Genomic DNA, 72089 nt, shown 5'->3' on the forward strand with positions numbered 1-72089 from the left:
TGACCAAGAGATCCTGCAAGTACTTCTATTAAATCCATCTAAGATCAACATTGAGCAAAAGGTGACCTATTGGTCACCACAGTCAACTTTTGCATCTTCATCTGCGTCCAAAATCCAAGGCTGTAATGGGCACCTGTGGCGAGAATGACTTGAATGATCAACCGGTAGGAATAAGATGAGACGATCATTTTTGATTTCCAGGAGACATAACTTATAAATTGGAATCAAAAATAGATACCGGGCCCCGAAGAACCAAATGCTAGCGCCAATTTTTCAAGCATTTGCATCAATGTAAAACACGCAGTAGCCTTTTCTGAGAGCAAATCAGTTTTACAATTTAGGGAAACAAATGTTGCCTTGGAAAGGCAACTTTTGAAATTTAGCAACATGTGCATCCTTCCCATGTTTAAAAAAAGGTTTTTGGCCAGAGGTGTCGCTGAGGAGGGGCCCCGAGGGGGAAGGAGGGTGGGGGCTATAGCTAACTTGCCTTTTGCTTGTAGCCCCGGATAGAAGCTTAGGGGCCACACCCAAAAGGCTAGCCCCGGGTCGCGACATTCCGTAGCCCGCATCTTTTACAAACATAGCAACTCCTCTGGTTTTTGGGTGTGACAACAGGAAATAGACCTTAGTTTCATTTTTGAAAATAGTATTTGTCGCGTATAGGGGGGTTTCTTGAACATATATACTAATTAACACAAACAGGTGGGGTGTTTCAACAAACGCCATGGAATTGAACCAACAATACTTTTTTACACAAAAATATTAATTTCATATGATTGTTGTGGATAGTCCATTGTGTTACTGGTTAATAATTGTGTTACAAAAACACACACATGTATGAAAAGGAATCAGGGGGTAAATCAACACGAATTCATAAATACACATCTCTGGTTATAAATAACTGGACACGTTCAAAATAACCGTGGTGGAGTGGGTGGATAGATGGAAATGTGGATTTAGGGGTCACCCAGTTTCTAAAGTGTATACACCAGATTGGGTCCAAGCGGCCCCCTGAGCAAGGTAAGGAGTCTCCCGACCCTCACCTCCAAAATGCCCATTTTAATAGAAAATATGGCGCTTACAAGCACCATCGGGCACTCGGTGCGTGTTTAGTCCCCCTGTGCCCGCCCCCCGAGCCCTGATTGGCCCATTTTTGAAAAAAAAAAAGCGCAAAACAGAGGCCGCAGCAAGGCTCGGCACTAGGTGCTCTCCGCCATTACCACCGGCCCCCTGAGCAAGGTAAGGAGTCTCCCGACCCTCACCTCCAAAATGCCCATTTTAATAGAAAATATGGCGCTTACAAGCACCATTGCGCACTCGGTGCGTGTTTAGTCCCCCTGTGCCCGCCCACTTCCTGGTGCACCTTCTACCCATCACCGAACCCGCCCACTGAGTCCAGATTGGCCCACATACCAAGGACATCCCAGGGCAGCCCTCTGCCCGGCAGCCCCTGCGGCGAAGGACCCCGAGGCAAAGGGCGGCTCCAACATTGCCGGCCCCAAGATGTGTCTGCAGGTGTCCGCAGGGGACGCCAAGGAAGCCAACAGACACCAACAAAAAGTGTGGCATGGGTGGGGAGTAGAGCAATTACTCTACTCCAGAAAACCCCTGCCAATCTATTTTACCTCCCAATAACAGACCGCTATAGACTCTCACCAGGTACACTCAGAAAGATTTGTAACCACCAGACTGAACTTATTCATGGCAGGATCGTAGAAGTTGCCTTGCATTACATAGTAAACATAGTTGTCAAGACCAATACGCGCCGCATTTACATAGAATTGTGAATATTGGCCTGCGTTGCATCTATACAGGACTTTGAATGTTAGCATGTCCACTCTTGGACAGAATTGTGAATATTAGCATGTGCACACCTAGATAGAACTGCGAATACTAGCATGTACACACTTTCATAGAATTGTGAATATTGGCCTGGGTTGCATCTGGACGGGACTTAGAATGTTAGCATGTCCACACTTGGGTGGAATTGCGAATATTAGCATGCCCACACTTGGACAGAACTGTGAATATTAGCATGTCCACAGTTGGACTGAATTGTGAATATTGGCCTGCGTTGCATCTAGATAGGACTGTGAATGTTGGCATGCCCACACCTAGATGGAATCCTAAGCAATGGCCTGCGCCGCATCCAGACAGAGTTGTGAGGGTCAACAGGTGCCACACTTGGATAGAACTGTGAATGTTAGCATGCTAAAGGTGAGGTAACCCACTAACCAATATAAGCTCAAACTCTGCATACTTATCTCACTCAAAAAACTCACACAACCATCTCTCGCACAGCAAGCCGCACGCACTTCACAACACTTCAACAACACATATACCGGAGCAACAGCACACGCGGACTGACACCGATCCAATACCAGCACCAAAGCTCAGTATCTGGTGTATACCGAGCTGAAGCTGCCAAAAGAACACCACTCCTCTAACTATCCTACTCCCTCTTCACCTTACTAACCTTTCTCACCTTATCATTTGCAGATCCGCCAGAGCGCCTGGGGACCAAATCCGTTGGTGACGGTGCGCGGTACAAATACCTTTAACATCCATCACAGGGGCACGAGTTAAGCGAGAACCATGCATCCACTAATGTCGCAGAGAATGACTGGTGCATGAATGCCTATAGGCTTGAATACGGTGGCCCATGCCAACAACATGAAAGTAGGACTAGCAGCCCAAATCCCTCCAAACTGCTCCCCAACTCCGTCGCATCCATCAACCCAGATGGGACCACACATTAAAATGAATGTCTCCAGCACTTGTCATATAAACAAACTGCTGGGTTACAAAATGATACGTCACTACAGCGCTTTGAAGAGCTTTTGCTTTGATGGTTGTTACAGGCTTTCAATCAGCAAATGCATATGGCTATATACAAAAAGGTTGGAGGTTCGAGGCTTCCCTGGGGTGTCTCACAAAGGTACTAATGGGCATCTGACAGGAGAACAGTACAACTCTTAATTAATAAATAAATGTTAGCTTGAATAATCCTCCTGCTAAGACCCAGGGCTAGACCACAGTAGGTGTTTAAATTAGGCCTCAATAGGCAGCACTAAGTGTTCCCCCATCCACAGGAAGATTCCACCCTCATCTCATGACAAGCTTTAGCCTCTTCCACTTCAGGGCTAAACCTTCCATGCCTGTGGGAACTGAAGCACAAAAAGGAGCCTATTGGGTAGCTTAAAACTTCATTAAGGTGATAATGGCATTGGCCAAAGGCTAGCCAGCCGAGGTAATGGCCTGAGCAAAGTGGGAGTAGTGGGCAGTTACCACACGATAAAGCCCGCTCAAGGCCATGGTCACCCACCTCTGGGCTTAAAAATGAGCTGGTGGTAATGGCGGTTGGTAAAAAAGAGAAAAACGGAAGATGATGGTGGGGACGTGTGAGACACACATGACAACGCAGACACACAGACTGGGTGGGTGGCCAGAGGGCCTGTGAAATGTCAAGAGCAGGTTCCAAACTATACAAAGAATTGTGGGTGCTCTCCTGATTTTGCTAATAATATTGTTTTGATGCAATTAAATGTATTAGTGTAGATTTCAAGGTGCATGGAGGAAAAATGGTCCTGGCACAGAACCACCAAAACAAACATGAAAGGAGAAAAGAGGATCCAAAGTAAGAACCCTCCCATCCCCTGCACACTGTCAAATCCCATCCAAAGACGGTTAGATATTCAATTCTAGAAATATCAATTTATATCATGAAACATCTTTTCAAGAAAAACAGGTTATTTCGTTATTGTAATTAAGAAACACAAAGATTTAATCAGTGAACAATATCATCAACCAAGTAGTGCATAAAAGTCCAAAGCAAACAGCTGACACGCTTCGAGATTACACTCTTCTTCTTGAGCCAGAAATGAAGTGTGGCCAGATAACATTCATAAAAACACTAAGTGTGTCTCACTTCCTAAGAACATATACAGAATGAGTAAAGCACATCACGATAGTGAACTTTAACATTAACACCTAGTGTCGGCACTTGTTACCGATTCGATAAATGGATCAGACCCTCCTACTGTATGTTTATGAGGGTGACTCCAAACAATGACCACTTCACAATAAGATGGAATAACTCTCAGAGTGTATACAACTATACCCCACTCCAGAGATATCAGAAGTTATACCCTTACATCACTTCCTATGTCACTATGAACTATTTCACGCTCTGAAACACTTGTGTAAGAGCGCGATACAAATAGAATATCATATCATATGTGACTCTAAATAGTATCTCTTGCCATGAGCAAACTGCAGTTAAAAGACCTAACAAATTGGTATGCCTTGAATCAATCCTGTGATGATTCTTCTGATGGGGCGAAGAATTCTCTGTTTTGAAAAAAAATGGCAAACCAATCTCGGAGCTCAAGACCCTGTAGATGATAGAAAGGGGAGCCTACTTTGAATTTTGCAGTGATAATTGTATTAGTGAGAGAACTTAATATACGCGTCCTGGGGGACATGGCATAAAAATACTGATCATCCGGTGTTCTGGGTCTCACGTAGTATGTTTTACGGATCTCCAGTCTTCCTATACTAGCTTCTCACATGTCTGCACCCTATGGTGGTGTATGAACACAGCGTTCTCTGTAGGTAACTATGTAAGTGTGCTGTGAAATGACAGCGTAAAGTTACTAATAGTTCTGAAAGCTCACTCATCTTAATGGTCCTGAACGAGTTATATATAGTTAAGTTGGTGCGTCAAACTCACCACGGAATCGTGATTTAGTCAACGCCAGATGTCATCCGGTGCCAGACCAGCATGTGGGAGATAAGATGCTCTGTCGTCCAAAGTAGACAATTGGCACGACGTGTGCACTTGTGGCTGAAAGATAAAGGCAAACAAAGTTGCTGATTTCAGGTTGTGATAATACATGTACTAGATACTGCCAGGACCGTTGAAGTTTGCATAAATCTTACCTGCAGTGTGTCGGATATCTTGTATCCGCGAAGGACTTGCTGCCCGAGGCGTCCCTTGCCAAGGGAATGGTACACGATGCTCACAGGACGGTGCGCGCCACTCTCGTTCTCCTGGGCTAACAAAGCCCCTACTGCGCGTACTGCACGTCGTGTCAGTTACTAAGGAGACGGCAAAGGACACAGTGAATACGGCGTGCGCTCCTTTCCTTATTGAAGTATCAGCAATAGTGACTATCGATATCGATGACTGACTAATTCAAAATAATAATGGCTCAGCCCATAGTCGGGCTCTGTTGACTTGGAATGCGATTCAGCCTCCATTTTAGAGTGGAGTCAGGGAGTGTAGTATGGCAATCCAATCCAAAGTCTAATTTTTAGAGATGAACTAGTCTAGATTTATGCGTGAGTTGGCAGATGATAAGCTATATCCAAATTTAAAGATTCACCAATTCACTATTGAGAACTCTGATCTATGTTCGTAGCGGTATGTGGTTTTAAAGATCAGATAAACCAATTCTGACGGGCCGGTCAACAATTCCCGGACTTAAGTAGCGTTAACAGAGGTTCCATCAGAGTACATATCCCCATGCAGTAAAGGATATTAAACTGTCTAGTAAGGCAGTGTCCAGGAGGTGTATCCAATACTTCTCTCTACGCGATAAAATAGAATGGTAATCCCCTCCCCTGTAGGGTTTATTCACGACTTCCAGGACTTTAAATTTAAGTTGAGCTACCGTGTGGTGACTTTCCATAAAATGTCTTGCAAGTGGTGATTTTGTACTTTTACATCTAATGTTTGATTTATATTCCGTCAGTCTGTCTTTCACGGGTCTTATGGTTTGACCAGCGTACAATTTGCCACAAGGGCATTTGATTGAGTAGATGACTCCTGTTGTGAGACAAGTTGCAAAGTCCTGTAGCTTTATTTTCTTCCCAGTGTGGGGGTGTGAGATTGTATCCCCTTTTACTACATTATTAAAATTAGTACAGCTTAGACATGGAAATGTCCCCTTCTTTCTTGTCTTCAACAAGAGTGGTTTCCCCTTCGGTGGTCTCTCCGCTGTTGCTAGAGTGTCCCTTAGATTACGGCCACGTTTAAAAGCCATCATTGGTGCTTTCGGGAACAATTTATGGAGGAGCGGATCATTCTGTAGTATCCCCCAGTGTTTTTTTATGGTTTTGCCAACTTGAACTCTGTCTGGTCTACTTCGATATGTACAACAGTGGGGTGTCCTTATCTTTTACTCTGGTCGTGAGTAGATCTTTATTCACTAGGTTGGATCTCTGTTTAGCCTCATCCAGGACGGATTCCGGATATCCCCTTGTTTCAAATTTTTCCATCAATCTGATGCACTCCACATCTAGTCCAGCTGGATCTGAAATAATCCTTTTAAGCCGTAAAATCGGACCATATGGTAGACTCTTCAACATAGATTTTGGATGAAAACTTGTGAAGGTAAGAGGTTATTTACATCCGTTGGTTTGTGGTAAACAGTGGTCACAATCTGGCATTCTTGAATTTCTAGAAAGTGCAAGGACAGTGTTCCAGTCTCCATGGTGAGCAGGTTCCAAGACAGAAGGGTTGAAGTTACAGCAGGAACTTTTGCAAGTTATTGAAACGTGCTACGAAAGAAGGTCAGTGAGATGGATGTGGGGCGAAGGGAGGGGACTTAATGAAAGATGTGTATGCCTGCGGCAACGAAGGACGTGGGGCAGATGAGGCCTGCTGCAAATTGTACATTCGCTCAAAGGTGCTAATTAATACTAATTGATGCAGAGGACGAGAGTACTAGAAGGAAATTCTTTTTTTCGTGAAGCGTGCCGCACAACTTTCAAGAAGATGTTTTCAAATGTTTTTATATAAGCAACACATTGTAAAGTCTATTTTTCAGTTTTTGGAAGGTCGGATGGCCATACAAGAGTCGGAGTTGTGGGAGGGGCGAGGGGAGGGGGGGCAGTGCCTGCATGTTACAGACATGTTAAACCGGCACATTGGGCTTTTTGGCTATGTTACAGATCAGGGTAATTGTGATTAGCATCTCCAATGCTATTCTTAGCATCACTGGGGGGAGATAATAGGGGCATTCTCGGCAGGTTGCTTTACAGGGGGGCTACGTGCTGGCCTTTGTGAATAAAGGGGCATCTGCCTTTGGGAGCCTATGTAGTTGCAGTCCCAGATTGCTCAGCACCAAGCCTAGGAGTCAGTGGGACCTGCCTGGTGCAATATTTGCACCGCGTCTTTGACCATTCAGCTGCATCTTTGGGTGTCAAAACTAAAGGTTTGGCATCATGTGTGAGGGCAAGGGGGGTAAGGCGTCACTGCAAAAAAAAAAGGTTGGATGCCTTGTTTGGCCCGGGATTTGGGGTCTTTTGCGTGAGCAATCTCGACGTCCCCATAGGAGGTCTCCTGCGGCCGTGGTTTACAAGACACTGTGGAGCTACAGGCAACTGCGAGGGAGCCACTGATGGTCCACGTTGCAATGGCTTTTCAGGGGCTGGGGAGTCCCCTTCTCCTAATTCTACATCTGCAACCTCTTCAGGCCATGGTCCTCATGGCGTATGTTGTCCACTACTTGATCCTCCAGTCTGCTGTGTTTTCGGCTTACATCTTGTACACACCGGTCAGCTAGCTTCAGTGTGGTTTAAAGCACGAAGTAATTACACAATAATATATATATATATCGCAAAAAGCAATCTTAGTGGTGCACATCTGGGACAGAAGTTTAAAGGAGTTTCTCCATTTGGAGAGAGTGAGCCGGGAAAGCCAGTAAACGAGACCATGAGGGGGTAAAAATAAAAAAAAAAAGGCAATCTCAAGCCAAGGAAAAAAACTGTCCCTACTGTACACCGGGGTGGTGTCGGAGGAAGGCCTTCTGTGCCGATTCAAGCTCCGACCTCAGGTGGTCGTTAGACGTAGTCAACTCAGAGCTGCAAACTGTGCTGGGTCACTGTTCGATGCTTGTCTCTCCAACTCAGCTCACGTGACCACACCAATGGTAAAACAATGCGAGTATGCCAACGCATGGAGCAGGAGTACCTGCACCCGAAGACTAGAGATAGTTCGGCATGACTACTCGGTCAAATGTCCTTTTATTTCTGGAAGGCAATGACTAGTAAGTACTCCAAAGTAACCACTAGATGGCGGAATATGCATATAATTTCCAACAGAAAAGGTATGCAATGTGTGACATGGCTTACATAAAATGTCAGTCTAAATTACATCCCTAATCATGTGGCTATTTAAACAATTCTTAAGAATGAATGGTCTCATACCATCATATAACGGAAGACTAACTAGCAAGTGCTCCATGTATTCTTCACTACCTTCACAGAAAAAGCATCTTCTCCAGTTTGCCATTTTCCACAATGTCAGTACTGTAGTGAGAGGTAATATACCCAACCGCATCTTAAAATAACGAGTACCTGCATGGGGTGATTTGGGAGAATCAAGATACTTTTCGTAGCCTACCTCTGTCTTAATCTGCAAATACAGAAAATGAGATCCATTTCACTTTAGTCATCTGTAATGCACAAGTCTCCCTGGCAGACTGAAGATTAAATTAACTCCTACTTCCAGCATGATCCCAAATACATTTACAATACATACCACATTTACAAATGCAATATCAACATGAACGCATAACATAGCCTAAACACTACCCCAACGTTCCCTCTAAATCCCCCCTCCCCCCAACTTGCCTGCCTCTCATTTACATTATAAGCACATCGCACATCGCATTTCGCACAGTTAGGAGACACACAAGCTGTAACCGGAAGTTCTATCAGAGTAGACATGTTATCTATGTGCCTATAGCATGGGAGGGATCACGCAGCGCTCTGATCCAACATTCCAATTCAAAACTCCTACTGGGGCAGCCTGCAGGGTGGGGAACCCCACACATTAAAGCGGCAAGCCACTGATTTAGAATGTGTCATATTGCAAAAAGTTCGGGGAAATCTTGGGTAGGACAAGGGCCTTGTTTAGAAATACGTTTTCAGCAGCTGTCAGTTCGGGGACGGGGGGGGGGGGGGGGGGGTCGCACATAACTTCGCCCCATAGACGGATGCTTGCATTTGATAGGCTTGCAGAGTTGGGGGCAGTGCCCCACTTTCAAAACTCGTAGCGAATGTATGCACTGCCGAGCCCTGCGTCACAGAGCGAATTGACATTTGTAAAAAGAATCTGGTCACTCCTAGTGCAAGGGATGTAAATCCTGTTACCGGATATTCATCATTTTTCACTTGTTCGATAGCTTCCTATCAACTGTGAGATCTTGGGCTTAATTCACAGAAGCGTTTTATAATGGCAAAACCCCATTGGAAAACGTGCTGTGAATAAGGGCTCTCATCTCCTTGGATCCCTTTTCCCATAAGAACCACCATTGGTTTGGATTTGGCACAGTTTATCTCCAGACATATTCAATTCTCGAAGTTGATTTTTCAGGCCGATTGTTTTTTTTTTAGTTCCTTAGTTGCTTGCGTTCCCAAGGCTGTGCTCAGGGGCAACGTGCTCGCCTTGGAAGCAAGACAACATGGAGCACCACAGGTTCGATCCCCGGGTCCGTGCTTAGAAACCTCTGGGTATTAAGCACATTAGAAATAATCATATCTTATCATGGACTCTATGCACAGAGACATTTTTATGGGAGGACAAAAGGGGCACGTGTCCTGGGGCCCCACTCTGCTGAGACGGGGGTGCTCCCACATGGCTGCATGATTGAAAGCAGCCAGTGCCCATTTTTTACAAAACTAAAATAAAACCTACCAGGATGTTTTATGGTGCGCTGCTGAGGCACCAAACTTGCTGCCAAGCTGTTGCTGACAAGTACATTCTGCTTGTATCGATTAGATCAATTAATGCTATAATGTGTTATGTGTTCACCATAGTACACAGAATGTGCCCATTCATGATAGCACAACTCCTGTAGTAGGTTCACCCTTCTAAAGGGGAACATAGAGATAATCTGCCATTCGGAAAGTTCAAATGGATATTGATATATTTAAGTGCCATGATTGCTCAGAATATAGCGAAGTTTGTTAAGCACTCATTACAGAGATTAGGTTCATATGCCAGATCACAGTAACAAATTCCATCAAGGCCCGCTCAGCCTTTCCTATGTTTGAGGTGGACAAACTTGCATGTATGTGTTATTTCTGTGTTAGTAACACTTACTGTCTGCTACACAGCAGCCCAACTGCACCAGTTACCGCTAGCTATACAAAGTAACATAGCACCAGTCTCGTGCACGTCTAGAGATTTGTTCCCCCAAATGAGGGTTGTTAAAAATGGCAGCCACCCCACAATGAGGGGCATACATTTTTAGAAGAGGGGATTAGTTAGTCAAAATCGAGACATTGGAAATAAAGTGTTGAGGCTCATATTTCTGATTTGACAATGGACGATTTAGTGATCCTGGACAAATCATTTTATGTCACTGTATAATCTTCCCTGAAAAGGTTTGCCTTCTCGTTCACTGGACGCATTGTTTATCCTATTGCCTGATCTTACTTTCATGTAGTGTGGGTATTGAACCTGTTTCACTATGGCACAGAGTTGGTTGTTAGTTTCCTTTATCTTAAGGCGTTCTCTGATCTTGTGATAATTTGAAACGGTCTAGTTGTGTATCGTTAAAGAAACCCGAAATAAGTTTGAATGCTCAATGTTGTGGTATATATTGGCGATTGTTAATAGCAGATAAGCCGACACGTGTTTCAACCCAACCGGGGTCTTTTTCAAGGCATAGTTGTAGGTGCAGGTAAGGTACATTTTAGTAATGGGGCTCTGGGATAGAGCTTCCGATTGGGGTAGCCTGCAAAGCCTGTGTGGCCTCTGAAATCAGTCGAGCGGTCTCGGCAAGACATTACTGAGAGCACTCTTTTCACAGCTTTGTTTCTTAGATACAGCCTGCTTCTTTCTCCCCAGTGTTCAATGTTCCCCCACGCCACCCCCTCTTAGCACTCCATCAATGGCGTTCGGCCTGCTTGTCAAGGACGCTTAATTGCAAACCACAACGGCATCCGTGTCATTTTTTTTATTATATTCATAATATTGCTGCTAGCGCCCAGATGCCTTTTGACCTTGGTATGCACTTAATACATATATTTACATTATATTACCTTCTTGCTTTTCCTGCACCTACTGTTTAGTCACGCTACATGTACGCCCGTATTCAGGACCCGGTGTCCCTTCTCCAGCCTCTCTGCTCAGCTCTTTTTCTTCCTTTCACGTGATTGGGATTGGGATTGGGATATTGCGCTTGAGAGCCCTCAAGCCACAGTCAAGTTTTTGACCCATAAGGTGTCTAATAAATGGGATAATTGTATCATTTCTGAATATCCTCCTACATGACTTTACTGCTACAAGTAACTTTTCTCTTCATTGGATATTGCCTGGGCACCCTTTTCTGCCTGGTCTACACTATTTAAAATTTAAATAAAAAAAAAATATTGGGCGTCTAAGCTCAAATATTTGGCACCCATTACCGAGCATGAGACAACCTGAGAAAACAGCAGACACTGCACAGTCCAAAAATGAGTAATTTTCTTTTTTTCATTTGCCAGAATGGATGCAAGCCAGGAAACCATCGTGAAGCTTCGGGCAAAGTGAGGCAACATTGGAGACTTAAACCATATAGCACATTATTTGTAGTGACAAACTGTAAACCAGCCATGAAGTATTAGCTGCTACTTTGGAATCATTAAAACACCTGGACACTACTTTGAGGCTGCAAACACTTTTTTAGACTCAGTGATTAAAATACAAAATTACCCCATTTCCCAATTATGTGTTTTCAAACCTCTCACTCCAAGTCGCCTTTTAAAATAACAATAGCTATTTTAGGAAACCAATAGGGCCCACCTTAAGACTGCTTGCCCACAACTAGTAGTTACATGTGAAAATAATCTTTATTTCTGTTAAATGTAACTCTCAGAATGTGCACTGTTTTCAACCCTTTGTGTCGCCCACTTCCAGGAGGGTTTATGGCCTTTTAGATAAGAAAGCAATTCCAGGCCCACATTCCATTCATTCTGTTCCTCCAGCCAATGGCATTTTCCTTCTTTTACATTATAAAAATGATATGTGCTGTGACTTTCCCTTACAAATCATTTCACTCTGCAATATCTGATCAAGAGGTCTGTGGGACTTCACAGGTTAATGGTTTGTTCCATCTCTGCTTAAATCTTTCAGTTACCCCAATAACAAGCATCAAAGTCTGCAACTTGTGTGATTTTAAAACTGGACTAACAACGTCTAACTTTTCTTTGTTGTTAGGAGTGATAGTCGGGGAGTTTAGTTCCCTGAATTTGCTGGTCCCAGGATGTTGGCCAGTTCTTTGGGGTCCATTTGTAGTTAGACCCCTCCCCCCACCAAGTGGTTCCTAAATATGTGGGCTGCTGCCCAGTTCAGGCTGTCATCACCATGTAACCCAGTAGCTTCTCTCATACTCGGTTAGGGATTTCAATTGAAATGCTGTCGATCTCGTGTATGGTCTTCAGAGGAAGATTGGATACCAAACTGCATGCACTGCCAATGTTTCTAATCTGCAGTCAAAAGGTTTCCTTGACTTTGTTGAATGCCCTGTCACTGTCCCCTATTGGCACACATGTGCCCTTTTTCACAGCAGTTCTCTCATACACAATGCTGGTTGAACAGACTTTCACAATTCTTGGATAATATATCATGATTCCCAGTAATGACTAATTAGCCCTAATCAACCTGGCTTCAGGACCTTTGCGATGATTTTCCTTCATTTTTTCTTGGGGTGCACTCCTTAACATGTGATTGTGTGAACCAAAATATTTCAGCTACTTCTGGAGGAACCAGCATTTGTGTCTGTGGAATCGCAGTCCACATTTCTCCAACCTGGTAAAAACCTTGCCCAGTACGGCGTTATGTTCGGCTTCCCCATACCCATGAAATAGGATATCACTGTGAAAATATGGGATGCCTTCAATGTCAAAAGCATATTGCCATTGCACTCTGCAGCACTGATGCAGCAGAGCACAGCCCAAACGTCATGATGGTCTACTGGAAAAACGCAAATGGCGTGATGAATGCCATAAGGTGTTTGACGTACTTGTGCAACTTTACCTTGTCGTACAGTACACACTCCTCAAGTCGAACCTTGAGAAGCCAGTGGCTCAGTTTATATATAGTACCGGCATAGTGATATTCAGCAGTGGAAAGTCAATGTAAATGACCTCAGTTCAAACTGCAGAGGTCTTCACACAGTCTGAGCTTTTTCGTCTTATGCTTCTTTGTGACCACAATCAGCTACGCCATTTGGTCGCCTCCAGAGGCTCAATGACGCCGTCTTTGAGTGGATCATGTGGGACAGTTTGTAGTTCAGCTCTTGCAATCACAGGCACAATTATAACGCAATGCATGACCAGGATAGCCCCTTTCTTGAAGAGTGCTTAATGCACATATCCCTGCAAAAAGGGTACCCGCTGCACACATCCCTTCAAAGTCTCAAATGGCAGCCTGCGGCCTAGCCCCATGTAGTATCCTGCAATGCCTGCTCATCACTTCTTCTCTTCCACAGCACTGGAGTTACATGTTTCACTTTGTGTTTGCAATTTGAAGATAATGCAATGCATCATTCCGTCTTTAAATATGTCACACTTACAATATCCCAGCAGGGCGATTGTCTCCTCATCGTAGTTGATTGGGCATTTTCCCATTTTGCCGCGCTCATTAGTGCCTCCCTCCCATCATTCTGCGTAGGTCTCTTGCAAGATAATTGTGAAATAGACACCAGAGTCTGCTAACATTGTATGGGGTTAGCTACTAAAATGACCCTGCTCACGGGCATGGGTGTCATCCGCTGATCTCCTTCCCTCTGTCATGGCCACTAACCAAGAGCCATCTCTTTCATCCTGCACACTGTGTCCAAAGCACGTGCACCCAGGCCGGGTGTGGCCATTGGAAGGCATTGGAAGGCACGTGCAGAAGTCAATGGGAGTGGTGAGGTGGGGCCACAAGGCGGAGCTAAAGGGGACTGGCTGGGCCAGCTTATTTAAGCCAGCCCCACCCGCATGTAGAGGCTTTGCGTTAGTCTGCTGTGTGCAGCGTGACGCTTACTGCCGTCTGAAGCTCTTACCTGTTTCCATCTCACACGCATCTCATCAGGTCCTGGATATCATCTTCAGCGCGCATCTTACCTGAATCCAGCCATACCATCGCTCACAGCGCAGCTACTTCAACTCTACCTCAGCGACGCGCATCTTAACTGAATCAACAACACCATCACTGGAAGCGCAGCTATCTTCAACTCAGCATCTACAGCGCGCATCTTACCTATCTCTGCAAATCCATCACCTGCAGGCCGTCTCATCCTCACCTGTCCGAGCGCACCTACGCGGGAGTCTTCTTCTCTTCCAGCATCCTCACGGATCTTCAATCTACCAGCCGCTGACAGGTTCTCGGATCGCCGCTCTCCATCATCCGACGCCAGGTTATCCCTGCAAGAGAAAAGAAACGCACAAGGTTAGAGACTGCATAAACATTTAACACTTGGCCACGCAACACCTAAGCCTTGCGTACCACCTTGAAACCTTACTTACCGTCTAGTGGGGCCGCTCCATTCCCCATCTGGCACCATGTGGACTCGCTTCCAACACCGCAACGTAGCGTGGCCATCTTCACACCAATTGGGAAAAGGAAAGACATAAGAATTACGGACAAGAATCATTGGGAAAGACATTGCAAAAGCATACAGACAATCATTGTTACGAACACTTGCCTCCAAAGTGCATTGGTCGCAGCCGGTCTGGGCCATCAAGTATATGGGCCAGTGAAGCAACTAGGTCCATCTACAGCGCCCCTGCTGAAGAAAAGCAGGATGGAGAGCTTATCTTTACAAAACAACAGGTGAGAGTTTATGGGAAAATGCATGCTCCTCTCATTCTGGCAAGAGGGGTTCGAAGGGGATCGCAATTCAGCCGCATTTTCACTTCCTCTTACCTTCTGCCAAGGGCATTGCCAGCAACCAGAGCAGTCCACACTACAGCAGCTGGGGCTAAGCGCAGATCCAGGGGAGCCAAGTCCAGGGAGGGCTCCAACCGTGCCCCAACATCCCTGCAGAGATCAGATGAGCGTAACACCCTCTTATGTTTTTGTTTAGATGTTGCTCATTTGCACACCATTGCAGGATGTCGCACTATGGAGCATTTTGCCCTTCGCCATTAATAATGTACGATGGCCCTTTGTAAGATGGCTCCTGCTACCATAGCAGAAGCATACTTTCTATTGCCTCTTGATTTGCATTATGGCTCTGGGTCTTTAATTTCCTCGTTCCAAGTTGCTCTCCGGTTCATGGTCTTCTTGTTTTAGTACTTTCTAGGCCTTCCTGACTCCTGTTCACTGGTATGGCTAATGCTTGGGGCTTCAATGATCATATTCTTGCAGCCCCTAGAACGAGGTCTCTGTATCCCACCTGAGTGTGGCCAAAAATGGCAGGAGATGGGCCTCTGTAGGAATCAAGAGCCGGACCAGGTGGTTAGTTGCTGAAATTGTGCTTTATTCTTGTAACTTAACCAAATGAAATTATAGTCAATTGTTTAGTTGCTGAGAGTTACTTCACTTCTCTGGCCACTTTCCAGGAATATAACCTTCCTTCCTAAGCCTCCTGGGTGTCCAGATAGGCCCACCAGTCGTTCCTTCGCTCTTCGCCCTCTCCGTATGACTAGAAAAGGAAAACGCGTTGATCAGTTCCCAGTCTTTTATGTGTTGCGAGTGACTTGTTTCCCCTCCAATAGGGACCTTCCCCGTCTATCTGGCTTTTTATTGGCTGATCCTGCCACATCCCGCCTCCTTTTAAAGGCTGCCGTCTGGGTCCGTGTTTCCTGATTCTCCCGCCTGCCAGGGGAGTCCCGTCCACCTTCCCGTCTGTGCCCCAAGGCCCCTCCCCCTCTGGAAGACCTCGGCGTCCCTCCTTCCTCCTCCATTGGGGTCCACGCTCGCCCGCTCCTACCGAGCAAACTGCACCTGCAGAGCGGCCCGCCCCGTCTAGCAAGCCGCCTCTCTCTTCTTGCTTGTTCTGGCGGCGAGAGGAACACGGCGGGGTGCGCGTGTCTCTGCTGCGCGGCTGGCCGCAGTTCCCGCATCCTCACCGTTCTCCAGCCCTGACCCCCGGTCACCACCCGCGACGGTCGCCACGGCGAACCAAGGTAAGGGCTGGCAGAATGAACAGGTAGCTTCCTCCTCGTGGTCCACTGCCACGACCCCAGGTTCTCCCATTTCCCCTCGCCTGACGGGACCCACTTCACAGCCTCATATGTTGGTTAAGTACGTGTTGATCGTCTCCGGAAGAAGTTCCTAGAATACCACTAAGGAACGAAACATGTCAGGCTGATTGGCTAAGACACCCATCACAGGACGTTCGAAACAAAGAAATAATTTAAAACTCAGAAGATTACATGAATGCTACAATTGAAAAATGATACATCTTGGGTTCGCCTCTTGCAAAATCATGTGGCTGCAATATACCTTTCAAGAATGGAAATAGGCGGGTGACAAATTGTGGTAAATTGTATACTTAGAAGAAATACTTTTTTTTTCTTTTGTTTTAACATTTTCTAACCTATATGAATGAAATTGGTTTCATTTTATGAAATTGCTTTATAATGGTATATGTCCTTTTGACTGAGGAAAGAAATCTTCTACCTTTGATCGATTCAAAAGACCCAGCATACCTTTATTGCTAAATAGAAGCTGGGTTTTTCCTACGTCTTGTAGGTTTGGGTAATCTGATCTCCATAGATATTGACTTTAAATTACACGAATTACATTAGATTTTCTTGCTATTGCCCAGTCTACTGGAACACCATCCCAGCAGCAATCAAGACCACGCCAAAGCTCTTGCAGTTCAGGAAGGAGCTCAAGACCTTACTGCTCAGTCAATACCTGGATCTTACCTAGGCACCTTGTGGTCACGCATCACACCGCTCCCCTATATCAGGAACCCCCCATGAGGTACATATTGTAAACCTCCTCCTTTCCTCATATGTTACACTCAACCACATGTACAGCACTCCCTTGGTCCCTGGCTAGGTCTCTGCTATATAAAAGCAATGATACAAATACACACCATTGAGTGGTCAGTCATGGGATCCTGGTGCATTTCTATACATGTCTTATTGAGGGCTTTTACATTCAGTAAATTGTATACTTTCATAGAGTTAACATTTTTGGTATATGCCTAATATGTATTGCACATGGTTCCATTACCCTTTTCAGTTAGGTTTGTGACATATAAAACTGTTAAATTAATGATTTAGTCCAATCCCAGTGGTGTCAAAAATATGACATTAGCATCGACCAACAATTGCACATGGAATTGGCCTAGTTTAGGAGAGAAGGAGAATGCAACAAGCAGGTAGGGGCTGTGGGGCATCGGCAGTGTGTACACGGAATAACCTAGGTGTGCAAATGCACAGTCTTGCTGGAGACCCTTAGAAGTATCTACCTCCTCTGTACACGGACCCTCTATGTCCAGCACAAACCGAAAACGTTCAGCATCTTTAATAAAACAGCCTGTGTGCCCCAATGCTTGAGTTTATGATGCAGCAAATTTGTATTGACCGTATCGAATACTGCTGTATGGTCTAAGCTGCATATAGCATGGGGTTCCATTCACCTAGGGCATCTCTAGCTTAAGTGCACAAGTATCAAAGTGTTTCCAGAGGTTGACTGCCCACCCCTGGAACCTTTCTGAGTTACTGAGAGGATCCCCTTATCGCCCACCCGTAGCTCACCTAGGAGGGTCTTGGCCAATGCCTTGCCAGAAAAATCCAACAATGCAATCAATCAATTTGCCGGGGCGTTCCTGGCCTCCTTCGTTTGCACAGGATTCAGTGCACTGACTTACTGGAATTGAGGAATCAAGCCTCTGACTAAAAGCAAGGTCTGTGCCCACGGGTCAGGAGGTAACTTCAGCATGGTATCTATGAAACAGCTGCCTCTGTGCCAGTGACCGCTTCAGGCCCACGACGTTATTCTGCATCTCCCATACAGTGTATTTACAAATCCTCAATGGAGTTGCCCAAGTCAGGGCAGGAATTCTTGACCGCAGTTATATAATTATACAGAATTGTTGCATGATGGCACGATTCAGTCTCAGATGCCCTGTATTCGTTTTCTGCTTTTAGGTGGCACTTAAGCGCCACAGATAAACTAAAGCATTGGAGTACAACTAGGAGGGTGATGACATGTGAGGAGCGGCACACAGCTTGTGGGTGTGGCTTGCTTATTTACCTACCCATTGACTGCCCGTGGCCATGTTACATTTGTACCTGCCCCTCCCCACCCAAAACACATTGGTCCTCAATACAAAGTTGACAGCAGTAAATAAGTGATGGTAAATCTGTTAGTCATTTTTTTTGGAGCTGGCAGAATTACTGGCACTTTTACTGCACGTCCGAATTTGATGTTGAAGTGGAGGATTTATGGTGGAGGCTCGCAGCAAATCTACAGAAAATCTTCATTCCATGGATCTAAGAAAATAGGGATTTACACCCCATTGGACCACTCGTAATCCTGTGGTAAAGCCGCAGGACCAAGTGGCGGTAAGGGTAAACAATTTGATGGTCACCTTCAAACACGTAATGAGGCCCATTGTCCTGGAATCTCTGAGCTAGCTAGCTCTATCCAGCAGTAACATCAAACTTTCACCCACCAGTGCTATTTGTAAGCAGTCTACTGAGAGCTAATGACTATTATAAATGTGCTACTGCTGTAATAAAAGTGTATATATTCTTGTCCTGCGCTTCGATACCTTTGGATGTGATCCATGCAAAAATAAATAAATAAAATCAAGTGTGCCTCGAGCACTTGATTTATGTATGTTCCTTTCTCACAAAGCTTACAGTTTTGGCTTGTGTGTAGGTGTTTGATAGGCATTTGCAAGGCACTGCTTTTGTATACCTATGTAAGCACACCATCTTTCAGCTGCTGTCATCTCAGGGCCAGTTAGTATCATTATGGCAGTGCCAGAAAAATGCCTATCCCATGCCTACACAAAAGCCCAAACTGTTGGCTTTGCCAAAGCTGTTTTTATTGCAGGAGGCCCTTTCAGGTGACTATTTATGCACCAGAAAGTAACATGAACATGGGTTTTAATGGCCGGCAGCACATCCTGTGCTGGGTTCATAGCTTTCTTTCATTTATGAAATGTAAGGACGTTTCCATAAATCAGTGTGATTAAGCAGATACAGCACTTCTTCCTCTGCACTGCCTCAGAATAGCAAATCAGTAGGATACGTCTTCTCATTGCAGCCTTTTTATTCTGTATTAGTTCATCAATATTTCCATTTAGACAGCAGACACCTGGTTTATTCCCTGAACCGTTCATTTAGCGGTTTTGACATATTGGGTTAGGGATGTAATGAGCATGTCTCAAACAGCCATAACACTGCTGCTCCCCATCCAGTCTTCTACTGCTCTGAAATCAGGGGTATTCCATTTCAGTGAGTTTATTCCATTATTAAGCTCCAAATGAGTGCATGTATGGCATCAGACGCAGGATCCCCACTCAGCCACCCAAAGAACAGAGCAAATGATCACCCTCTGGCCATACCAGCACCAATAGTTTGTTTACATGCCATACACGTTGTCCCATTACAAACAGAAATGCAGTGTAGTAATTCAGCCATCTGTTAGTTTGTTCTTTCACACCGTTCCATCAATCTGCACCACATTTTGCATAGTAACCTGTTAGGACCCTCTGGACATTACTTGCTATGTGACATTTGGACACCTCACCTCTTTCCCCGGATTTCAACCCCTTCACACATGAGACGGTTGCCTGAAATGGCAAAGCATCAATGTGGTCGTGGAAGGACTGGACAAAGCTCATTTTAAGTGTCTCCATGCGAGGAACACAACTCGAAGGTCAGGCCCTAGGATGCATCGTTTCCGAGATATTTGCACTACACCGTGCCAGGGTGAGGCGACAGGTGGGGAGAGCGCACAGAAGGTCCTAGTATGCTGCACCTGCCAACTCTCCCCTTCCCTCGATGTCTGCTCCGTGTATGTTAGCCAGCCACACGCACCCATTCTCAGTGCAGTATACTTCAGAGTGCAAGCGATAAGCGACTCGGAACATCGACCTACAGGATCGTTGATTTTCAACAATTGATGAGTGTTATGTCTCTCTACAGAACCCCTGCAGAGTAGGGATACATTTTGATAGCATTTAATATACAACCAAGTTCTCAGGCCTGTTGTTGGTTGTGGTTATACATTGTGCATTTAGATAACCCATTATTGAAATAGGACTGTGCGAATATCAATATAACCACTCACCCAGAGGGCCCATTAGTGTGATCAGAATCGTATTATAGTGGCTAAATCAATTATGATCATATATACTTAGAAGCAATAGCTTCTCTGCACTAGAAGTAGCGGCCATAATGGCACAGCCAGTAAGGAAGGGCATACATAAGAGACACACTATGACCAAAAAAGTGACCGGTGGAAGGTATTGAATAAATCTGACCCACTGGCACTGCTGTGGGCAACCCTTCCACACCACTGTTTTTTAGCCCATCTGCGCCATTGCTAAAGCGGTCCAGCCATATGCAAATCAGTCGTGTGCTGCCACCAATTTGAGCACCCCAGCCCAAACGGCTAGGCCAGGTCCCATCTGTATGGAAACACAGGCAACATCAGACATGTTTCACCCTTGTTGGGCCTCCTCAGTGAGGTGCAGCTTGGTTCCCTATGGCGCAGTGAGCAAGGGACCCAGGTCTGGGCATACCCTCTCTCACATAGGGAGACAAACTATAACCAAAAAAAGCGATGGGTGGAAGGTTTTTAATAAATCTAAACCACTGGCACTGCTCTGGGCAACCTTCCACACCACCGTTTTTTAGACCATTTGCGCCATTGCAAAAGGGGTCCAGCCATATGCAAATCAGTTGGGTACTGCCACCAATGGGAGCAGCCCAGTCCGAACTGCTAGGCCAGGTCCCCTCTGCCTGGTCTTTCCCTTCTCTAATGGCTTGGCAGGCTGAAGATGCTCTGAAGGGTTGCCTAGAGCAATGCCAGAGGTAAGGATTAATAAACCTTCCATCAATCACCTCTTTTGTTTTGCATAAATAAGAGACACTACTGAAATCATCAGTATTCTTTCAAACATTAAACTGAATCAGTCAGACATCTTGGTTACCTTTGATGTCGAGGCACTATATACTAATATTCCTCAAACATCCAGTTTACAAGAGATGTACAAAATACCTAGGTTCACGCACAGATAACATAGATGAAGTAGTGTATCTCTTTGGCCCTCGCGGTCTTCTTATTTGAGAATCAGCTATTTAAACAGATACAAGGGACGCGCAAGGGCGCAACTTTTGTGCCCAACATCACCAGCCTGTATATAGACAATTTTTAGATAATTCATCTGTACTCCTAGTTGAACCCATTTTGGGCACACATGCGAACATGGTATTATTACATCGATGATGTTTTGATGCTATGGAGCAGCACTATGCAACAACTTATCTGTTTTAAGTCATGATTTAACTAACGCGATCCACACCTAAGCTTCACTACGACGTGCGACCATAACATGGTTGCTTTTCTTGATCCGAGTATGAACAAAAACATGAAAGCTACTATTCAGTCCTCTCTCTACAGAAAGCCCACTGACAAGAACAAATTATCGCTTTTTAACAGCTATCATCCAAGATGTATAAAGCAAAATCTTCCCTGAGGATTAGACAATTCTGTTCTAAAAAGGAGGATTTTCTGAAACATGCAGATGATTTCGAATCGAAATTAAGGGCATGCTGGAATCCCCTCAAAGTTATCAATGACGCAAGAAAAAGGGCCAAAAATATCAATGGAGACATATGCCTAACAAAGAAAAATAGTGTTGTAGACGATACGATTACATGTGTTACTCCATACATCCCTATCAGTGATGCATTAAGAAGAGCCATTTTGAGAAACGGGCATATTAATCAGACTCCTGATCCCTCATTGGGAAACCATGGTTTGTTTGAAAAGAATGAAGAACCTGAAGCAGACCCTGACCTGTGACAGTAGGAGCCAGAAAGAGACCATGGTCACCAGCCTCCCAGGTAGGTCACCCATGACAGGGCATTAATTTCAAATGCAGACATCGTTCAGTGTGCTTCCGCACAAAAAACATAAAATAATTAGATCTCCGTTCTCCACTGGCAGTGCAGGGAATTTACAAACTATAGAAGCACATGGGTAGTGTATGCAATCAAATGCCCATGTGATGCAATTTACATTGGAAAAGCCAAACAGCAAATACGGCAAAGGATTTGCGAACATTGATCATGCGTTAAGAATCAGGTCCCTGATAAACCCTTGGTGAAACACTATTTGTCCTTCAGACTCTGAAGGCTCATCCACTTGCGGGAGATCAAGATGCGTTGTTGAAAAAAGTAGAACAAAAATGGATAGAGCACCTGAACACAGTAAAATAAAATGGTATAGAATGGGGCTTGTATATAACCGGATCCTGTGTGCATATTCATCTTACCAATCCATCTTAGTTGTTCATCAACAGATCATATCCATGTAATTTCCCAGATAGGTTTGGACTAATAGGTCAGCTGGGTACGTGAATGTTTCAATACAAGTTCCAGATACACAATGCATTAAGTTGTTTTCCTGGTAAGGTCAGAATTCAATTGACATAATGAGGTTCTCACTCCTGAGCTCTGGATAGTATAATCTTTTGGCTATATAGCCCAGGCTCTCTAATAACCTTCAAGATGGGGCTCTCTTTTGTATACAGGGACTCCTCTTTGCTGCAACAGCCATTTCACCAACATAGAGAACCGGACGCATCACACGATTTGATCGATCGTACGTGGCTACATCACCGCTAAGGCTACACACCACTCAGTGTAAGTCATGGTGATGAGAATGGCGTTCTCACAACCCATGCTGGCATGGGGATTTGTATGCGACGAGACTCAAGGTGAGTTCCACACGGTATTGTGCAGATGGATCATCACACATTGTTAATAACTGAATTAGAGAACGGTCGTGCAGCGAAACGTGTAAAGATTGAGTAGCGTAAGGAAGCCGCAAGATTGAGTTCAAACTATGGGTTTAACACATCTTTTTAGGTTACCCATGAGATAAACCGGGACACCTGTAAGAAAATGTAAATTGTTACGATTGATTGGACCCGTGCGAGCATAAAGAGACAGTACCCTTCCAAGTGTATAAGGCATTTCACAATTGAGGTGATGCTGCAATGCGATGTGACAGGAATGAGAGTATGCCCTGGGGTCCACCATAATAACCATCTTCTGGGGGAGCACTACGTTCATCAGCACTGGCCCAGCGGACCTTCACCACCTTCATGTTGGCCCTGTGTGGGCCGGGTCATACTCACCACCTCACCCTGGCCTGTAAGGACAACAATGGCAGCATTCCATTGTGATGGATATGCCAGCTTCAATACCGCAGCACTGTAGTGTGTCACTCCCTACATCTTCCGCGCCTGTGTGTCACAAGGGGGTGGGCCCACAGATGGCTCTCCATGGTATGCCACTGTAAAGATGGTGCTGGAACTCTCTTCACCTGGGCTGCCTCACCCTCGGTGACCCAAGGCTTAGGCATCTTCATGGTCCCACCCGCCTGACACGATGCTGAGCAGACTTCAACGTAGCCTCGCACAGTCTACTGCGATGCTTCTGGCATGCACAGCCAGAGAAGGTAGGCCCCAGATACAAAGGCACTGCCTATGGCTAAGTTAAGACCAAAAGTGCATTGTTGGCTGCCAGATCTCAAGACAAGCATGTAACTTTCAACTGCCAAATATAAAAGGGCTGATTTAAGGAAAGTCAAAATTAAGTGTGGCATGTATGCAAATGACTAGGCTTTTTCGGCATAGTCATTTGCATACAAGCCACGCTTGAAGCCTTATTCCAAATACATGTGCCTGATGCCCAAAGTGCATCTTTCATACATCAGAGTGATGCCAGGGAGAAATGTGTGTATTTTGCAGCTTGGAGGGAAATTACAACATTACAGATGAAACTCCTGTGCAGGAGTACATTCAAAAAGCACACATTAAGGAAACTGGTGGAAACAGTAAATAAACTGTTTTGAAACAAGCTGCAATAATGAAGATGCAGGAGTAAAATGCATCTCGTGTGACACAAGACATTGAAGTATGCATCATGTAATGGAAATACAAATGCATTTTAAAACATACTCATTTCAGTTCATCAGAACACCAAAAACCTGTGTTTAAGCCCGTAGAAGCCTTCCCTCACATCAGATTCGAAGATCAAGAACTGCTCACTTGCCCCTTTATGTACCAGATATTTGGTCAACTCTTTAGGCAACAGCTTGAGCCTGGGAAGAGGTTTTGTGGGGTGAATGACAACACTGAATAAGCAATGATGCGGATAATGGATGGTGAACTCTTAAAAAAAATAATAATAATAATAATAATACATTAAATTGAGTGTTGTAGTGACATCCTGAGCTGTTTCAGAATGTCACATGAGTCAGTGGGTGGAGTTATACCTCCTGCTCAAGGAAGAAAAGAACACAGATTGTCATCAGCCCTGGGAGCAAATATGTTAAGTGGATTATTTGCAGGCTTGGGTCAACATAAGCAAGAGGCCAGGTCTACATACAGTTCATGGGAAGAGAAATGTGCTGCTTGATTGAACTAATAATATGCATGTAATAGGATGCCATAGGTTTATATGGAGCATCATATTTTGTCCATTAACTTGAGGACTGTGACACTTACAAAATTGGTTGAAATATTCCCAAAAAGCACATGAGAAGCCCCACCTGATAATACAACTCCCCTCATAATTCAACCTTGGGATCAAAACTTATCTAAAATGTGATTGCAGCTCCGCAGAATGAATTGCAGATCAAAGAGCCAGGTGACTTGTAGCTTATGGACCCAGATGTGTCTGTAAAATCTCAGGATTCTAATTTGTATCCTGTTTGAAGAAATGGCAGAAATCTGCCATTCGCACCTGCAACCACTTGCCAACATGACAGTGCATTGCGATCGGCATGATCAGACCAATTCAGAAATATATAGTTTGTGATGCTTATTTATAAATTGAAGAAAAGTGTCATATTGATTTTTAAGTTCAAATCTGAAGCATTCAGAAATACCATTCTAAATGGGTGGAGCTATTGCTCCCATAAAATAGAGACTAGTAATCGAAAGGGAAACAATAAGCTGGCAATTGAGATATTTTTCAATGTGATTAGGAATTTAAAAGTAAACACACAATCGAAAGGGGGCTCTTTCCAAAATGAGGATTGCCTATCCATAATGATGCGTTGACTAAAAAGAGGAGGAGAGCTGTCTGAAATGATCTGAGCTGTCTAAGCTGACTGTAGCTCTGTAAAACTATTGGAAGGGAGACAGAAGGAGTTGAATGAGACCAGGAAAAAGAAGATTAAAACCTGAAGGGAACCCGGGACAGAGGCGTTGATGCTGAAATCTATCCATAACTGAGTCTGGAGGGGCAGTCTTACCAGATCCCTATGCTTCCCATGAGATGACCCTGGAGGCTTGATGGTTTTTCCTGAGCACAAAACCCAGAGTGATTAAAAGTAAGTACACATGACAAACCATTGGTATAGTTCCATTTGAATTAATATCTTCCCTTTATTGATTGGGTGGGCGTACCAAGGTAGATCCCAAGCATTTTCTAATTAATAATGTAATTAATTCCCACATAGTCAACGAGCACTGGAGTGACTTTGGGGAACTTCAAAATTCCCAACCTCCATCCATGTGATGATAAAGATATAGGGAACCATTACGAGTTTCCCGGTATCCAAACGATAATTCCGGCAAGATACCTGGAAACTGACCTTACTGTTGCCGGCACCTGATATCACGGTATTACTGGGATATTCCAGGTGCCACAATAGCAGTAAATACCATTCCTTGGAGGCGATTGACAGTATTTATGGCACCGGTAATGCCAGTGCCAGATTGGGGCCTGATTTACCAGCAGCTCTTTGCTGGAGGTAAATCAGTGAACCCCCAAAGAATTGCCGTCATGGAATTAATGGCAATTTTACCAGACTGGTAAACCTGTAATAAGGGGAATTGTCCGTTAAAGTAATTGGGTATACATACATTATACTTGCCAACCCCAAAATCCCCTAAAGTGGAGGGGTGAGTTAAAAAATAAGATTCCCGACTGTTCGCTTTTCTCGGGACACTGCCTTAAAGCAGAGGGGTTAGAAATGATAAACTGAAGACCTGGGTCTGTGCTTTTCAGAAAAGTGTCTTCAAAGTGAAACCAAGTGAAATATCTGAGTTAAATGCACACTCTCTACTGAGAGTGAGAAAGAGACTCCAAATTAAAGAGATTTTTTACTGCATAGTAGTAAAGGAAAAGTATTCGATATATTGAGAAAAAGTATTTGTTAAATGATGATTGTGCTAGAATCTTGCTAGAAATTAAAAGTGTGCAGGGAGGTCAGAAATAAAGAGCATTGCACATGTCAGATTTCTTGTTCCAACAGAAACATGCTCCATGTATTTAAGTGGAGCCACTTACCAAATACATTGTCAAATACCATGTTATAACGTGTTGTGTTGATTATGAGTATATTAGGGGTCATTTTGCAAGTGACTCGACCATGACAAGAATTCTCTAGACCTGTGTTTCTTTTTCATGTGACCAGGGGGAATTTGAGATCAAAAATTAAACCTGCACATGTTGTGTCCTAGATATTTTGTGAATCTTTATTATCAAAAGTGAATGGTGTTCAAAAGGAAAGATGTGCCACAGAGTGAGATGGCATTCATTCGACAATGTGTGATTCTGATTTTGTTTACTTATTAATAAATCTACATTCTTTCTGCGCATCGGCCTGGTTCTTGGCCTATATATTGTGAAAAGGGGGGGTTGTATGCTGGCATTATGAGTCAAAAACAGGGTTGGACAAAAATCAAAATGTTCTCTGTTGTGACGCTAAATCGCTCAGGTTTGGGCTGACGTGATGTTCTCCCGGGTCGCCCACACATGCAGCCTGGGGTTTCTTTCTTCTGGGCCCGCCCAGCTTACCCCCTGGGCATGCAGACATGGAGACAGGCCCTGTGGGTGCCTAGGCTGCACCGGGAAGGTAGCCGGGGCCCACAGAATAGACGGGCTTCTGACATACGCAACTCAGTGGCTATAGTTCAGTTAGCCATGGGGGTGCTGTTCGAGACCACTGTCCCCCAGTGGCTCGGTCTGTATCCCCCTGTTCCCTTGTTCTCACACTCAAAGAAAACTACCCCAACAATTGTTGTTTTCACACTCTGAACGCTCTCGTCCCCTGCCCAACCCATTTTGTAGACAAGAGAGAACAGTACATTGTCCTTCCTTAAAATTCCAGATGGTTTATTCCATTAAACACAAAGTAAGCACTATCACTACAACTAAACAACAAATATACTACTTCCCTCGCCTGGTATCTACATCTTTACTTATTCATTTCCCTCAGGGGACAAGCCATGTCGCCTTCAATAGCCGAGCCCATATTTGGCCTGGGGCTACACGTAGACATTATCAAATCCTGACTATCAGCTATTTACTGTCTGCTGCACCAGATCAGGTGGGGGCTCACCATCTCCCTTTTCCTCTTCACAGCTTGTCCCTTCTGCCCAGACATTTCCTGTGCCCACCCCCATCCGGAGTCTTTAACTTTGATTCAAACCTGGACCCAGCTGCACAAACGAATGCGGTAAACAAATCCACTCTCACCCCATCCTCAGGAACTTACCACCGCCCTTGGGGGGAGGAGGGGGCTCTGGCCAATTGCTGCTTACATTACTCCAGTTCTATATGCAAAAGCATCACTCCAAACACATTGCTTTATTGCAGCAAGTCCACAGTGAAGCGTGAGCCTGTCTTGCAGCTTAAAATAACTCTCAAGCTGGCTACCTACAGCTGATATGTTCAAGGGTCTGTGTCTTCTACACGGGGGGCTCCATAAAAACGTCCCCCATAAACAGTAATCCATTGGCTGGTAAGCTTACATATATGGGGGCCCAAGCAATGTAGCACCGCCTATGAACCTACTCTCCGGTTCGCTTCCGGGGCGGAGGCGGTATTTTAGCACAGGTAGGTGGCCTCAGCAGCAAGAGATGGTTCCACCTGCACTCAGCTCTTTAGAAATAACCCGCATTCCACATACAAGCCAATTAAGATGGCCGAAAGAAAGCCAAGCATTCATCATCCCACCTTCTGCCAGGAGCAGGAATACGTTACCCTGGCACTGAGCCTTTCCCTCTATAACAGTCCCCATTTCACCAAATGTTACAGCAAGTCTCCCCCGCCCGTGACCTGTGCCTCTCTCTATGTAGCATTCCCAATGTCAGAGCAGGCTCATCTTGCCCGTATCGCCCTCTAACATACAGTCTCCCACTGTGAGCCTTTCCTTAAAGCATCTCCATACGCAATGTTAGAGCAGGCATACTGTCCCCTGACCCGGAGCAATTATCTCCCACTCTGACCCAATGCCTTTTCACTCATCAACGTTATGACAGCATCTCTCCCCCTGACCCTGTTCCTTTCCCTATGAAGAATGGTAGCATTCCCCAAGTCACCCAATGCTAGAGCAGTCGCATCTCCCCCTAAACAGTCCCCCCTGGTAACATTCCCCATATTGCCCATTTTAACGCAAGTGTGACGTCGCATGCATATACTGCGCACTCCAGAACACCCACACGCATGTCTGTCTCTGTGTATGAATGTGCGTGTGTGGCAGTACGGGGCGGCCTGAGGCGCGGGTACAGCCATAACAACTGGCGACGAAGCGGGACGCGAACGGGGGGCATGTTGACAGGAATTACCGTGTCAATCACCATAGTATTCCCGTTGTGCTTCCCGAACCCGATGCGAGCAACGGAAATGGGCTTCTATGCAATGCGTGAGGCAATAGCGGCCTGGAAAGGTGCTCGTGCGCTGCCCACGTGTTAAGAATAAGCACCACACAAATGTTTGGAACCCCTGCAGTCTTTTGACACTGAAGAGGACTGCCCAACAACCAGTGACCACGGGGCCAGTGGTAACACAAGGGACTCCAGAGCACTGGTACCACACAGCACCACCACTGCCCAGTCGATCAGGTACGTCAACAGTCCAGGCAAGTCAGGTTTGCAGCCTCTGACCCGATTGGGAGGTGCCTGTGCGACCTGTGAAGATGTCGGATAGTGACAGAGAAACAACAGCGGCACAGCCTGTAGTGCGGAGGCAACAGGGTTCTCTACTACCCATGCAGGAATTCGACACGTCAGGTCCTCCCTCAAAGTTGGGCCCAAAATGGTTGTTGTGGATAAAGAAATTGGACATGTATTTTACTGCAACTGGGGAAACCAATGACGATGCCAAGAGGGCGACTTTCCTCTACTCAGCAGGGATGGACGTTCTTCGCATTTATGAGTCCCTCAACTTGCAAGTGGTGACATACGATGCTGTCAAGACTGCCCTGAAGAACTATTTTATTCCTTTGTCTAAATCGGACTTGGACAGATTCCTGTTCTGCGGTGAAAAACAGCGGGAAGAGGAATCACTTGACCAATTCTGCGCTCGGCTGCGACAGATGGCGGCCACCTGTAGATGGGACAACGAAGAGGTCATGGTCCGGAACCAAGTGATCCAAGGATGCAGCTCAGGCAAGTTTCGCAGACAAGTTTTGCGAGAGCCAGGTTTGACTTTAGTACAGATTCTAGACAGCGGAAGAGTATATGAGCTGGCTGAGTCAAGGGGGGCAAAGATGGATTCTGCGGTGCATCCCGGCAAGCACGAAGAGGCCTTTGCAGTGGGGAGGCATATAGCGTCGAAGGCTTGGTGGGGCCAGAAACGCCAGGAAGCGGTTCAAGCACATGGCCAGGCTTCCATTTGCCAATATTGTGGGTATGACCTGTCGCACTCTGAAGAATGTCCCGCCAAATCCAGAGGCAGGTGCAATGGCCCCGGACATTATGCCAGGATGTGTCATGCCGGTTGCTATACAAAGGGGACTGGCCAGGACTGGTCCGAGGAGGCAACGCAGTATTGCGACTTTGGAACAAGATGTGCAACATCTCAACATTGCGGAGGAAGAAGAGGAACAAGGTGAGGTGTTCTTCATTTCGAACATAGCAACAGGGGCAAGGTAGAAGAGGCAACCCAAGTGCCTGGTAGACATTCAAGGGGTACCAATGCAAATACTGATAGACACGGAAGCCTCTGTTTGTGTGCTGGCTACCAAACACTACCAATCGATTCCTGGACCTCCACCATTGGAGGCATCCACGGCAAAGATTTTCACTTTTGGCAGAGATACCCCTCTTCCAATTCAAGGGGTGTTTGTGGCACCCGTTTCGAGGGGGGCCAAGACAATAAAAGCCAGATTTTTTGTCACGGACGTCAGCCCGCACTCTCTGCTCAGCTGTGCGGCGTCAGAGGCGTTGGACCTTGTACATTTTGCTTTTGAAGTATATCAGGTAGACATCGAGAGACTGTTAGCCAAGTTCGCAGGCATTTTTCAAGGGGTGGGCCAGTTGAAGGCTTCCCCAGTGCGTCTGCACATTGACAACACTATTCAAGCAAAGACAAATCCCATTCCATCTCAGAGAACAAGTGGAAAAGGAGCTGCAGCTGCTGGTCCAAATGGACATCATTGAGAGGGTGGAGGGACCAACCTCCACCCTCTCAACTGGGTGTCGCCCATAGTGGTAGCCCCCAAGCCCAAACAGCCGGGAGCCGTACGCATTTGCGTGGACATGCGCCTCCCGAACACTGCCATTAAACGAGAGAGGCACATCGCACCCACCCTCGATGACATAAGAGAACTACAAGGGGCCAGGGTGTTCTCGAAGTTGGATCTGAGAGCCTCTATCAGTTTAAGCGCCTAAGTTTTGGCATATCATCTGCAGCGGAGGTCTTCCAAAATACCATCAGGGGAGCGCTAGCTGGACTAAAAGGTGTATTAAATATGAGTGATGACATTTTAGTTTTCGCTGCATCCGACGCAGAACACATGCAAAGGCTGGAACACACTCTAAGGCGTCTGAATGAGTTGGGGCTTACCTTACATCTTGAGAAGTGTGAATTTTTCAAGGACAGGATCGGTTTCTTTGGATTCATCTTTCATGCCAGCGGGGTATCACCTGATCCGGAGAAGGTTAAAGACATTCATAAGGCCGTGGCACTGCAGTCTCCCACAAAGGTACGTAGTTTCCTGGGGATGGTTAACTACTGTGGACGTTTTATCAAAGGGCTGGCATCCCTATCTGAACCCCTTAGAACACTAACCAAGAACGAGGCCGTCTGGGTGTGGGAAAGAAAGGAGCAAGAGGCATTTCAGGAAATCAAGAATGCCCCGCCGGATAGAGATACTATGGCGTATTTTGACCCCACCGCAGAGTCCGAGATTGTCGTTGATGCCAGCCCAGTGGGGCTGGGAGCTGTCCTTATGCAAGCGGACAAAAGAGGTGACATGCGCCCCATCGCATATGCGAGCAAAGCTCTCACGGACACGGAGAGATGCTACTCGCAAATAGAAAGGGAAGTGTTGGCCATCCTGTGGGGCTGCCGCCATTTTCGTCTTTACATTTTGGGCAAACCGGTCAGGGTCGTGACTGACCACAAGCCACTCCTACCCATTCTAGAGGGAGCATCATCTAAACCACCTCCCAGTATAGAGCGATGGATGCTAGCTCTAATGGAGTACGGGGTCAAGCTCGTGTACAAGCCGGGGACCAATAATCCGGCGGACTATCTGTCTCGACACCCGACTGGCGAGAGAGAGGGTCAGCCCAAGGAGGTGTTAGACTGTCAAGGGTTGGTGTGCCACTTCGTGGAGAGTGCGATGCCGGTAGCCCTGTCCAGGATCACTGTAGCTACCGAGTCGGCCAAGGATGAGGTATTCCAGATCATCAAGACAGCAGTAATAAGCGGTGACTGGAAAGAGGTGCTTCAGAACAATTCCAAGCTGCAAGTGGGAGCACAGAGGATCTTCATGCTCTCTGGAGGGTGAGGGATGAGCTGTCGATATCAGACGACGGGCTACTGCTGCGGGGCAGGCAAATTGTGCTCCCACAAACACTGAGGAATCGCGTCCTGGAGCTGGCGCATGTAGGACATCAAGGGGTCGCCAAGACCAAGGCGAGACTTGGGCCCAAGGTATGGTTCCCGACCTGGAGAGCATGGTGGAGCTCTATGTGAAAAGGTGCCTCCCGTGCCAAGCGGCGAGTCCACTGGAGAGGGCCTCGCCCATCAGCTCCATGGAAAGGAGTGAGAAACCCTGGGGTACCGTTCATGTGGACTTCGGGTCGACAGGGAGGTGCATGTATTTCTTGGTGGTGGTCGACCAATGGTCCAGATATCCAGAAGTGGAAGTAGGTGAGTCCACAGCAACTGACCAAACCACAAGGGCATTTGACAGGATGTTTGCCGCACATGGTTTTCCCGAAATTTTATGTTCAGACAATGGACCTCCATTTACGGGCAGACGGTGTTTGCGCAATACTTGAGAGAAAAAGGCATCCACCACAGACGAGTGTCGCTCCTCTGGCCAAAGGCCAATGGAGAAGCGGAGAGACTAATGAGGACTTTGAACAAGGTGTTTAGAATATCGACCAGTGGAGGGGATGACTTACAGCAGAAATTGGTCGAGTTTCTGAGAGAGTACCGGACCACGCCCCACCAGTCAACGGGGGTTGCCCCCGCCGAAGCTTTGTTCGGACGCTGCCCAAGGGGGATGATACCCGAGATCGAAGGCAGGGAACCTGGGGTCATTGACAACAAGAAGGTCCGAGAAGATCGAGCGGCACGCAACCTAAAGGAAAGCGCAAGAAGGGGCCTAACAAAACAAAGAGGTGGCTGTAGGTGACTCGGTGTTGGTCCGGAATCGCCGACCCCAAGGAAAGCTGTCACTGCCCTACGAACCCCAGCCCTGGACCGTGACTCATGTGAAGGGAACGATGGTCACGGTCGCTAGTGAACGAGGAACTGTCACGCGCAACCGTTCTTTCTTCAAGAAAGTGGACAGTACACCTTAACACGTCGACCCCGACGAGGGTACCTCTTCCAGCACCGGCAACGATAGCCCCGCAGAGGATGCACCCCAGGGCGTAGGGCCAGACACCGAAAGTCCCGGCGTGGCTCCTCAAAATGCACCTCGGTATCCAGTGCGAGGTGACCGCAGACTGCCTACTCGCCTCCAGGACTACGTCCTGGACTCAGGCGACTGAGCCTATGTGCGTGTCAGGTCTGCAACCCGCGTTGGGTTCCTATGTTGTAGTTCACCAGTTATGTTGTTGCATTTGAAATGTTTTGTTTTATTGAGGAAAAAAAAAGGGATGTGACGTTGCATGCATATACTGCGCATGCGCGAGCCTCGTTTGAGATCGTGCAAACGGAATAAAGGAAGTCCGTGCAGCAGTCGCCGTCGAGACTCCGGAACACCCACACGCATGTCTCCTGTCTCTGTTTATGAATGTGCGTGTGTGGCAGTACGGGGCGGCCCGAGGCGCGGGTACATCCATAACAGCAAGCATGCAGTATCTCACCCTGGGCCTTTCTCTCCATCACCCTCATGCCACCCAATGTTTGAGCAGACATCACCCTGTTCGGCAGCCTTTCACCTCTCTGACGTTCCCCTTCTCGCCCAAAGTTAGAACCGGACAGTCAGCCTCTCCCTCTAACACCCCCCTTCCCCATCCCACCTAGAGTTAGAACAGGCATATCTGGCCCGGCACCAGGCTAGCAGTTATATGTTCCCATCATTTACATATTTGCTGATTATCAACTCAAACAGAAATGCTGCACCGTGTGATTTCAAAGGCAGAACAAAGAAAATACTTTTCAGAACTCCGTTAACACGATGCGGCAGGAGGGCGGGCAGCCGAGTGACAATCCTTCACACAGGGGGGTGTGGGGGGTGGGAGCTTCGAGCTGACACCGTGTACTTTGTGCAAATTATAATTACTGGCTGTGACCGGGTGGTGGAGCGCGGGGGCGGGTGCTGCACCCTTCATCTAAAGCCAGCAACACGTGCATAACTAACTGAGCTATCATACTGGCGAGCTAGTGGCTGGTACATGTTGGGGTAAACAAAACGAACATACAACATACTGTCAAGGTCGTGTGCTCCCCGTCAGCTTTGACCAGGATGTCAGCCACTATTTGGGGTCAGATGCAGGCCCCTTACAGTGAGTGGCAGCGTGTACATTACACACAGTGGCATGTCTGGTTATAATTGCCTGCATCGCCTCGGGGACAATCCCCCCCCCCCCCCCTGCGAAGACACGCCAAGAGACCCTGCGCCGCTCACTAACTCATTCGGTTCTGTACCGAAGAAGGCCGTGATGCTACCCAGACTGGCCCGCCCCCGTCCCGTCCCTCGGAAAGATCGCACGTTTGTCTTATCAAAGCATGACAGAATGGGTCCTCGGTGACCCCTTCCCGCTCATGCCAGTGCAGATAAGACGCCTTTGTACTCAACCCGAAGCGGCTCGGCGGGCGCCGAGGAGGAAAGTGAAACACTGTAATGGGAACAGCTCGGGCAGCCCAGGGAGGGCCTTCAAGGTCACAACCTTTTCTAAACCCGCGAGAGAAAACACCACAGCCTGACTCGAGGGGGAAAGCATCAAAGCAAGACCGCGAAAGAAACCCCCACTCGAGGAGCAGGAACACGAGTGTTTCCTTGTCTTCTCGCCCGGCATCTGCAGGGGCAGGGCAGCCCGCGAGCTGGCATCTGTCCCAGGAGATGCTGGCCATGTACAGAGAGGGCCAGCCAGGCCACATCACAAGTCCTAAATAAAAATTGGCGGATACTGGTAATCGAACTTATTCATTAAGAAGTGCCCTCACAGCAAGTGAACTTTTCTTTAAATGAATCACGCACATTTCAATTAAATGGCCTTTTATAATGAAAGAACCTGCACAAAACAAATTACCATACGACCTGGGGTTAAACCGAAAGTGCCCTGTAATTTAATTCATTTTAAAAGGTGTCCTATTTTTTTTCTTCAATTAAATAGATCGCACGAAAACAGTGGGCAGAAGCCACCCACCCGAGCGTCCCCTCGACTTGTAAAGAGAAGGCATGGTAGAGTGGTCTTGTATGGTAAATTTCTGCCAACTATGTTAGCCTACCTGCATGTAGCTCTTCAAGAGAAGGGGGCGGCTCGGTGCAGTGGTAAATGGTTGAAGCACCCAGGGCCGGCTTTAGGCCTGGGCGGGCCGGGCATCTGCCCGGGTCGCCATGCCCCCGCCCCAGAGCACCATTAGCCCCCCCTCCATGCCAGCTTTGGGGAGTCTTTCAAGGGCTCCCCTGAGCTGGCATAGTGGGAGAAGGCACAGCAGGCGCCCTTTTGTTATTAAATGCTGCGGGGCGCATTGAACAACAATAGGGTGCTGATGATAAAGCATCAGCACCCTATTCAGATTACCTCTCCGCTCCGACGCGGGAGTGGGGCAGTTTCCATTGGAATAGGGGGCTCATGCATTAGCATGAGCCCCCTATTCCAGCAATTAACTCCCTGCCAGGCGCCGAAGCAGGGAGTTAGAAAACAAATGTGGCAGCACATTTTTTTTTTAAACAGCTGGGCGCGCTGCCATCGCTAAGGCCGGCCCTGGGTGTGCCACAAGCAAGACTTGTCCTGGCAGTCTGAGTTGTAGTGCAGCCTTTTGGCTGCAGATCCCATGTCGATACCGCAAACAGGGCGCAGGGACTAATGGGCGCCAGAATGTTTTGGCGCAGCAAGGTATACGTTTCCTTTTAAAGTGAACTTAATGATGGTACATAACTACTCCATATTTCCATGTGGTAGGTGCAGTGTTATGTCGGTGTTGTAGGTAAGTGGCATCTGTCACACCATTAATTTTTTTTAATGCAAAGTAATGATGCTGAAAAATCGTCTCTTACACCACTGGATTTAGTGTCTATCTGATAACGATAGACTGATAACATCACATGCCTATTGTTTTTTTGTGGCACAAACTTCCTAATTTCTGCATTGCACAATGTAAAATAAAAATACGTTCACCCAAAAAACCAAAAACCAAGGGTAAGCGGACATAAACCAGATAAAAAGGCAATACCAACAACTGATACTGCATGGATGTTATGTTTATTAGGCCAACTTTGCCCAAGGACCTTACTCATCTGGCACATCTCTTCCTTCTCCCCCAACTTCCAGTGTTAGGCAGACGAGACAACTCTTTCTCAAACTTCCTGCGGACACTCTTGCACCTTCCATCATCCCTAACTGCCTATCTGCCACCCAGACCTGGTGCACTTCCAGTGATTTCTGCCTCAATGCCAGCAAAATGGAGATACTTCCTATTGGGATCCCTGCTCCCGCCTTCTTTCCTTCTCTATGGCCTTCCTCCATGGGCTCACCCCCTTCTTCCAAAGCCAGAATTCTTTGAGTCATCTTCGACTCCTCTCTCTCTCCTTTCTCCCTCACACTCAGGACATTGCCAAGTCGTCACACTTTCAGCTCCTCCGTCACAAAGGAATTCTACCCTTTCTCAACTTCCCCCAGAATCTCCAATGTTACCTGAGCCCTGGATCTCTCTAAGCTTGACTATTCCAATAGCCTCCTCCTGAATCTACCTTCTTCAACTCTGTGACCCCTCCTGCTAATCCAGAATAGGGCAGTGAGACATCCTTGGCCTCTGTTAGGGAGAATTCTCATAAATGGCTGATTTCCCTTACCTAATGAGTCCCTCAGCAGGTTTGCCGGATTTCTCTGAATTATTTTTCTCACCTGGTAAGAGTGTGAGCCTTTTTCCCCACTCTTACATGTGTTTTGCTGTGTGTGTTTTCACTTTTTGTGTGATCTGGAGCACTAGAGCCTCACCTACTCCATGGCCTCATATTTTCATGTGTGTTACACAGCACCTTCAGTGCAGTGACACAGGGTTGTCTTTGAGACTTCCCACCAACTCCATTTTCTGGAGCAGACTACTGTCCCCCAAAAAATGGTACATTTGCCATTAACTTTACTTTAGTCACTTTAAACCACAGACCCAGTACACCCCATCTTACATGGCGTATTGGAAAGGGTTAACTCATCCCTTTTTGTCTGTGCCTCTTGGAGCATTGTTTCTCTCCCTTTACATTAAGACTTGGTTGGTGGCAGTGGCATCTACCCCAACTTTTCTACCGCGATTATCTTATATAAACGTGGTAATGTTTTAGGCTGTTATATTAGCCTCGAACATAAACTCGCTTCACCAAATACATTTTATTTTTGCTCCGGCTGGGTTTATTCACCATTTCTTTTTGTTAAAGTCTTTCTCGTGTTTTTCTCTGCGCACCAAACCGGGGATGACTCCTTTGTTCGCTGTCTTTTCGCGGGCTTCTGCACAGAAGCCCTCCTTAAGGCGCCTGAAAGTATAGGTAGAAAGGATGTGAGGGAGGGATCTTCGGACCCCTGCCATGGGTTCCCTTGGTAACCCAAGTCCCACTCCTGTTTGATTGGCTGAGGGGACTGTCCTTGCCAGGACAGCCACCCTGCTGTGTGATCGACAGCCAGGCTGTATGAATGGGGGAAAACTGCATAAAAAGCAGGTCTGTGGGACTGGAAAGGCAGAGTCACCACTGGAACGAAAGGACCAACGACGAACTGGCGGAAGAGGACCCCTACAACGACTGAACCGCCCGGTGAAGCCCTGCTGCAGGTCCGAATCTTCAGAATCCGACGACAGAGAAGATCCTTCAGGAAACTTCTTCCCTTGAGCTTGTGGGACCAACCAGTCCGCTCAAACTGCAAGCCAGGACCCCTCTGGTCGAATTCGCTGTACAGAGCTACAGTGGGCCGGATAGCCAGGAAGGTCGGACCCTGCTTGGGTTTTAAGGAGTGCACCTTTTATTCGTTGCTTTGCTCTGCTGCTGGTTTCTTCCCTGGGTAGTGCAGGACCCTCCAGTCTTCCTACTTCTTGTCAGACCAACAGTCGCTTCAGGAACCGCAAGCCTGCAGGAACTACCAGGAACGTCCGCCTCAGCTACAGCTCCCTCAGTTTTAAGGTACTGTGCAAATCCGGTTGTCTGTTTCGTTCAACCGTGGTGAAAGTGTTTGAAATCTTTCTCTAATCCGAGAGCTTGTCCTTCTCTTCTCTTTAAACTAACTTTTGTATCAACCAACCTCGTCTGGAAACCGTGCCACAAACTTTACCGCAAACTACCCTGAACTGTGTGATCTTGAGCAAAAGATTATTGACCCATTGACTTTGGCCCTAATCCTTTTCTGCCGGATTCTATCCCTGTAGTTACTCTTGTTCAATTGCCCTGAGTGCTTACCTGTTGGCGTGATTTAATTTCTATTAACTTTGTCTTTCCCTCCCTTTTAAATTGCTGGAGTGCCATTTTGCATCCACTTCATTTTGTGAGCTTAACTTGTCTGGAATTTAAGGGAAGTGGTGTGGTGATTTAAGAGGGTGATTTTTAGACTGCTTATAATAGTGTACTGTTATACAACTGAAGAGTGAAATAAATGTATATTCTTTTACTTGAAAACCTTGAGTCCGTGTTTGCCCGAATAATAGTAATTGCTGTCCTTTGTGTAACTATTTGATACTGCTCACTTACTCTTGAGATAAGTCTGGCTGCCCCGCTACTGCTACCACTTTAACCGTGTAGTACAGGCTTGTACCAAAGGTGAAATTGTATCGTCACTTGTAGTCTTAATTGTGTGTGGTGTTCCCAAAGGGTACTGCATATAATTCTGCCTAACAGCCTCAAACCCAGGAACCGCATCTCCCCTGCCCAAAAAAGTCTTCATTGGCTCCCGGTTGCTTCACAGATTAAATTCAAATCCCTCTATCATCCACCATGATGTCTCGGGCCTGAGGCTGCACTATCTACAAATATCTCTTACTATTGTCCCTCTAGACTTCTGCGTTGCTCTGGCACCAGCTCTGTGTGTGTAAAGCGTTTAGCTAAATAGAGGGCTGGAGGTTGATCGCTTTCCTCAGCTGGCTCCCTCCTATGGAACAGCCTCCCCCTCCTCCTAACGTCTTGAGCAGGATTTCCTTAAATTCCGGAGGCTCCACAAAACTTTCCTCTTTATCGCCTCCTTCTCCCCTCTGCTAATTTCACAGGTGCTTTGATTGGTGTTCAGGGCCCTTATGCATCCTCGGGGTCCTGACCTCCCACACCGAATCGCCCCTAGCTTCTGTGTATCCTCAGCACTTGCCTCAGCACACCCCCCCCATCCTGGAAGTTCGCACTTCCATAACTTGCACTTCATCTGTTGCTCACCCACGAGCATGGGCACCCCAGCACTTAACCCTACTGCCCCTCCCTTCCGCACTTGCACGTTATGAATACTCACAAGGCGTAGTAGGTTTGTCTAAGATTTTAATTTGTCTCATTCCCATGTCCCCTCCCTGATGCCCTGCGGGCGCTTTGAAACAGAGTTTACTTACTGTATAAGCGCCTAACAACAGAACAATAAATACAATAAATAACCCCTTCTGGCATAGTGGTAAAAAAAAATCTCCTTCAGAGGAAAAATGCTGTGTCTCATCCCACGGAATCTCCTCCCTACCCTGGGCCCCGTCTCCACCCAGGCGATCCTCTCGCAGTACACCACCCCCAGGGCTGGGCTCAGGAAGCGTCTGCCCTCATCCTGGCCACCTGGGAGAAGACTTTAGGCACGGTGTTAGTGAGGGATCTGCAGGATTCTTCATAGTACGCTGTGTAAAAAGCAAACAAACTAGTGATACAGAGTACCAATGATTTATATTACACTTCCATCCCTGGGTTTGTTCTGGAAATTAAGTTTCCATAAAAATACATGAAATTTACAAAACACAGATGAACAAAATAAACTGCACCAAACATGACAGACACATTAAAAAGGTATTGCAATGTTTTGAAGTTAAATGATCAGAATAATTGATCATAAATGTTTTTTCATATTTGAAGAGCATTTCAAGAAAGAATTAAAGTAGGACTGTTGGTCAGCTGAGTCTGAGCTCCCATTTTACCAAAACATCTTTGCGGGACGGGCAGACTCCCCGCGTGTAGCCACATTCACGGTCACAGTTCGATTTCCCTGCAACAATGAGGAAAGATATAGAAATTCATAGCGGGCTTGAGAGCTTTGAAGTGTTGGGAATATTTTACCCAGAAAGTTGTTTGCCAAATCAGACATCGAAACAACCTGTACACCATGCATGATTTGTGTCAACTGTAACAATATAAAGTGTAATGTGACCCAACACCCATACACAGCAAACAAAATACCTCAACTTGCAATGCTAAAAACATTATACATGGTATTAAATTCCCAAGTGGTCTTTTTTATATTGGCATGACTAAATGGAAAGCAAAGATAAGATGGTGTGAACACAAGTCTAATTTATGTGCCACAAATTGTTAATCACCGGTTAGAAATATTTTGGTGGGAAAAGGGTCATGATATTTCACAATTGTGGTTTGTGATATTGGAACAAGTTCACATTTCAAAAAGAAGAGGCAATTTAAATAAAATGTGTACAAACATGAAATATTTTCAATTAAGAAAATCAACACGTCACCTAAGGGCAGGATTCAAGAATGTGATTACTCTGGTTTTCTGTGATTTTAACTGTTTTAGGACACAGTTCTATATTGGTACAAGCATGAAAATCAAATTGGTGAATTGAACAGGCAAAACAATCAAAATATTTTGAATATCTTGATATATGGTAAAATATGGCATTTATAACGTGCCTGTACACAAGAGTTTCTAGGCACCACAAGACAAGGGAGGCAAAACAAAGAGGACAAGACAAGCACTCCTACTCTGCCTTGTGTCATTCGGATCGTACAAGTGTGACAATAGAAGAGCAAGGGGAAGGAGAGGGGTAAGTGCAGGGGAGAGGAAACGGGGAAGTGCAGCCAGGGCAGCGCAGCTCTAGGTACATTCAGGAAGTAGGGGGACTGTAGGGGTTACAGTTACAGCCCCTAAGTGTGTGGTAGGCCAGGGGGCAGCGCAAGGAAGACTGGTCATGGAGGAGCCTGGTACCCAGTGAGACTGCTGGACTGACTGGTTGCTTGCTTCCCTCAGACAGGTAAGTTAGCAAGGGAGAGCGAGAAATCAAGAGAGAAACAGAGGGCCTTGAGCTGCTTCCGGAACTTGAGGTCATCCGGCTCAAGTCTGAGAGGGGCAGGGAGGCCATTCCAAAAGGAGGCACCTGCAGAGGAGAGAGAGATCTAGCCCCCACTCTCTGCCTGGAGAAGCGTCTGACCCTCAGAGATTCGGAGGTAGCTTTGCGAAGGGCTCTAGAAGGAAGGAATTTCAGAAGAGAGTTGGATGTAGTGTAGACCCCGTCTCCAGAAAGCCTTGTGGGCGATGCAGGGGGTCTTTAACTTGATCCTTGCAGCCAGCAGGAGCCATCAGAGATTTCATGGCTGGAGATATACAGTCCCTGGGCTTGAAGCCAACGATATGTCTCGCAGTCCTGTTCTAGATTAGTTGCAGGGGGCGAAGAGTAGCAGTAGGCAGATTAAGAAAGCGGCTGTTGCAATAATCCAGCCTGGAGAGAACCAGGGCTCTGGAGACAGTGAGCTTCTGGGGGAAATTGAGGAAAGGTAGAATAACTGAGGAGATGCAGCTGGAAGTGGGCCTTTTTGGCAAGGTCTGTGATGTGAGGAGAGAAGGAGAGGGTGGAGTCGAAGAGGACTCCAATGTTTTTAGCCTCACAGGAAGGTGAGGGTAGAGGGCCCATGGAGGGCAGCCAGAGACAGAGGGAAAGCTGGAGCAGGGTCCCAATGAGAAGGATCTCGGTCTTACTGGCATCAAGGTAAAGATCATTGGAGGCGCAACAATCCTGAATCGCGGATAGACAGTCAGGAATGAGCAAGGGAGGAGAGGAGACTGAGCGAAGCCAGAAAGAGAGCAGAGTTTCATCTGCGTAACACTGAAAGTAAGAGGAGAAGGTGGAGATCAGTTGGGCCAAAGGGGCCAGATAGACATTGAAGAGCCAGGGTGTGAGGATAGAGCCCTGGGGGACATCACATGTAGAGAGAGAGGTGGCGGAGAGAAGGACCCAAGTTGGAATTGGGAGGGATGGTCCAGGAGGAAGGAGGTCAGCCATGCCACGGCCTGATCCATGATGCCCATGTTCACACGGAGTCGATTGATCTGGGTTGCGTGATTGACCATGTTGGAAGCTGAGGAAAGGTCAAGGAAGATGAGGACAGAGGGAACGCTGGAGTTGAGCTTAGAGAGCAGATCTTCACGGGTGTTCAGGAGAGCAGTTTCCATGCCTCTGGCTGATCTGGAAACAGACTGATGGTAATGGAGGCAACCAACAAATTGAGTTTGGAGAGTAAACTGGGAGATGGGCAGCTTTTCCAGGAGTCTGCCCGGGAAAGGAGTGAGAGAAATCGGGTGATAGCATGCCGGACATGTATGATCGGCACAAGGCTTTTTTAGCAGAGGGTGCACAATAGAGTGCTTGAGGGTAGAGATGGGAAAGTTCCAGTGGGGAAAGAGTGATTGCAGAAATCGGCCAAGGCTGGAACGAGGGTGGCAAAGTGGTCCTTGATGGTTCTGGAGGAGCAGGGCAGCACCTGTTTGGATGACACTTTCATATATCAGACTTGTCTGGAGATATCGTCAGGTGTTATCAGAGCGAAGGAGGAAGAGGAGAGGGGGCCAAAGGGGGGCTTGAGAGAGGGAGAGGAAGGAGGAAAGCGCAGACAGGATGTCCCCAGTTTTAGTGTTAAAATAAGAGGCCACAGCCATATAAAGGGCCTGGGAGGGAACAGGAGAGGTGGAGACTGCAGTAGGATTGGCCAGCTCTTTGCAGATTTCAAAGAGTCTGGCCGTGTTGTTAGAAGCCACTGAGGTGCAGGCTTGGATATGGACCCTCTTCTTGGAGTGGACAGAGTCTGTATTGCCTTTGGAGCAGGTGGTAGGCCAGTTTGTCAGAGGATTCACCCAACGCCCTCCACTTCCTCTCAGACACCCTGCACTTATGTTTCAGGGCAGCAAGGTCTGAATCGTAGCAAGAGTTGCACTGGGAGGTAGGCTTCAGATGGATTCTCATGACAGGGGCAAGGATGTCCAGAGTGTTGGAGATAGAAAGATGCAGGTTAGAGAGGGTTGTGTCAGCGTGCAAGTCAGCCGCAGAAGTAGGAGGAGCAGAGAACATAGAGGCAAAGGCATCCACTGACACTCACTTCATGGATCGAATGACTGCGAAGGAAGGTGGCAGTTTTGGGGTAGGCTTTGCTTGAGGGGCAAGAAGTTTCAAGTGAGAGTAGAGCTGAAAGTGGTCAGTCCAAGAGAGAGGATTGGTGAGGGAGTTAGAGAGGGGGATGTTTGAGGAGATGAGAACATCCCAAGTGTGTCCAACAGAGTGTGTCGGACCAGAGGGTTGAATGGAAAGGGAGAGGGAGTTGCATAGGTTGTGGAAATGCCCAGGGGAGGGATTAGAAGCATCCAGGTGGATATTGAGGTCTAAGAGGAGGAGAAGTTGAGCAGTCGAGGCAATGAGGGAAGAAGAGAGGACAGCCCATTCTGAGAGGAAGAGGGTGACCTGGCCAGGTGGCCTGTAGATGGTGGCGCCAGTCCGAGAGAGCCCAGGAGAGATAGAGAGCCTGCAGACTAGGCATTCAAAGGAGGAGTAGGCCTGCGTAGGAATGACAGAAGCAGGGACCTATTCTGGAAAGATCAGGGCCACTCCACCTCCGGGCCAGTTGCTTCTGGGCTTGGAGAGGATCTTGTAGCCCTCAGGGAGGAGCGTGTCAAAGCTTGTGACAGAGCTGGCCGTGAAGCATGTCTCGGGGAGAGCGAGGACATCCAGGTTAAGGTCTTTGAGGAGGTGGCAGATGTCAGAGGAATGTTTGACAGAAGAGCGAGAGTTGAGAATAGCGACGTGGAGCAGGTTGCCACATTTGAAAGACTTCCAGGGTGGGGTGCAGTAGTGGGGTACACCCAACAGAGGTGGTAGAAGCACCAGAGAGTGGGCAGAGGCAGTAGGATGGCAGTGGCATAGAGGCCAAAGCGGAGGAGGAGGTGGGTGCCAGAGGGGTGGCAGAGGAAGAAGGAGGTGCAGAGGGGCCAGAGAGGTATGATAGTTATGATATGATAGTTTATTTATAATGCGCCTATACACAATGTGTTTCAAAGTGCTTCAAGGCAAGGGAGGGAACAAGGGAAAATACAATGACATTCTTACAGGCCATGTGAAAGGGTGTGAAATGAACTATCGTACTCAGCACCACACCATTTCAGATAGTGCAAGAGCTAAGACATAGATAAGAAATGCAGGGGGAGAGTGGGAAGGAAGTGGAAACAGACAGGCAACTACCGTACTAGGCTTGACGACATTTCTGGTAGAGCCGGAGAAAACAAGAGGAAGAGGGGTGCAGAAACGGAGGGGAGGAACAAAACAAGTGACTATCGTACTAGGCCTGACGACATTTCAGATAGTGCGGGGGGACACAAGTAAGAGGGAGGGGGTGGAGACAGGCGAGGTCGCTATCATACTAGGTCCAGGGACAATTCTGATAGAGTAAGCGCATAGAAGAAAGTACGGGGAGGAGATAGGAAAGGGAGAAGGGAGAGGCGGCGAGAACAGGTTAGAAGGAGGGGCAGGAGAAGAGAGGAAATTGATGAGATGCGAGAGATGCCTATCAAGGAGGAGGAGATTGGGCTGAGAGCTCTAGACCATGATGGTATCATTTAGATAGACATTGATGGATGCCACCATTAACGGTAGAGGAGGAGAAATGGATTGTTGTGATGGATTGTACCACTGACGGCTGTAACTGATGAGTCTAAAATAGGTTGATGTGAATATGATACATGAATTGAAACCACTCAAAGATGATCTTTATGCTCATCACAGTGATTACAATTTTTGAGATATCTGTAATCATGCTTTTTGGAAAGGCACTACTTTAGATTAAAAACAGGATAGTTGAGCTATTCCAATTGTTTAAAATACTAGGTGAAGTGCAGGGATATTATGCAGAGTACAATTGAAAGCACCGCATGTGAAGGGCACACATTTAAAAATGGCTGAACTATTAGGATAGCTGTTGAGGCACGGGATTCTGATCAGGTGATATACATCATCAAAGAAGTGATTAAATTTTGAATTGGCCACCCTTACTAAGGGACTATATGAACCTGTGTAAAAGAGAGGATTGGTTTGTTGTTGTTGTACACAGGCAGACCTTTGTTACAGGAAATAAAATTTAGGGGCCTATTCATGGAATTATGTGCGCCGAAAAACGGGCTTTGTGTGCCATTCTGCTCGCAAATCCCCATTTGTGAAACAGGGATTTGCGGGCAGAATGGCGCACAAAGCACGTTTATCGGCGCACATAATTCCATGAGTCGGCCCCTTAATGTTAAGGTAAAACTCGTGCCGTTTGAAACTATTATTAATACACTGAGCATAGCTGAATGAATGAAGGACGAATTGGAAGGCAACTTACAGATTCTATCTTTCTACCTTCTGTTCACTGCTGAAAAGAAGCAATTCTGATTATTAGGTTTTCGAATACTTGAGACGTAGAAGGACGTTACAAAGGTAATTTCCATTTTGGTAATTTTTGCTTTTGTTAACATAACAGCGACTTCCCTTTAAAGAGTACAGTAACACGGAGGTTACTTAAACACCTCAAAGAATATTTTCCATCATATCGACAGGTTAGTGGTATTCAAGATAGGGTTTAGAGATACAGCATATTTTATTAGACAGTACATCATAAATATGTTTTAATGTTTATGATATTTTAATGGATTTCTTTCCCTGATGAAGAATCTTATGATATTCGAAATGGGATAGATTTTAAAAAAACTGGATCCATTCACATTGGCAGAAGTTCACATTGAAGCAAAAATATACAAAGATTGTTTTTGTTCTACTGATTTTTTATAGATGTACAAATAAATGTAAAAAAGTGGGGGAATTGTATTGCTCCAACAAAAATTGTATGCAAAACGGTATCAGTTTGGAATGGTACTAATTTATGTAACCATTATGGTAAAGTAACATTTAAAATTAAAACAAGAAATCAGTTTCTTCAAGTAATGCTAATACTAATTAAAAGTTTATTTGATCAAGTATATAGGAAAGATCATAACCGGTGTAGAGTGCAGGAGAATCGACCGCAGAAGTGGTTGAGCTTAGATTGTCTAAATTGATCAAATGTAAACAGGGTGATGATATCAACAATATCAGACACATATTCAAACATTCCAAGATGATAACTAATGTGACGCTCAGTGTGTCAACCTGCTGAGGGTGAAGCGCAAACATGCAAATGTGTTCTAATATATGGCAAGGCTGTGGCCGTCAGTTTCCAAATTGCCACAATAATTTGACATTACCGAATTAAGGACATTATGACACATTGTGGATGGTAGAGAACTATTTCAGTTTTACATTGCCCCAGAAATGAACCGTGGCAGTTCTCATCGTCTCCAGAAAAGGATCATGCCACTTTCAACAATTCTGTAGCATGTTGGCAATGGCTCACTTAACGATTTGTCATGCCACACCATTGCTGCCAGAAAACTACCCCATCAGTTTAACGTTGCCTCCCGACATTGTACCAGTTTGAACTGTTCCATGACAGTTTTACATTGTTCTAGCTATGCACATTACTATGCCACTGTAAGCAGAAAACTACTGTTCCATTTACACATGTATTGCCCACAGAAAATAACCATCCAAGTTCCATGATGCCACCAGAAAATTACCATGCTATTCTGCCTCCAGAAAAATGTCATGCCAGTTGCAAGAGCATGCAACAGTTTTTCTCCTCTTAAGCACAATGGGCCTCATTACAAGAATGACCGTGCGGTAAAAAACATCAGTAACGAGGCAGCAATTCCATTACCACCACATTGCCGCACCGCTGTACTACAGATTTGGCCATGAGGTTGAAGGTTTTCCTCCAGAAAAAAGCTGGAAGGAAATCCACCACCTTACCGCCAAAAAGGGACAAAAATGGCAGAATTACTGACATCAGTAAATCTGCCGAAATCCGGATGGCGTCCTGTGGATTCAAAAAAATTGGGACTTGCACGCCTAACACCACTAGTAACCCCACAGCAAATCCGCGAGACCAAGCAGCGGGAACAGTAAATCCTATTATAGGGCCAATGTCCTGTCAGGTACTATACTACCATTAGACAAACAAAAGCAATTTCATTACTTCAGAAAATGACCCTTCCAGTTTTAAATTGTCTGCCAGAAATGTGTTGCCTAAAGCAAACTGACATGCTTTTTGTATTTCAGTAATCCCGCCCCCTCCCCTCCCCCACCCCTCACCCCTCAAATAGTGCTCCATTACCGGGATTTGAAAATGGCTGAGAATATCCACTAGATGGCAGCGCTTATCTTTCTACGCCTGGATTCGTGTATTAAATTGAATATAAATAAAAAGTAATGTCAGCACTGCCATCTAGTGGATATCGAATGGCCACTTCTATTGTCATAATGCAAGCTTTTCAGCAAAATGTGATCGTCCTATTTACTTAAAGAACAGTTACGTCTGTCATTTGGAATCCACCAAATTAAATATCCAGCTCTTTCTCATGATTCCAGAATCTATTAAACCATTTCACTTAAGTAAGCAAACTTTATGTTTTTACCAAGGTCTTCATTATAATCTGTTTGATGAGAAACGTGTCCTGCATGCAGCTTTGAAAAGGAAAATACTGGGAAACCCACCTCAGTCTCCTTCATACCATGATTTACTTGCCAGTGCATGGGTTAGGGTTCACTGTAAAATCAATTCAAGCTCTTAACTTGCTCCTTGGCGGGCAACCGGAGCCCATCGAGTCCCGATTGGATTATTTGTAGTTTTCCTTTGCCATTATAAATTCGGAAGTGCAAGTCTAAGAATGCAAAGATAGCAAAGGAAACATCCGACTTTTTTGCTTAAAAAGAATTATACATTATGTACATGCAGCAACAAAAATACATTATGTCTATACTGAACAAAAATGTAGTGGTCTGTGATTTTTGATGGAGACAATGAATAAACACTGATTAACACAGACTCAACATTTTTGAAAACCCTGAAAAAACACCACTTGAATTGGAAAAACAAACTGAAAACCGGAAACTCTACCCGTGTTTAGGTCAATGCGAGTTCATTCCATTTACACATTGATACGAGGTCTTTTATGGCAATAGCTTGCATGTCGTATTAATGCCTCGCATATGCACACACGTCAAACGTAGCACATTTTTGTTGGTTTACGCAACAGTGTAAATTAACAGTCACACTCAGGGGAGCAATGAGCCTTGCACACTATGTAAGGCTCAGTAAAATGACATTTTGCAGCAGAGCCCATGTTGACACACAGGATGAGTGTAATCTCTTCTGTACTTCTCCAGACTTCATCTTCACAGTGGCTGGTGGTGGTTGGAAAGCGGCAATAGCATTCACCTCGAGTGACAAGACGTCAGTGAGGAGCAGGATTCGTCTCCCACCTCGGCCACTATCTTTTCGAATTGGTCTTTACCATTTATTTTGATGCTTTCATTCTAAAGTCGCTGTACAAATAAAAAAAAACAAAAAAGAAAATGCAAAATACAAATACTAGTCACAGCTTACAGTGCTGTATGTTGCTTTTGAACACTTGGAGCAACATCTACCATTGTGGCCTGGTTGGCTGAGTGACAAGCGTATTGGAGATAGATGTAGTGCAGTGAGATACCAGGGGGCATTTTTAAATATTACCCCCTACCCCTCCATCTATTAAACAAAGGTTCAGAAATGCTTTTTTGGGGGGTTAAAAATTAACATCTTTGTGCACTATGGTTTTGCCACCGATTTTGATTGCTTTGCTACTAACAGTATCTTTGAATTTAGGGTTTTGGTGGCTGAGGGCCCAGCACCAATACGAAACCTCTGTTATAGTGCTTAGTGATACCTTTGATCAGTTGCGAGGTGTCTGAAAATTGAGCCTTTTCACTTAGGATCCAGCTGCTGTCAAGTCTCGAAAGTGGGGAGAGGGGGCACGCCTAGAAAATGATAAGGCCACTTAGCTATTTTGGGAGAGCACTTGTTGGAAGACCACATGGCGGCATTGCTGAAGGCAAGTAATGCAGAAAGTAGGCTCAAAGGAGAAAGTCGATTCTGGAGACATCCTTTCCAGTTCCAGGGGAGATAGTCCACATGACGGCAACACTAAGGACGGCAATTGAATACATTGTAATTCCATGTACCTCCACAAGTCCTATCAACATGGCGCAGTGCCTGCACCCCTGATGGGCATCGAACAAAGGGAAGCAATCAGAGTCAGGTAAGGGACTGAGTAAAGCGATGGGCCCAAGAACCTTTACCATGGTGATCTGGCCACATATTCACCCTTAGTTTTGATGGGAGTGTAGGACAGCCGTATAGCCATTGTGAGGGTGCAGCAGCAAGGCTCGGATACAAGTGTGGCATTGTTTTGGTTCTAAATCTTTATTGATAGGTTTCCTGCCTCAAAGAAAAGTAAGCAAAAGTGTCAGATTGTTCAAATCAAAACAGTCTGCCAGAGTCGTGTCCCAAAACCCTACTTCTGACCCTAACCCTATGAACTAATGACTAACATGCAAGGATTCCAAAACTCCAAAGTAAACTAGTCGTGACAGTTCTTGCCACTTCAAAGTTCTCAAAGTCTTAAGTGTTCAAAGGAAAACAAATGTTCTGTTTTTAAACGATATTCCAGTGACCACGGTTTGGCTTCTTTCACCCAGCTTTTAACTGGTTCGATTAGGAGCTTATCTTCTATTTTTCAGCAACGGACAGTCTTTTCTAGTCTTAGGTTTTCAGACCCTCCTATTTTCAGGCCTTCATGTTGGTGCGGGTCCCAGACTCTCGAAGCTGTATCACAAAACATTGATTTATTCTCTTGACAAGCATATACTTCCTTCTGGACTGTCTGTTTCTCGTAGGTTCCCTCATGTGGGTGCGGGTCCCATATTTATGAGGCTGTAACACCAGATCTTGGTTTACTCTTCTATCAAGTATGTGTGTCACTTTCACATGGCTGTGGATCACAGACTTGCAATGTGGCAACACTACAACTTGGTTTACTCCCCTGTCAAGTATGTGTGCCCCATTCAAAGGTTTCAACATTCTTTAGGGTCCCAGACCCTCTTGTGGTTTTCAGAATCAGTCTTTTATGGGTGCAGGTCCCAGACTCGCAATGGAGCAACAGCATGACTAGGTTTACTCCCCTGCCCAGTACGTGTGTCCCTTTCAAATTATTCAACACTGTTTAGGGTCCCAGACCCTTTTGTAGTTTTTGGAATTGGTCTCTTTATGGGTGCGGGTCCCAGACTCAGTTCATCACAGCTTGGTTCACTCTTCTGCCAAACCCAAGGTTCTCTTTCACTTCCTTCAGGTACTTCCAAGGTCCCAAACCCTCTCGTTCTCTTTCTCGTAGGGGTGCGCATCCCAGACTCACGCACTGCTTTCAGGGTCCCCCACCCTTCGCCAATGCTTTCCACACTTCTCTCCCAGCCTCCCCGGATCACCAGCCCTTCTCGGTATACCCGCGTACCTTGTCTCATGGTTCGTGTCTCCCGAGGAAGGGGGCCCGCCTGCGAGGCGCTGGCAGCACTTGGAGACTTGTCTTCGCTGTACGTCACTTTGCTTCCTTTGGTGTCCTTCTTGGTGCAGCTCTGTTACGTGTTGCAGCTCTCCGGTTCGGGGGACGCCAGAGGTTGATTCAGGTACTTGCTTGCGCTGTCCCTTCTCTGGACCAGTCGAATATTGCAGAAGACTAGACCATTCACTGCGGTACGCAAGACTTGTGTAATCTTTATATGGAAAACCTATAGTGCCCCCTGGTATTCTAGTCAGATCTGGGGTATTAAGTTGACTGTCTGTACAACAAAGGATGATGAAAGGAAAGAAGAGTTGGTGTCCAATAAAGAGGGTGTTTGAGATAACAGGATTATACTAGGTTCTCTGGGAAGGGTCGCGCCTAATCCCATAAGGGCCTTCCTTTCCCATGTGACCCTCCCCCTGTCCACCCCAGGGGGACCATTGTACTGTGGACGCACCAGCCTGGTAGTCGTCATATTTGGACCTTTTAAGTTGCCCTTTTCTAACTGCTACAGACACATTTAGGTCTGTACGTTTGATCATGGTTAATAGACCCATTTCTAGTAATGTTTTACGTTGTTATATCCCCACCCCTTTTATATGCCCACCCCATATAAAAGTACATCCCCAATAGATACCTAATCCAAACATAAACATGGCAAATAATCCAGCAATGTAATGCATAGCACATAAATATGAGTAGGAAAAAAGGGACAGTATCATACAAATTACTCTTCCTATTGTACACCGAAATTGTTAGAGCCAGTTGAGTCCATTGCAGAAACCACCTGAAAAGAAATATTAAGAAAAAGGAGAGAGGAGGAAAAAGAGGGGAAATAGAGAGGGAACGAGAGCTAAAAGAAAGGAGAGAGAGGAAGGGAGGGGGAGAGAGAAAGAGAAAGAGAGAGAGGGGGAGAGAAAGAGAGAAAGTGAGGATGGGAACAATTATAGAAAAGCGTATGAAGACTGCAAGTGTAATGCATAGCAGCGTTGCACAGGGTTTGTGTGGGGATTGTTTTTGGGTGGGAATAATGTGCAATATTCTTTTATTCTTTTATCGTTTTAAAAGGAGCAGATGGGCTGTGGTGAAGGATGGGGTTGGGTGCTGTGGAGGTGGGCACTTAAATTGCTTGTTTATGCTCAGGCGGGTATGTTATATCAGAAGGAATTGACATTTGGTGTCTAATGCCATAAAGCATTAGAGTAATTTTATATGACCCAAAATGCTCAAGAAGAACTGAGTTAAATGGCTCAGCTCACAGTTTACCTATACTTCTACTTGCAGTTAGTGGAAGATCGAGTGCAGAAGAGTGATGCCTGTGCGCAGAGTCAGATTGAGAATCTAAATGAGGTGCAGAATGAACTTAAACAGTTAGAAGATCAAGCACAGCAGAGCCATGAGCTTTAGTTAAAACAAGAAAGCCTCATGCAATAACTCAAAATGAGTTAAAAACCCAGCAGCAAGAGTGTGGAGCATGAAACACAGTTTTCTGCATGTCAAAATGTACATAAAGGGCGTGTGGAACATTTTAGCACAGTGCAACATAAAGTAAATGATCAGAATATTTATAGTATAGGTCTGTGGATGACCTTATGGCCTTTTAAATACAGAAAAAGGAGTTGAAAAATGAAGTCAGTTGATCATAAAAGGGGTTAATTCCCAAAATGACTTGAGACATATCAGCAGGTACATACGTTAAAGCAGGAAATTCAAATGATGAAGGAAAACGACCTCGATGCCAATCAGGCCCTGGTCTCAGAGTTAAAAAGCCAGCTCTCTGAACACCATCAGGAAATAAGGACAGAGAGAAGCAGGTGTGAGAGTTTTGCAAATGAAACTGAAAATTACAAACAGGCATTGAGGCACCCTGACCAATCAGGGTATGGGCAAGGGCCCTCTGATACAGGGGGATGCCCTCCCAAAAAGGAACCTCATAACCACAACTTCCTATGGGCCGACTGCGAATGACCTCCTGCTTTCCACCTACCAAGACCAAGAAAACATGAGGCACCTAGAAATACCCAGGCCTAGCCAAACTGATCCAGTCCTTATCTGAGATTGAGGAGTACTCACCACTAATACACAAAGGGAAAGGTTGCTGGACCATTGTGTCCTGTGTGGTAAGGAATAATCCAGAGAGTACTTCAGACCATGAAAACTCCCTTGAGAAAGTGAGAGTTGCACTTAAAAAAAAAAAAAAAAAAAGAGAATGCAGAGTGCCCACCTAGCTCGCTTAGCAGGGGAAGAACATTCAAAGCTTCAGCACAGAGGGGCATATTAAAAAAAAAAAAAAAACTTACATTCAGGGCAAGGGGTCATTTTCCCAAGATTGTCTGGAAGGGGGAGATTGCACTGTTGAGTCAGTCTGAGAAAGAGACTTGAGTATTATCCTGTGCAAAAAGGGGACTACAGAGGAAATGACCCTGATAATTCACAGTGGACCAGGCAAGATGAGTCCAGAGCATGCGGTTCTGGGAGATATTCCCAGTCTCAGAGATAGAGAGCACCTACAAGAGAGGGAATGGAGTACCAATAGCAGCTCTGAGTCAGAAGGAAAATGGACTCTGGTGCAGAGAAAAAAAAGGACTGGGAAACAAAGAAAATGCTTTGTCAAAGACCCACTTAAACAGATCAAGGCCATAAAGAGCTTCATGACCCCATACCATAATAACGCTAAGTATTCGGTGTGGGTACATCCAGAATTGTATGAACAAATGATATCCTCATTTGGAAAAAAAATTACATCAATTGTATGGCGTTTGTGAAATGGACGTCATCACCCGAGTACTCCAATTTCTATTCGGGACTGGAGGACCAGAATCATAAATGGTCTACCTATAAGGCGGCCATTTTGAAACAATTCTCCACACATAGGAACCCACAACAGGACCGTAAGGGCCAATAGCACAGCAAGTAGAGTGCTCGCTTTGACATCTGTGCAGAGACTGCTGACGCAGGTTTGAATCCCGGCAGGGCCAAACTCAGACTTTCATCCTTCCGAGGTCAATAAATGAGCACCACACACCGTGGGTAATAATAAGCAGCGCTCGGATGCCTGAGGGTTGGTAGCACTATATAAATGCTATATTATTATTATGGCTGCATATAATTTGCAATGTGGGGAGAATCAGGCACCTAGGGAGTTTATGCAGGAGTTGAAGCAGGCATTTGCTCAGACTTCCCAGAGAGTGAACATAAATAGTAGGGAGTTCATAACTATATATTCTCATGTGCTCCCCAAATACATGACTCAGTTGGTGTGTGATTTTCACGAGCACAGGACCCTGGATTGGGTGATTGAACAGGCCACCACGATCTATGCAGTCCAGAAGCCCACAGAGTAAAAACACCCCCAAAATCCTCAATCCATCTAACACCCCTGCTGCTGCAAAGGTGTTGGAGATAAAAACGAGCCCTCCATTGGATCTGGAGATGCAGAGGGCGGGGGGCAAGGGGGCCTAAAAATACTACTGCCAACAAGCAGAATGAAAGGTAGAGACCACCCTCAGACCCAGCCCAATCAAAGGGTAGTCAGGCAGGGGCGCAGAACAATGATCCCTCAGACCCTGCCACCTATGTAAGCCTTAGGTACAAGGCTACTAAACCAATCCTGGGTTATGTATATACTCCCCTGGCTCAAGAGGGTGGGGATCAATCAGGTAAGTACTACCCTGGGAAACTTCCCTCAGGAGAGAAGTATGACCCACCTTCCAGCCTGAACTTTTTCCCCAGGAAGCCTGCGAAAAAGAACTCCCACAATAATGTTCCCCTCTCTCCCTGGTTCCAGCACAATAGATGCCTGAACCCACGAGAAGGGAGAATCAGAATGTTAAATTATGGAGGAAATGTCCAGTACCCAAGGATGGTTACCCTTTTAGGGAGCAGCAAAGTTATAACTCGAAACCTCCCTACAACCCAGAACAGTTCTTGCAGCAGGAGCGACCGGTCCAGCAACTGACCAATGACCCGGGGCTCATGCTGATGGCTCAGTCCAACCCTCAAACTAACCCTACTTCCCAGATTTCCCCAACACCCAGGGCTGATGGCTCAGGGGGTGGGGGGTATGACAGGAGTACATATCCAACAAACCACAGGTTCCTGAGAGGGCAGATTGGGTGGAGGGGAGATGGCAAGCCCTAGAGGACGCTTCCTTTCTCACCCAGACAGAACCCTCAATAACCTCTCAGACAAAGTGTTTCTTCTACCGCCAAAATGTTAGAACCCAAAGAGCAAATGTTATGGAGAGGCAAATGAAGAACCCACTTTGTGAAGGAGATCAATATCATCCCCTTTGAAAGAGAAGAGGATTCAGGTGAGCAGACCTCATTCAGAAATGGGGGAGTCTCTCCCAAAGAAAAATGGGTCCTAAAAGACCCAGAACAATAAACTATTCAACCTCCAAAATGTGAGCCAGATAGAATAGAAACAGTGGTGTCCTTCCCCCAAGCAGCTTCTGAAAACTGCCCCCAGGAAAAGTGTGAGAGCAAAGAATAGGAGGACTCCCCAAATCCGCCCATTGTTAGTTGTAAAATTGTCTTCACAGATTGCCGATCTCAGACAGAAGATTGCCCAAGATCACACAGTGTCTGACCTTAATATTAAAGAAAATAACCACTGGTCTGTCAAATAACTCACACTTTCTTTGCACCATAGAGGAGAAAGAAGGCCGATTTTATGCACCGCTCAAGTGGCAGGCTCAGTGTGAATTATCAGCTTTGGCGGATACTGGATCTTAAGCCACTCTCCTTTCCAAAAAGGCCTTTGACCAACTAAACTCAGAACGAGGTGAGGACCACCAAATTCCCCTCACACCACTTCCCGGACAACTCCAAAAATTACGGGAATGACATTCCCGTCAAAGGGACTGCAGATCTGGAAATAAAAATTGCATGACATCGAGTTAACCATCCAGTGCTAGTCGGGACTCTAGAGGGCACCCCTTGTTTACTGGGGAACGATCTCTTGAGGAGATTATCACCTCTGATCAACTGCGTAAACAAGGTTCTCTGGACCTAGACTAACAAGCCTATGAAATAAAAAATTAGTACCAATTATATAAGCATGAATGGTACCCGTCATTTATTTGATCAACGTTCTGAGAATGTTGAATTCCATTTCAAGAACCAAATACCAGACAACACTCATCTCTGTAGGAGAACAAACTGGTGATGGGAACCCTTCGCCATTATTGAAAATCAACCTTCCTCCTAATTTTAAGCGGCAATCCACATTGGAAGGGAGCACCCTAAAACTGTACACCAGTCCAAAATCAGAAGAAACATTGAGTCCTGTGAAACCAGACAAGGAAGAACACACTCAAAGTGAGACATTCAGAAAAAGGGTAAACAGTTGTTTTTCCCCATTCAGTTAAATGAGGGGGGAGCGGGTGATCGCCAGGACATGCCTGAATAACGGAAGGAGCTTCATCAGCAAAGGATTATTCAGGGAACTCCCAAAAGATCAGACCAGTCCCATATTGAAATTGATTGATAAATGGGAAGTAGGTCTGGAAACCCCAAATTCCAAGCATCTGTTGACTAGCAGGTGTATGCTAAAAATGCCATTGTCGACAAAGCATAGAACATAATTGTTGGGTCATGAGCGATGTCCTTTTCGCCTTTTATGTAGGCAGTGACATTCTCGATCGATTCACAATCAATTCAAACCTAATAAATAATAAAGCCTGGTCACGACTGGGGGGTAACCCCATGGGCTCTGACAACACTGAAAAAGCATTTTGGTCAGCTCAACTACTGCCTTATACCTTTTAAGTTCAGGTGTGAGAAGAGGTTCCATCCCAGGACAGGTGCGACAATTCACTATTCCCCTCAAAATTAAGCAAGGACAGAACCTCAAACATCAGGACGCCTATATAAAATTAAATTCCCATCTCCAACAACAAGGTTTGTCTTTAAATACGACATCTCTAGTAGACCTAGAACAGAACACCATTTGAATATTGGCGGATAACAGCGACCCTCGAAGTATAACTTTGAGCTCAGACACCTTTATTGGAATGGCGGTTGATGCTCAGCATTATTCTACTGATTCAGGGAATGAGCAACGGTATTCCTCCAGAAAACATTTTTATTAGGCATGGGTGGAATTTCATGGTGTACTCTTCCTGCCCCTAAGGGAGGGGTGGGGGGAGATGTGACCTGTGACATCAGGAGGGAGGAGGTCATTCTTTTGAGTCAAGGACCACTACCTCAAATCCCAGCAACCATACTGTCTAGGTCAACATCATCAAAAGAGATCTCTCCGGCCAACTGGAGGATACAGCTGAAATTGCCACGCCCGAAATCTTTCCAGGTTTCAAGCAGATGGTCGAGGAAAGGATCAATCTTGATGATGCCTGTGAGACCGAGGAGCAAACACAAGCTGAAACAGGTCTTCCTGGAATTCCTAGATATCTTTTCAGTGGTACGACTGTGGATGCACATCCATTCCTTCAACCACCATACCCACGGACCACGAGATGGCACCAGTATCTGTTAAACAATACAGGTTACCTCTTGTGTCCATGGAATCACTCAGAGATAATTAAGAACTTAGAATCCTGTGAGATAATTAGTCCGATCCACAGTACCTTCAAAACCCGATACTGGGTATACTCAAACCAAATGGCCAATGAAGACCAATAAACCGGTCCACACGTCAAGATGGTCCCTTCCCTACCTACATCGATCAGGGGCTGGCACAGATCCAAGGGTCAAAGGTGTACACCACCATTGACGGGACCAACGGCTACTGGACAGTACCTGTGAGTAGGGAAGACCAGTACAAGCTTGCCTTTATCTTTGGGGGCAGCAGTATACCTGGACCCAAACACCCTTTGGACTCTGGCAAGGAGTTCAACGTCTTTCTAAATAAGGCCATGCCCAACTTGAGCGAAAGGGAAACCTGGCCTATGTGGATGTTCTGATCAAGAGCTCAACAATGGAGGAACATATAGCAGAGATGCGTTATGTTCTAACACAGTTGCAGAAAGCCAGAGAAAAACCGTCCTTTTAGAAGGCACAGTGGTGTAAGACCTGAGTGAACTTCTTAAGCACAAGATCAGCCCTGGGGGTCTTAATGCCCAGCTGAAAGGAGAAGCCTTATTGAAAATAAAAGACTCTACTACTCTGCGAGAATTAAGAAGCCTTCTTGGACTCACTAATTATAGTTGGAAGTTCATTGAAGACTACGCAGAGGCCACTCACCACTTGGTCCATTTATTTATTTATATATATAAATGCATTCAGCCACAAATGCTTTACATATAATACATACACATTCAAAATTCATCTTCTATCACATGATATATTTTGGTTTAAAAACTTTAAAATCACTATTATTGCTAACATTTCCTATTTAAAAACCAAAATTTCATATGACAATCTTTCTAAAACACCTAAAATCATCTCATAAAATCGCATCATATGATAAATCACATTCTCATTGCTTCCCACCAATAGATTTTCCCAGAGAACACTTATACTTCCTACATTCATAGTGTTGTCATAAGCATGTAGATATTGAAGTCTAAGAGATAGTAGAGAGTCACAATCATAAAGGAGATGTTTGGCTGACTATTACATTCACACCACATAATCAACAAAATCTGAGTGCTTTTCCAACTTTAAGTCCCAATATCTCTAAAACATCACACTGATTAAATTTAAACAATAGATATCTCCGCATAATAGGACTATCAGGATATGCCATCTGATAGACTGGTATAACTAATGTATTAGAGTAGAATTCTAGATACAATCCACTGTTAACTTTTGTGGATAGATTTACTATATTTTGTTCATGATCCAGGTTATATATACCTTTTTTCATAAGTGATTTAATTTTATACATAGTGTATAATAAACAGCTGTCACTAAAATAATATGAATATTTGGTGAATGTTTTTTTCCCCAGTTATACAACAGAGTCATGACCTGTTTCTTTTCCATTTTAGCATATTCCGATATTAATTCAACCAAAAATGTGTCATTTAACCGTTGCAATTTTGCATATAAAATTTTGCTATTTACATTCATTCAATATATATATTCACCTGGCTGGTCCATTTATTAAAGGCCAGAGTCAAGTGGGAGTGGGGTCCGGAACAAGCCGAGGCAGTTCAACAACTGAAGAGAAGCCTTTCCCAGGCTCTTTGTTTGGCTTACCCCATGAAGAACAAGGAGTTCTTCTTGGAGACCGGGTTCTCAGATACTCACCTAACAGCGGTGTATCAAAATCATGACACGGTAAACAAAGTCATTTTGTACGCGAGCAAGGCTTTGTTCTCTATGGAGGAAAAATTCTAGGACTGCTAGAAGGTACTCCTGGCAGTGGTGTGGCCGTTGAAAAATTACTGCCCATTCATCCAGTGGTAGCACATCATTGTTGAGACTCCTCACCAACCCTTGCAATATCTCCAAAGTGATGGAATACGGGCAGGGAACGTCAGTAATTCCAGAATTACTTCCTTGATTCTGTCCATGCAAGGCTTTCCTGTGGAGGTTCGAAATGGCCACAACAAGAAGAGTCTCATGATCTCTGCTTCCAAAAGGTCAGGGTTTTCCCAACTCCCTTGGAAGCAGATCCATAACCCAGGTTCCGAGTGCCAACCAGTCCCAATTGGGACCTTTTGGACCCAGTCCTGGCGCCAGTGGCACCAGGCTCATAAATATGCCCAGTCCCAGCGCTGGAAGCGCCGGGCTCATAATGCTTGGGTGGACTTACCTGCAGCAGACCATGCTGCTTACTTGCCTGCCAGTTCAGCCTCTGATCCTCTTCTGTTTGGAACTACTTTTCCTGTTGGGTGGGGCAGGAGCCACTCCCTAGATTCAGAACACTGGAACTCTTCTGGAAAGCAGGAACTCTTTTCTTACCTAGGCGTGGCTGTGGAAGGAGACACCTAAGCACTACAGGAGGCTTTTTAAACCACACCCGATGGATGAATCTTGCTTTGCGTTATTCTGCATCCTCTGCAGCAGAACGCTCATCGTGTCTTCTGCATCTGATCCTGGGCCTAAGGAAAAAGGCTTACCATCCTGAATCCAGTCTTCAGCAACACCTATAAAGACAAGAAAGAACAGGTTAGCATTACGGTCTTCAGTGACAGCGCTTCACTTACCTGGTCCATCGGCTGTCACCAACGCCTCGCGCTGCATTCCGGCATCTGAAAGACAAAAGCTTACCAACTCTTCGCACGCTCCGGAGGCCTTCGGCGCTGCATCCCGCATCTGAAAGACAAAACAAGGTGCGTTTAAAGACATTGGGGAACTTTAATACTCACGTGCCATTACTCCTTTCCACATCTAACCCAGTGGGTATTCTGGCACCCTGCAGCCGCTCCGAACTTGTACCTGCAAAATAAAAAGACAGTTAGAGCGCATCGTGAAGCAGGCAACAAGCGCTTACTTACGTGCTTCCAGGCGCTTCTATTCATCACACGGGCTCCATCTTCAACTCACTTCAGCCCGTCATCCGCCATCGCCGGAACCCTGCAAAACAAGAGACATCATTACTAAAGACTTTAAAGACATTAGAATTACTCGAAACTTACCGTTCGTGCAGTAAACGACGGACAGCAGTCCTCTGAAGTCAAGAGGCCTGTTCCCCTTACCCAGTGAAGAAACTGGTTACAGCACCCTGCCCCGAGGCAGATGGAGCACGGCGTTCACTTACCTAAGGTGAGAGCGTTAACCTTTGGGGTTCTACAGGAGAAGAGAAAGGGAAGAAGAGAGAGACATTCAATAACCCAGTTCATTAATCCCATATTTATCTATCTGCAGACATCTTACCCTTCGAGTCAGACATACAGTGCACAGAGGTCCAGCCCAAAGAGCCAGCCGTGTGTTACACATCACCTTTGAAGATACGGTATACGCCCAGTCAAGACCGGCGCCTCTACGGGAATCAGGTGAGCGTTACAAAGAGTCCCCTAAGGTTGGCAGACTTTCAGGATTGTGCTCAAGAAAACTGCTTGAGGACGAAAGTCTAATGACCAACAACAACATGGAGGCGTACTTAACTTCTCCACACAAGGTCTATGAAGAGTACACATGTCTGGGGATACACACAGTTTATGTGGATGGGTGCTCCTACCATGTTGATAACAGGGAAGCATTACTAGTGGCTGGTATTGGGAATGCCTGGGTGAATAATACCCTGGACCCCTCTGCTAGTTTCAAAATAGGACTCTGAAACAGTCAGGTTGCATAGTTGGTGGCTGTTCATCAAATCATTCTCACTGCAGTGCACCACCCACTCATGAACTGGTCCTAATCACTGACTCCGATTATGTCAGGAATCGGTTCGTGGGGCTATCCGCCCATCGCCAGGAGGATAGCTCAGGGGCAATGCGCTCGCCTTGGAAACAAGACAACACAAAGGAACACAAGCTCGATCCCTGGGTCCACGCTTAGAAACCTCTGGGTATTAAGTGTGCTAAAAAATAACCAATAACAATTACCTGATTTACTGGAAGAATCGAGGCATGCTTTGTGCCACCAATAAACCCTTAAAGCATGCCAAACTAATCCAGTCAATTGATGATCTGGTGACCGCCAAGGAGATGTCCATCTATTGGAAGAAAATCAGGTCATTGCAAAATAGAGGGGGCAGACAAGACTGGGAAAGACCTGGTTGGTCAGCTGGCGAAAACCAGCTCTCTACAGGGGGATTTCATACAAACTGAATCCCTGCTGGGGAAATCCAAGTCACTGCTGTCACCAAGTCACAAACCTGTGCAAATAGTGAACTCTTGACTGCACAGTGGAGTAAGGATACCCCAGATGCAGATATCACTGCACAGAAAGAGGAAACGATCATTGGGTAATTTTAATCAACACATTGAAGACACAGTGCTTTCCTCCAACCGCGACGGATTGTACCGGTAAAGAGGATCTCCGGGTGTTGATGAAGTTATCCAAGATGTTGCGGATCCAAGACTGCATGTTGGTAAGGAGAGCCCTATATGGCTCTGATCAGTGGGCAGTACCTACCTGATTCCGAAGATGGATGTTGAACCATGCCTATAACACGGCCACTGTTGGTCATAGGGGGTTTCACATGACATTAGCAATCTTGCGCAAGTTGGCCTACTGGCCATACATGGGCCAGGACTTCGACACTTACCTAAAGGGGTTTCTTGTGTGTGCTCAATTCAAAACCAGTTCACTCACACACAGAGCTCCCCTACAAAAAAGAGGAATGACACTGCCTTGGTCAGATTTGCAAGTCAATTTCATCGGGCCAGTGGTCCGCTCCTCTAGAGGAAACAAGTACATGTCGAAAAGACATGCTTGTTCACAAAGTGGATAGAATGTTTTCCATCCCCGAATAGTAAGGCGGAGACAGCTGCTGCACTAATGATCAACCACATCTTCTCATTTCAGCCTCCCGCAAAGGATTGAGTCAGATCGAGGAAGTCAATTTACTAGTGAGGTGATGGAGAACATGTGGGAGATTATAGGGTACAAAGAAAATTCCACATTGCCTACTGCTCGGCCTCAAGCAGGGGGAGGAGGGGTAAATTTATACAACAAAACAATAGCGAGTATCAAAGAAGTTTGTGGCAGAATCTATACCCATTTGGGACATCACATAACCACTTTTCCTGATGGCTATTAGTTCTACACTATCTTCTGCAACAAAGATGTCTCCAATTGAGCTCATGACCAGAATTCTATAGAACTCAGGAGCACTAAAAGTGTCCACTACTCATGAGTACATAGAAAATGTAAGGAAACACTGCACTTTTGCTTATGCTCAGAACAACTTAGAAAAGTTGGCTTAAGGAAGGAAGACCTATTATGATGTAAAGACCACCAAGAAAGAGTATGAAGTAGGTGACAAAGTTTACCTTACATTTTTTAAAGGAATCAGGCCAAGGAGCCGACATTTCTACCATCTTAGAGGAGGTGCGACTGAGTTGTGGTATTTTAAGGCAGTGTGCGGAAGGCGCATGTGTGATAATATTGGGTGTTATTATCAAGGAGACAGAGGTTGTAAGGAGGAGGTGCACAGAGCACTCCCAAGGTAGTGATTGTGAGCTGGACAGACTAACCAATGTATAAATAGCAGTGTCAACTGAAAATGTGAAGGAAGTGCATCTATTAATGGACTGTGGAAGTATCGAAAGCCCTGACTTGGGGTAAAGTAAGTTTAAAGAATAATGTATTGTGGGGGACACACCCCTCCAGCACACATGCCGGTCCCTTGCACGATATAAGGACAGGATTTGTAAATATAGCACGGAATGGACACTGAGCACTGATTGTAAACATCCTAAGCCATGGCCAAAAGGCAGAAGCTTCTTCAAATATATTCAGCAACAGTTACATACACACATACTAGTTTATAAGGGGCAAAAGTTGAGCAACCGCATGTTAATATTCAAGCTCTGAAAAATGTTGCAGGATGACGGAGGGGGATGTGGCACGCCATCAATGGATGTTGAGCCAACAGGAGACCCGTGCAAAAAGCCCTCAGCCCCCACATCCTTATGAACATGGGAACAAAGGGACAGCAGCAGAGGTACAGGACTTAAGAGCAGCAGGGGGGTACACAAAACCAACATTCACACCTCCACCATACGGTTATAGTTGAAAGGGTCGAAATACAAAGGATCGAATGGCATTTTTTTGAGCCAAAAGGACCGAAAAAAAAGGTTGAATGCATTTTATTAATGGGAGGAAACCCCCCTGTTTTCTTTAAAAAAACATTTTTTTAACTATATTAAATTTTAAAAAACGAAACAAAAAATATGCATTCGAAAAAATTGTTTTTCGATCCTTTTGACTCAAACCTTTTGTCATTCGATCCTTTGCATTCGATCAAATGACTGTACACCCTGCCATACACAAAGGAGGAGGGGCAGAAAGGAGTAGGACAAGAGGGTGGGGGAGACAACAGGTGCCAAAGGTTGAAAAGAGGGACAAAGCGAGACCCAGATAAGGGTAAAGGACAGTGACCCGGGAACAGAAGGAAGAAGAGAGGGGCTGGAGAATATAGCATTGAACGAGTGGTTGGGAGGACAAATATTACTGAAATTAGACAGGAAGACAGCAGGAGAAGCGAAGGAGTGAGTAAGGAAGTAACAGAGTGTAAGGAGAATAGTGAGACGAGAATGGGCAGAGATAATGGAAGCAGTGAAGAGACAAGAAAAACAGGAAAGTGAGGAAATCGAGAGAGTTCGAAGAGAAAAGCAAAAGGCAGAAGAATTAGAGCGGGAGCAGCGAGGAGGAGAAAGCTCGAAGAGATAGCGATTAAAAGCGAAAATGAAAAAAAGGGAAAGTTAAGTACAGATAAAAAGGGAGAAGAGAAAGAAATAGAGCGGCTCATAAGAGCGACAGCACAAGGAGGAGGAAGAGCGCACAGTGAGAGAAGAAAGGATCAAGTTGGGTTTAGCACGTTTTGAGGATAACATGGAGGGAAGAGCAAGTAGATGGAGAATGGAACCAGAGCTGTGACAGGGCAGCCACGCTGCCAAGCAAAGCAATACTGGGTCCTCCGTGAGGGGGGACTGCAGAGGCATGATCGACATGGATGAAGGGCAGCGGGGAGGCAGAGAGGCCGAGTCAGACGATTTCAGAGGAAGGGAGCACAAGGGACTCCGACGGCTTGCCCGAGGAAGCTTAGGGAAGGGCACAGATCGCGATATGCTAGGGGGATCAGGCAAGGATGGGAGTGGATTACGGAGTGACAAAGATGAAGGGGTAAATCGTTCTAGGTCTATATCATGCAGCATCAACAGTGCTACCCCGTACAGACAAGAGACTAAGTGGCCTTCCAGCATTCAGGAAGGGAGAATTATCATGGGCGTTTACTGCCACCAAAGAAACTGGGAGACTGGAGTGGGATATCAGGCTGACTGTTCCCCTTATTGGAAAAGGGAGGGGGCGACCTCAGTGTAGAGGAGGAGCCAAGTACCCCTACGCCACCTACCCCACCTACTTTACCTGAGAGGTATGAACCAAAGTATGTGACATATACTACACCAATCAAAAGACAAGAATAAGAGCAAAGACTCTGTGCCATACCCTAGAATGCCTATACCTAAGAACATGGGAAAAGGTATCCATTAAGGAAGCCATACATACATTCACGACAATATGATTACCATTTGAATGCGATTCCTGATGAAACAAAGAAACCCGAATGACCAGGATGCATGATGTCATACGAAACCGAATCGATTCCATAGATAGAAGATAATCAGACCAGAGAGGCAGACTATTTGTGAAGAATAAAGTAGTACTAAGGATTTCTGACATTTTGGGATCAAGATGAAGAAACGTATGCCACAACCTTGTTGAAGAAACTTAGTTTAAACGTGTACAGATGCAATGAAACACAAGCAGCAAAGCAATCATGAAGCTAGCCAAATGCTTATAGTAAATAGATTGCGGCAAGCACCAACATATACATATATACCTCATAGATACATATGGATTGAATAAAGAATGAAGGTTACACTACGAAAATAGTCTTGAACAACAAGAATGGCCTTGAATCCAGTGTCGCAGTTACAAAAGCAATTGAGTTAAACAGAATATATTTCAGCTAAGGAGTTGGATGAGCCAAAGAGCCAAGGTTTTATCAGAACTAAGATTGCCTGACAATAGATACAATTAAACATGAAAGAAAAGAAGCCCCTGTTCAAGAAGGTCAAGTATAAACAAAGACGTCAGAGGACTATTGGAAAATACAGTTAAATAAACGAAAAAGGTTAAATTCATGGTGTCCGGTCACATGAACTGAAGAAAATTAGACGCATGAGGAGATCACATCTACGCACAGAAGCTAGACAGTACCCATACCCCTTAAAAAATCCCAGGGAACAGTACAAACTCAAGGCCAACTTCAGACACTAATTGACACTGAACCATTGAGGTGATGGAGTGTCCTTTTTAATTGGTGGGAAGCTGATATCAAGACAAGCTCACCCGCACCTGGTTGTTCAGTCTGCATGCTGCTCACGTAGGTGGAAAGTTATTGACGGGGGTTAGTAGCTAGCCAATTGTAGAGGACCACGTAGTTGGGGGTCCTATAGTTGTGTAGCGTACATTTAGTGATGTTTATAGTGGCCATTTTGAAGGGAGGGCTTAGTTGCCCCACCTAGTATTGATTATCCAATTATTTCTCTGTTACTCTATACAGATATTACACCTATACTTGGAGCCAATTCCGCTTCCAGATAGGTTTTAGAAGTTTGCCAAGTAGGATGACGTTAATGACGCAGGTCTACACGTCAGTAATGACACATTTTGTTTTCTTAAATGAGTTGAGAGTTGTGTATCGAGCAATTGCTGATGTTCGTTGTACTCCCTGTTTTACTTAATTACATTAAAACACTAACCTTTTGCCAAGCTATTTGTATCATCTGAATTATTGATGTTTGATTAAAATCTGCATCCCTATCCATCAAGGGTATTGCTACTCATCTTAAAGGGCTGGAGGTCTCCAGTTCACTTGGTAGCAGAGATTGATGGTTTGATAAAATACCATCGGCCATCGACATAAATACCTTTAGGGTCTCGGCAATATCGCACTACCTTTGCCATTCAGGTGACAAGACTTGAAGTTCCCCATAGATAGTGGTTAGAAATAGGCCCAGATTCCAAGATGGCGACCGTGGCGAGGAGACCTGCGTAGAGGTCTCTCCCTCTGGGCCGCGATTATAAAGTACTACAAAGAAGCATTGGATAAGCAAAATACCAATTCCATCAGTCGGAGAGAGTGGCGTGACAAGGCAACCTGCCAGCGAGCGTGTGGAGCAGCGGAGGCTGGCGGCGTTTGCTCATACTACATAGGAGCGTCTCCCACGACAGCGCCATTGTAGTAATACGTTCGGCGCAAAATGCACTCCAAATCAGAAGAGTCACAAAGCACGGGAGCGGGCAGCTACAGCGAGGCGCCGTGACAGCCCCGGTACCAGCTCCGGAGGAGTGGTGGAGAAAGGAGCGGGATCGGATGCGGATGAGGGGTGAGGCTCTGTGGACCCGAAGATAACTCTGCTTGTCATGGGAGACGACAGGCAGCTTTAAGCGACCCTCCATGGAGGTAGGTGCTCCGGGGTACACGAAGCACGGAAGCTGGCGGCTTCAGAGAGGCGCCATGACAGACCCGGTCCCAGCAGAGGTGCAGCGGCGGAGGGAGCGGAGAAAGGAGCAGGATCGGATGCGGACAAGAAGTGAGGCTCCGTGGACCCAGAGATAAATCTGCTCGCTGTGGGAGAGGAAAGACAGCTCTAAGTGACCCCCCCATTGAGGAAGGCACTCCAGGGTATAGCGAGCCTGAGGGGCCCCCCATCGGATGAGGAGGGAGTGCCCCTAAGGGTGGACTGCCAGGGCATTCTGCACTTGCAAGCAGAATGGACCTTGTGGGGGGCCCAAACAGAAGGTGGAGTGAGGACAGGGGTCCCTCCTCCTCCCCCGCCTCAATACAAGTACAAGGGGGCCCGGACCACGTGCAGCAGTCAGGCAAGAGAGTAAGGCGAGTCCTGTGTGCCGAAAGAGGAGCGGGCACAACGATAAGCTGGTGGGACAAGCAGTTTTCCCCCCCACCACCGCAGAAGATAAAAGGAAACGCCGCGGCATCAGAGGGGAAGTCTTTACCCCATCTGATAAACTGCTGACAGTGCTACGACGTGGGGAGAGCCCATTTTGAGTCCACCCAAACAGCGCTCAAATAGTATCGGGCAGAAAATGGGCTTCCCACCCTCTCCTCATAGGGGGAAGCGAAAGTACAAACGACCCAGGCTACGAAGCGTCCCATCAGACGACAAGGGCGGAATAGGAAGTTGGGCCCCCCGGGCAGATTCACGCAGAGCTAGCGTCGCAGTGGGGAGACAGACATTTGCAATAAGAGGCCGGGGGATATCTCTCAACCCCCCCACAAACCACCATGCGAATTGACAAGAAGGACAGGCAGTGCGGCTGCGGATCTATCACAACATACAAGGAGACACTGGCCGGCAGGAAGCGCAACAAACTGCATAACCAGATGTAGAAGAACACGAGTAACTCTGGCCAGCCCCCACCTCCATCATAGACCTAGCGCAAAGTGATCATGAAAATACATGTAGTTGCTAGGAATCCTCTCCGACAAAGGACATCTTCCCAGGGGAGGGGAAGCAGAGGAAGGGGAGCAGCTCGACGTAAAGGAGACAGCAGAAAGGGGAACCCCCATTCAGGGAGGTAGGAGGGCCACACCACACCTGGTGCTACAATGTCAAAAACAAAAGGGAAATGGGGGCAGTCCGTGATTCAAAACCAGGCAGCTAAACAGGACGTGAACCTGGTTCAGATGTGGTCTGCTGACAACTCAGCACTAGGGGGAAAACACATGCTGAGCCATCAGAGGAACAGAATTAGACCCCATTACAAGCGACACAGGCAACGAAGGAGGACTTGCAGGCGTGGTTCAGGGAACTACAAGACATATTTATGACCACGGTACAGGACCAGTTTACCACTATGAGAGAAGATATGAAGCAGGCGGTACAGGAGTTACGAGTAGATTTATCAAACCTCAAAGAGCACATAACTTAGAGTTGCAATGTGAGGACTTGAAAAATAGGTCTCGAAGGTAGAACATACGTATTAAAAATACTGCAGTACAAGAAGTCTTCAGAGACATTTTGGCGTAGGAAGAGGTGGAAGACATCCAAATCGACAGGGTGCACCGGGAGGCCCAAAAAAGGTCTGGCGAACTGGGGGAACGCCCTAGAGATGTGCTGGTGGCCATGTCCTCGTACCCCCAGAAAGAGCGGATTCTGAGGAAAGCCAGAGAGATGGACCACATCAGGATGAATGGGGTGGAAATCTAATTGTATCAAGACCTGGCCCTGGTGACATTACAGAAGAGAAGGGCTATGGCTCCGGTGGTCAAGGAACTGGTCTCAAGAAAGATTAGATACAAATGGACCTTCCCGTTTGGTCTCCTTTTTTCCTGGGATGGGAAGCAGAGAAGGGTAACGTCCTGCGAGTAGGGACTACAGGTGATGGACATATAGAAGGAGGACACGGACGACAGGAACCAGCGGCCAAGGGAGGAGACTCGAAGGAAGCCTTGGGAATGGAAAACTGTACAATATAAAAAGAAGCAGCTGGACGGAGGAAAGCGTTGAGTGGAAGGTCATTCACGACACAAAACAAACAGTTAACTTATGGCCGAGAGTATGAAGCGGATTGAACAGGAAGGGGGACGTAAGCAATCCAATGGACTAACTGGAATTGCGGCCTGGTGAGGGTATCCCCGCTGTGACTTTTCATACTTAAAGGAAATGCAGGGTTTAGGATCCCCAGTGGAGTTAATAGCGAGTAAGCAGAGGGCCAGGAGCGACGGGCCGTACGCCCTAGCAACTTTCGGTACCCGGGCCCTCCTTTGGTCAGTTGTTATATCATTGGGGGTGTTGCAAGTTAGGGGGGATTGAGAGGGGAGGAGGGCCGGAAGGCAAATCAGAGACAACCCATGGGGGAGACATAATAGAGACGGTGGAGAGGGTACATGGGGAATCTGAGAAGCCTTCCGTTTAATGTTGTTAGGGGTCTAAATACCCCGGTAAAAAGGAGCAAAGTAGAGGACTGGTTGAGAAGGGAGGGAGGGGAAGTTTCAATGCTGCAAGAAACCCACATCAGACTCCGGGACAAGGTGAAGATACAGTTAAGGGGCTTCAAGCAGGGGTTCTTGTGGCAGTTTGAGACGGGAGGAATATACAGCTACAAAACACACAAGTGGACAAGGGGGGTGGGGGAGATATGCACTTGTCAACGCCTCCTTAGATGGGACACAACTCACACTGACCTCTATATACGCACCCAATACGGGGCAAGATGGCTTCCCGCGGGAGACTTTAGGGAAATTGGAGGAATTTGCATGGGCAGAGACAATTCTGGGAGGTGACTTGAATCTGGCATGGCAACCAGAAAAAGATAGGAGTACAGGAGGACATCAGGGGCAGGGGGCCCCTTCAAAGTATCTCCAGGAAATGACGACTCACTTAACTATCCGTGATGTGAGGCAAGAGCTAAAGGGCCAGCAAAGTGGATTTATACATTACTCTCATGTATATGACTATGTCGAGGATTGACTATTTCTGGGTATCAGTGGGGTTAATGGTGGTAGTACAAGGGATGGAAATTGGCTAAATTTCGCTGTCAGATCACGCCCGCCTGTGGTTGGAAGTAAAACTACCAGGCAGAAAGTATGGGTTGTGGAGATGTAGGTTCCCACAGGGACTGTTACAGGATCGCGTTGCCGGAGAAGGCATCAGGCAAAAGCTAGAAGAATACTTCGCTCACAATGACACAGGGGATGTCAAGCCGGGATTGGTGTGGGAGGCCTTCAAGGCGGTTTTGCGGGGCCATATGATTGCCATGAAGGTGTCTAAGGATAAGCAAAGGTACCTATGGGAAAAGGAGCTGGACCAGAAGGCAACTGACATACAAAGGGAACTCATGCGGAACCCCAAGATAGCCAAGGGCGATGAGACATGTGCAGGGCCAGTTAGAAACACTCTGTACAAAGAAAGTAGAGAAGGGTCTACTTCACCTCCGACATTGGTACTACACGAAGTCAATAAGGCTGATACATTTTTAGCGAGACAGTTGCGAGTCAAACAGCAAGCAATGTCGATCAAGAGCATAAGTGTTACGCTCACCTGGTATCCACAGGGAAGCCACTCAGCCCTGGTTGCTGGGTTCGCCCTGGACCCTTCCCGATCCCGGCTGGTGCCTTGGATGGAAGTCGGGCCTGAAAGCACAGGAGGACTGGATTAAGGATCAGATTCAGTCTCCTCCCACCTGCCCCTGGGTTTGACCCGATGGCCCTCTCCGTCCTGCCTTCTGTGCAAGGGTGGCGTAGTCTTCTGCGTGCTGGAGCGACCAAGATAACTTCACTGGTGCGAGCCCATTCAAGTGTCTTAAGAGAGATAAGTCTGATTGCAGCATGGTTAAAAGCGGCCCTAGCCAATTACGGTATAGGGCCAGGATATCTTCAATGGGTAGAACTACTATATAGTGCGCCACTAGCGAGAGAGAAGACAGGAACGGTGGTCTCTGAAAGGTGGCAACTTGGTAGAGGTACCAGACAGGGATGCCCTTGGTCCCCCATGCTGTATATCGTAGCGTTGGAACCTATGGCGATTTATTTAAGGCAGCAATATGATGCAATAGGCATTGTCGTTGGGGAGACATCGCATTTAATTTCATTATATGCAGATGACATGTTATTGTATTTGCGATACCCAGAAGATCAATATATATTGGAAGTGATCAAGAGGTTTGCAGAACTATCAGGTATAGCTGTGAACCCCAGTAAGTCCTGTGTGTTTCCGCTGGGGAGATCTAGAGGGCTCTCGGCAGAGAAGCTGCCGGTTTACAGATACCGTGGGAGGTCACAACCTTCAGATATCTTGGGGTAGACATATACCATATGGTGGAAGCTGAACACAAGCATAACACGGAAAGAACGGTTAAGAAACTGGAGAATAGCATGAAGTTCTGGGCGAAACTCCCCTTGGCAATGATGGGGCGAGGGGCGATGCTTAAGATGGTGGCATTGCCCAGATTGTTGCATTGCTTCGCGAACATCCCATACTCCATACCTCGGAAATTCTTTACCAGGTTGAACAGCATATGTAGGGAATTTTTAAGGCATTGGATGAGGAACAGGGTAGCCCTGTGGAAACTACAAAATCCGTATGAGAAAGGAGGCATTAAATTACCAAACTGGGAAGTTTATTATATAGCGAGCCAATTACAACATGTAGCCAAATGGCTCTCTGAGGAGCCTACCTTAGAACATAGGCTGCATCAAGGGGACTGTGCCCCATATTTTCTGACAGCAATGATATGGTTGCCCGAACGGGAGTCAGGAGGTCGTCCAAGGATGTTGGGTGGGGGATGTGGCAAAGGGCATGCCGGTTGATGGACAAGCCGTCCCCGTGCACTTCGCAGATCCCACTGGTCACAGTGGTGGGAATGGAAAAGCAACTAAGGTTAATGATTAGGAAGCACTGGGAACCGGTGGGAATAGCAACTATGGGGCTGTGTGGCAGGAGGGGAAGATACTAGAATTTGAGGAGCTGGTGGAACAAACGGGGTTGAGTGCCGGGCAATATATTACATATCATGGCATGGTGCAGTGTATTAAAGACACCTGGTCCGAGGTGGAACTGGCAGAGGAGCCGGACACCACACTAGATATAATATAGGACGTGGCGGAGGGGGGGGGCACGAAACGTCTAGAGTGTATGAGATGATAATGACCCAAGTGGGCAAGAAGGTGGTACAACTTAGTCTGGACTGGGAAGAAGAAGTAGGGGACCCAACTAGCGATGGGATGTGGGAGAGGGCACAAGGATATCATAAAAAAGTTTTGAGAAATGCCAGGCTGCAGCAGATACAGTTGTACATAACTCACAGGGCATACCTGACGCCACTAAAGATAGCTAAATTTAAAAATGTCGGAAGCCAAGTGTGCCCGAAATGTAAAGAGGAAAATGCAGGGATGGTGCATATGTTCTGGGCATGCCCACTGAAAGCGAGATATTGGGGGGACATAGCACAGAAAATGGAAGATAAGGGGATCTGTATGAAGGTGGAT

This window comes from Ambystoma mexicanum, chromosome 2p (assembly GCF_040938575.1).
Source record: "Ambystoma mexicanum isolate Mex_15411 chromosome 2p, UKY_AmexF1_1, whole genome shotgun sequence".
NCBI classification, from domain to species: domain Eukaryota; kingdom Metazoa; phylum Chordata; class Amphibia; order Caudata; family Ambystomatidae; genus Ambystoma; species Ambystoma mexicanum.